The sequence below is a fragment of the Elephas maximus genome, chromosome 7 (genome assembly GCF_024166365.1).
Source record: "Elephas maximus indicus isolate mEleMax1 chromosome 7, mEleMax1 primary haplotype, whole genome shotgun sequence".
Classification (NCBI taxonomy): domain Eukaryota; kingdom Metazoa; phylum Chordata; class Mammalia; order Proboscidea; family Elephantidae; genus Elephas; species Elephas maximus.
In genome coordinates this window covers 119,321,993-119,382,940 of record NC_064825.1, presented here as the reverse complement: position 1 = coordinate 119,382,940, position 60,948 = coordinate 119,321,993, and the positions used below count along the sequence as shown (strand labels likewise).

The 60,948-nt window shown below is 43.2% G+C and overlaps 2 protein-coding genes across 2 annotated transcripts; both read left to right on the top strand.

Annotated features, from left to right (window-relative positions):
- The first annotated feature begins 5,815 nt into the window (after nucleotides 1-5,815).
- Nucleotides 5,816-23,856, top strand: LOC126080580 (olfactory receptor 1009-like). Its single transcript, XM_049891773.1, has 4 exons — nucleotides 5,816-6,724; nucleotides 21,877-22,034; nucleotides 22,265-22,329; nucleotides 23,747-23,856. Exons 1-4 carry the CDS (start codon nucleotides 5,816-5,818, stop codon nucleotides 23,854-23,856), a joined length of 1,242 nt encoding a protein of 413 aa, XP_049747730.1.
- A 10,145-nt stretch (nucleotides 23,857-34,001) lies between these two features.
- LOC126080579 (olfactory receptor 1009-like) lies at nucleotides 34,002-34,976 on the top strand. Its single transcript, XM_049891772.1, has one exon. It carries the CDS (start codon nucleotides 34,002-34,004, stop codon nucleotides 34,974-34,976), a length of 975 nt encoding a protein of 324 aa, XP_049747729.1.
- The last annotated feature ends 25,972 nt before the right edge of the window (nucleotides 34,977-60,948 follow it).

Sequence of the window (60,948 nt, the reverse complement as noted above, 5' to 3'; positions counted from 1 at the left end):
GACCCAATATCCAGGCATCACTCCCTGTGTATCCTGGACCACCAATCATTGGATTCCTGCTTTGCTCCTGGGACAATCCAAAAGGAGCCAGTTCTCACAGGCCTACACTTAAAAGCCATATATGAGCTCAGTCAGAAGTCTAGCCAGGAAGGAGCCATCCAAAGGTCAGCCAGCCCTGTCTGAGGGTACCTGCCCCTGGAACTGGTTCCAGGCAGCCAACACGACAGGGAGGGACCGTCACTCCCAGGGGTCTCCAGGAGCTGGAATCAAAGGGAAATGGTCTTTGTTTTTCCACAGGTCAGTGCGCTCACAGAAGATCCCCATCTCCACAGGCTTTCCTCCTTTAGATCACTTTCTTCCCCATACCCTCAAGCCCACATTTAAAAATCAGAACGATTCAAAAAGTATTAGGTACCGTGTGTATTCTCAACAACAACAAAAATAAGGTAATTTTTTTTTTATTATCGTATTTTAGATGAAGGTTACAGAACAAATTAGATTTTCATTAAACAATTAGTACACATATTGTTTTATGACATTGGTTACCACCCCATGACATGTCTACACTCTCCCTTCTCGGCCTTGGGTTCTCTATTAACCAGTTTTCCTGTCCCCTCCTGCCTTCTAGTTCTTGCTCTTGAGCCTGTGTTTTGTTTTACGGGCCTGTCTAATCTTTGGCTGAAGGCTGAGCCTGAGGTATGACTTCATTACTGAGCTAAAAGTGTGTCCAGGAACCATACTCTTGGGGTTTCTCCAGTCTCTGTCAGGCCAGTAAGTCTGGTCTTTTTTCTTTTCTTTTCTTTTCTTTTCTTTTCTTTTCTTTTCTTTTCTTTTCTTTTCTTTTCTTTTCTTTTCTTTTCTTTTCTTTTCTTTTCTTTTCTTTTCTTTTCTTTTGTGTTAGAAATTTGTTCCACATTTTTCTCCAGCTCTGTCTGGGACCCTCTATTGTGGACCCTGTCAGATAAGGTAAATTATTTTAAAAAGGGTTAAGGACTTGTGTCCCAGGTGCTGTCAACTCCAACTGATGATGACCCCACCGTGTCAGGGTAGAACTGTGCTCCATAGGGTTTCAGTGGCTGACTTTTTGGAAGTACATCGCCAGGCTTTTCTCCCAAACCATCTCTGGGTTGACTTGAACCTCCAACCCCTCAGCAGCCAAGAGTGCATTGATCATTTGTACCACTCAGGGAAGGCCCTGTGTCAAACCTGCTGACAAGTGCTTTAAATATACTGCCTCATTTAACTCTCACCAAAACCCTAAGGGTAGGTGCTATTCCCACCTTGCCGGAGAGAAACCTGAGTGAGGTAAGATAACTTCTTCAGGGTCACAATACTAGTAAGGGGGGAAGCTGGGATTCAAATCCAGACCTGCCCATACTTGGCAACTGCTAGGCAATAAAATGCTTCTCAGAAACTAGCCAACAATCCAGGTGGCATCAGTGGATGGAAGCAACCCTTCTAAAAAAGGCAATGAAAAGTTTACCTATTTGGCAATGCATTTGCAATGGTTGGAGAGTCCATGAAGAAAGATGTAGAACCCTCTACTCCCCCCGCTGTTTGAGGCTGTCAGATGTTCACCATAAGTCCTTGGAGCTGGGTTCTCAGGGGCCAACCACTCAAGGTCTGCCTGTCCTCCTGCATGCTGGGCCTCTGGACCAATAAGCTGCCACCTAAGCCCCCTTGTTGTCATTGTTCATTGCTCTTGAGTTGATTTCACCTCATGGCAACCATATGAGTGTAAAGTAGAACTGCACTCCATAGGATTTTCAAGGCTGTAAACTTTTGGAAGCAGATTCCCAGGCCTTTCTTCTGAGGTGCCTCTGGGTGGGTCTGAACCACTAACCTTTTGGTCAGTAGTCAAGCACCTAACCATTTGGCAACCCATGTACTCCCAGACTGGCCCTCAGCATGGTTATTAAGTTCAATAATTAGATCAAGTGCTAATTTCTGTTCTTTGGGCACAAATATAAACTGGAAAATCCCGTAAGGAAGACAGTGAGTTTCCTCCTATGCTAGGGAGGCCCAGAGCAGTCTGAAGAGAAGAGGAGGAGACCTTCCCAGTGCCATGGTTCTTTCCTGTTCCTTGTTGCCAGGCTGAAAGGAGAACTGCCCCCATAGGTTTACCTAGGCTAAAATCTTTATGGGAGCAGATCGCTAGGTCTTTTCTCCTGCAGAGCCTCTGGGGTAGGTTCAAACAGTTGACCTTTGGATTAACAGTGAAGCACAGAAACATTGTACCACCAGTGCTTCTCACTCCCTCTCCATCCCCCCCCCATAAAGATTACACCCTAGGAAACCCCGTGGAAGAGTTCTACTCTGTTGTATAGGGTCGCTATGAGTCAGAATCAACTTGATGGCACACAACAACAACAGCTTTAAAGAGTCCCTGGGTGGTAGAGTTAAGCAATCAACTACTAGCTGAAAGGTTGGCTGTTGGAACACACCCAGAGGTGCCTAGGAAGACAGGCCAGGCAATCTGCTTCCAAAAGACCACAGCCCTGAAAACCTTATGGAGCAGTTCTACTGTGTACACATGGGATCATCGTGAGTTGGAATCAACTGGATGACAACCAACAACAGCTCTAGATTCCAAACTGCTTCAACCCAAAGTTGCTTTAAGATTGATGCTGTGTAGTTGTTAATTGCAAAAGCATGGGAATAACCTACATGTTGTTCCTCATTAGGGAAATGCTTACATGGGCCATTCATAAAATAGAACATTATGTAGCCTTGAAAAAAGTGGACAGCACTTAATCTACTCACATGGAGGGATCTCCAAGACACGTTGTTTGCAAAAAAAAAAAAAAAAGCAAGGTGGAGAACAATGTGTATAGTTGGCTACCATTGGTATCTTTTAAAAGCGTTGTTGTTAGGCACTACTGAGGGGATTCCAGCAAAGAGTAGGGCTGCCCCATAGGGTTTCCTTGGCTGTAATCTTTATAGGAGCAGATCCCCAGGTCTTTCTCCCTAGGAGACACTAGGTTGGGTTCTAACCAGCAACCTTTCAGTTAACAGCCAAGCGCTTAACTGTTTGCCCCACCAGCGCTCCTTTTTTAAAAGGGATCCGTTGACCGGTTGCCATCAAGTCAATTCCAACTCACAGCAACCCCACAGGACAGAGTAGAACTGCCCCCATAGAGTTTCCAAGGAGAGCCTGGTGGATTCGAACAGTCATACCTCTTTCTGGTCAGCAGCCGTACCTCCTAACCACTATGCCACTAGGGTTTCCTTAAAAAGGGGTAGGGCACTATATATACAAACGTCACTTGTATAAGTAAAGACTAACCATGCAAAGATACACAAAAAACTGGTAGCTTTTGAGGAAGAGAGCTGAGTGGCTCGGGAATCAGCACAGGAGAGAGACATAATTTTCACTGTATTCCCTTCTCAATTTTGTACCATAGAAATATATTTTTCATTAAAAAAACAAGCAACTAAGTAACTAACATTGAAAGATAATTCCCTTGTTCTTTCTGATCCTTCAAGCACTTCAGAATTAAATGAAACTGATTCATTGACAAACTGTTTTGAGTGCCTTCTCACTGAGTCCCCAGTAGGGTTAGTTATTCGAACAGGAGGGGCAGGGGTGTAACACTGCTCTTGTGTCATTACTGGGCAAACCCCAAAGGGAGGTGTGTGTTTAGAGTCTGGAGGCTCTGGAGGTCCTGAATTCCCTTGAGGAATTCAAAAGCCCTACCACTGAGGGGGGGAGAGAGTTATTGGTGGTGCAGTGATAGAATTCTCACTTGTGTTATTTATTTTCTTTACTGAGGCTACTCTCCCTCCCCAGTGAAGAGGAGATTAAGCCAATAACTCTCCACATGGATATCAAGATTCAGATCTCAATTCATGCATTTGTGACTATTGGCAGGTTGACCTGTCACCGTGGAGTCGATTCCAGGTCATGGTGACCCTATGTGCGTCAGAGTAGAACTGTGCTCCATAGGGTTATGACAAGGAAGCAAGGGGGCAGGGAAACTAGAGTAATGAAAATGAAACAACCAGAACAGAAATAATGAGAAAGTTGACACACTGTGAAAAACGTAACCAATGTCATTGAACAAATTGTGTGAAAGGTAAATTGTGTAGAACTTGTTAAATAGGAATCTAATTTGTGTGTAAACTTTCACTGAAAACACAATAAAATATTTTAATTAAAAAAAATCAGCCATTGAAAATCCTATGGAGTATAGTTCTACACTGACATACATGGGGTTGCCATGAATCAGAGTGGACACATTGGCAACTGGGGGTTTCTATGTGCCAGTCACTGGAGATAGACCAATGAACAACATAGACAAAAATGCCTGCCTTCGTGGTCCTTGCATTGTAATGTAAGGACGGAGATCATAAACAAAACTAATTTAAAAAAAAGCGTATATAGCATGTTACAAGGTAATAAGTCCTATGAGAAAGAAATCAAGCAGAGAAGGGAGATAAGGCATGCTGGGGGTCCAGGGGATGGTTTAGTCTTAAATAGGATGCTTAGACATTTGAGCCAAAACTTGAAAGAGATGAAGGAAGGACCCATGTGGCTAACTGGAACAAGAGTGTTCCAAGGAAAGGGGATGGTTGGTGCAAAGGTGCTAAGTCATGACTGGCATGTCCTAGGAAGAACAAGGAGGCAAGTGTAGTTACAGAGCAAGCAACGGTGAGAAGGATACAAAAACAAGACTGAGGTAAAAGAGAGTAACAGGGTAGTGGTGAACTGAGTAGAGGCTCTGGGGAGCCATTGTAAGGATTTTGACTTTTTCCTGTGTGTTACCAGAATGACGCCAGCTGCTCTGCTGATAAGAAGGAAGCAGAACAACAGCTAAGAGCAATTGCAATCGTCCAAGCAAGATATGATGATGTCTTGGATCAGGTGGGAAGTCAGTATATATTTTAAAGGTAGAGGCAATACGATTTGCTGATACAGTGGATGAGGAGTGACAGGCAAAAAAGGGTCAACATTGGCTGGAAGGTTTTTAGAGGAAACAACTGAAAGATTGAGTTGCCATTACCTGAGATAATTGGTAATTAATTGATATTAATTTATTGACACCAGGCACTGAGATAGATACTAGGGCACAAATTCTTGACATGTTAAGTAACTCACCTTCTCTCCGAGTTAAGAAAATCCAATAAAAAAGATGAATGGAAATTTTTTTCATGTTAAAAGGTAGTATCATTCATTCGGAAACCCTTGTGGAGTGGTGGGTAAGTGCTACGGCTGCTAACCAAAGGGTCGGCAGTTCGAATCTGCCAGGTGCTCCTTGGAAACTCTATGGGGCAGTTCTACTCTGTCCTATAGGGTCACTATGAGTCGGAATCAACTCGACGGCACTGGGTTTGTTTTTTTTTGTTGTTGTTGTTATCATTCATTCAACTAAAGGATTATCTTTGAAATTCAAGGCTGCCCAAAGAGAAGGATAGAGGAGGAGAACAGATCTCTAGGCTGGGCTCAATGAAACCAAAGGCCATTGTAAGAAAATATAGAATATGGAAAGGCAGAGACATTTGCGATAACATGGTACATTCATAGAATTGCTAGAGGGTAAACTGAGAACGAGATAGCATGGATGTGTGTCATATAGGACATCTGGTAGAATAAATAATTTAGACATTATTCTAACAGGAATAGAAAACTCTTAAAGTGTTGTAAACATGAGCTTGTTATGATGAGACTGATGTGGGATTTGGGGACCAGTGTGTCACTTAGAGAAAGATGTGGTTCCTCAGTTGTAAAATATGTTAAAGACCACCGCTTTGACCTCAATATTAACAATCTTACTTCTCCTCTTGTTCATTGTCCTATGGAAAACACACCAGTGGAATGGCATTGGGGCAGAATCACACTACAGTGACGAGATTCATCCTGCTGGGCCTCACAGACCAGGCAGATCTAAAACAACTCCTCTTTGCCATCTTCCTGCTGATCTACTCCATGACTCTGGTGGGCAACCTAGGCATGATAGACCTGATCCGCACTAGCTCTCCCCTCCACACTCCCATGTACTTCCTCCTGAGTGTGCTTTCCTTCCTTGACGTCTGCAACTCCTCCGTGTTCACCCCCAGACTGCTGACCAGCTTCCTTATCACTGACCAGTCCATTTCCTTTTCAGGCTGTGTGGTCCAGATGGCCCTAATGAACATTCATGGAACAGGGGAGTGTTTGCTCCTGGCCATCATGGCCTATGACCGATTTGTGGCCATCTGCCACCCTCTTCTCTACCACGCTATCATGTCCAAGCACTTTTGTGTCCAGCTGGTGGTGATCACCTATGCTGTGGGTGTGTTCATTTCAGCTGTACAGACACGGAATGCCTTCAGCCTGCCTTTCTGTGGCCCCAACATCATCAATCATTACTTCTGTGACATTCGCCCAGTGCTCCAACTGGTCTGCTCAGATACCACCACAGCCAATATCATCGTGCTCTTCTTCTCTGCCTTGGTCACTGTCCCTACAGTCTCAGTCATCTTGATATCTTATGCCTACATTCTGGTCACAATCTGTAGGATGAGGTCCCTGGAGGCCCAACACAAGGCCTTCTCCACTTGTGCCTCCCACCTCACTGCGCTCTCCCTCTTCTATGGATCTGCGTTCCTTGTATATCTCCAACCCAATCCTGAGAGTGCTTCAGCCTATAACAAGATCCTCTCTGTGTTCTACACCATTGTGATCCCCATGCTGAACCCCCTGGTCTACAGCCTAAGGAATAAAGATGTCAAGGCCGCTGCGCAAGTTAGAATTCATTACCTAGGCAGAAGAGAAATTTGTCAGAAAGACATCTGGAAGCTTATAAAATAGAAGAGATGCCTAAACAACCCAGATGGGATAGCAACTGAGAGGCAAGGCTCAGCTAAGATCTGCCACAAGAATGATCTGTGTAGGCTGCCACCACTGGGATCATCACTTTGGAATTTTCTTGCTACAGTTGGCAACACTGCCTCTGATCATTCACTAATGCTCTGTTGCTAGGCAAGCCACCCATACACTAGCCACTACACCACACTCTCTCTCGCAACCAACTACATATCATCTCTCATCATCTCCTCAAGATCAAGTCCTAGACAAGACCACTGACCTGTTTGGCCATAGATACCCTGTATCCCCTGATATCCTACCTTCAGCATGGGTATCTTACATCTACCAATATCCTACATCCACACTTCTAGCTTACAAAGATGTGGGAGGTAGAAATAAGCCCTCTTGTCACTTCAGGGTTGGGAGCAGCATTCTATCTTCCTCCTATCTTGATATTTCTCAAAAATAGAAAGAACTGCTGAATGTCAAACAGCAAAAATGATATATTTCAACTAGAGTAGTCTCCCCTACAAGATTCTGGAGGGAATATTGCCCCTTTGAGTATGCGACATTAAAGAAATGGTTCCTGTACTTTTTGATTATAGTGAGGAGATAGTAAGCACTTGACTTCATGGGAGAAAATGGAGTCCCTGATACAGAAATCTCCACTATAATTAGCTAGGGACCGGCATGTGGTCTACAGTGATGGTGAGCTACCATATTTTCATAAATGTCCAATTTATGTAAAATAAAAAGCTAAAAGACCACATTATTTTTTAATCAAAATCAAATACCTTTATGGCCTTAAACAAAGTCTTTTTTTTATTGTATCATAATGCAATCTTATTCATTTAAGGAGGGAAAAAAGAGGGGAGATTTATTGTGAAACCCAGATGTCAAATAAGGCTCCAAATCTTTTTGACATTCAAATAAAATTTGTTTGAACATTGTGATGTGTAATTTTATGTGTTAACCTGACTAGGCTATGGTGCCCAGCTGTTTGGTCAAACACTAGCCTAGATGTTGTTACGTAGTATTTACATGTGATTAACATTTAAATCACAAGGAAGAAACAGTTAATATGATTATAATTAAATTTATGCACCAAACACTAAGGCCAAAGATGAATAAACTGAAGACTTTCACCAACTTCTGCAGTCTGAAATTGACTGAACATGCAATCAGCACGCATTGAGAATTACTGGTGACTGGAATACAAAAGTTGGAGACAAAGAACAAGGATTGGCCTTGGTGATAGAAATGGTGTCAGAGATCGAATGACAGAATTTTGTAGGACCAAAGACTTCTTCCTTGCAAATACCTTTTTTCACAACATAAACAACACCTGTACTCATGGACCTCACCACATGGAATACACAAATATCAAATCAACTACATCAGTGGAAAAAGACGATGGAAAAACTCAGTATCATCAGTCAGAACAAGGCCAGGGGCCAATTGCGAAACAGACCATCAACTGCTAATGTGCAAGTTCAGGTTGAAACTGAAGAAAATTAGAACAAGTCCATCAGAGCCAAAGTACGACCTTGAGTATATCCCACCTGAATTTAGGTACCATCTCAAAAACAGATTTGACGTATTGAACACTAATGACCGAAAACCAAACGAGTTGTGGAATGACATCAAGGACATCATACATGAAAAAAGCAAGAGGTCATTAAAAAGACAGGAAAGAAAGAAAAGACCAAAATGGAATTCAGAAGAGACTCTGAAACTTGGTCTTGAATGTCGACTAGCTAAAGCAAAAGGAAGAAATGATGAAGTAAAATTGCTGAGCAGATTTCAAAGGGTGGCTCAAGAAGACAAAGTAAAGTACTGTAATGACATGGGCAAAGACCTGGAGATAGAAAACCAAAAGGGAAGAACATGCTCAGCATTTCTCAAGCTGGAAGAACTGAAGAAAAAATTCATAGTGAAGAATTCTATGGGGAAAGTATTAAGCAACCCAGGAAGCATTAAAAGAAGATGGAAGAATATGCACAGTCACTATACCAAAAAGAATTCAACATTTAACGATTTCAGGAGGTAGCACGTGATCAGGAACTGATGGCACTGAAGGAAGAAGTCCAAGCTGCACTGAAGGCATTGGCAAAAAAAAACAAGGCTCCAAGAATCGATGGAATACCAGTTGAGATGTTTCAACAAATGGCTGCAGCACTGGAAGTGCTCACTCATCTATGCCAAGAAATTTGGAAGACATCTATATGCCCAATAGTCTGGAAGAGATCCATGTTAGTGCCTATTCCCAAGAAAGTTGATTCCACTGAATGCAGAAATTATCCAACAATATCATTGATATCACAAGCAAGTAAAATTTTGCTGAAGATGATTCAAAAGGAGCTGTGGCAGTATATCGACAGGGAACTGCCAGAAATTCAAGCTGCATTCAGAAGAGGACTTGAAACCAGGGATATCATTGCTGATGTCAGATGGATCCTGGCCGAAAGCAGAGACTACCAGAAGGACGTTTACCTGTGTTTTATTGACTATGCAAAGACATTCGACTGTGTGGGTCATAACAAATCACGGATAACATTTTGAAGAATGGGAATTCCAGAACACTTAATTGTGCTCATGGGGAACCTGTACATAATCAAGAAGCAGTTGTTCCAACAGAACAAGGGTATACTGCATGGTTTAAAATCAGGAAATGTGTGTGTCAGGGTTGTATCCTTTCACCATACTTATTCAATCTGTATGCTGAAAAAATAATCTGATAAGCTGGACTATATGAAGAAGAATGGGGCATCAGGATTGGAGGAAGATTTGTTAATAACCTGTGACGTACAGATGACTCAACTTTGCTTGCTAAAATTGAAGAGGACTTGAAGCACTTACTGATGAAGATCAAAGATCACAGCCTTCGGTATGGGTTACACCTCAACATAAAGAAAACAAAAATTCTCACAACTGGACCAATAAGCAACAACATGTTAGATGGAGAAAAGACTGAAGTTGTCAAGGATTTCATTTTACTTGGATCCACAATCAACACCCATGGAAGAACCAGTCAAGAAATCAAAAGACACATTGCATTGAGCAAATCAGCTGCAAAAACCAAGTGTTGAAAAGCAAAGATGTCATCACCTTGAAGACTAAGTTGTGCCTGACCCAAGCCATGGTGTTTTCAGTTGGCTCCTATGCATGTGAAAGCTGGACGATGAATAAGGAAGACAGAAGAAGAATTGACGCCTTTGAATTGTGGCTTTGGCGAATAATATGGAATATACCATGAACTGCCAGAAGAACGAACAAATCTGCCTTGGAAGAAGTATGACCAGAATGCTCCTTAGAAGCAAGGATGGCAAGACTATGTCTCACATAATTCTGACTTGTCATTAGGAGAGATCAGTCCCTGGAGAAGGACATCATGCTTGGTAAAGTAGACGGTCAGCAAAAAAGAGGAAGACCCTCAACAAGACGGATTAACACAGTGGCTGCAACAATGGGCTCAAGCATATGTGAGGATGGCACAGGACCCGGGCAGTATTTCAATTTGTTGTGCATAGGGTCACTATGAGTCTGAACCAACTCGACAGCACTTAACAACATTTAGATCAGTTAACTTTAGGTAAAGCAGATTACCCTCCATAACGTGGATTGGCCTCATCCAATAAGTTGACACCATTAAGAGCAAAACCAGAGGTTTCCAAAGGAAAGATTCAGCTTCCAGACTATACATAGACACTCAGCCAGAATTCCTCTCCCTCTCCCATTCCCATTACCTTAACTACCGATTTTAGGAAACTAGGCTGCCTGAATTTCCAGCCTGTTGCCTGACCTGGGAATTCTAGACCTGCCAACCCCAAAATCACTTGAACTGATTCTTATAAATGAAGGAATATATATATCTTACTGTTTTTGTGAGATGCCCTAAGATAAACTTCATTCCCTGCTACCCAACTCCCCACATCCTTCCCAATTTCTCTGGGGAGTTAGGTAGCAGGGATTAGGGATGTAAATTACTTCTGCTTTACCTAGGTACCTGCAGCTCTGAGCTCCTAAAGCCAAGGGATCACTTCGGTTTATGAATCACCCAAAGAAGGGAAAAAGCATGAATAGGAATGTGGATAGCATAAATGGAGAAAAGGGGGAAAAACTCTGACAGTAGTAGGTCCAGATGGGAAAAGAAAAAAAGGGAGGTCTCTGAAGGGTAGGTTCAGCCAGCCCAACTGGGCTTGAGCCCCATTAAGAAGACAAGCAAGCAATTACCTCTCTGCCAGACAAAACCTCCCAGTTCATGGGCAACTTCACAGAGTCTGAGCCATTCATTAGTCATAGATAGCAAAGTGAGACATTTTCTTAGAAAATTAAATCATCCTTGGTACCTGTTAATCAATGCTTTAGGATGACATTGAAATCATATGTTATCACCTCTTGGTCTTACTTACAGGTCATTGGCATATTGGTTTGAAGTTAAGCCAAAATGTTACCTCTCTCGAGAGCATTTGAATTGAATTTTTATTTACACTGTGTCTTAAGAACACCGAGAGCTAGCCCAGTTCCTTCAAATCTGGAACTTTCAATTGGGGAGAAGTGAGATTAAAGGAAAGAAGGGGGAGCAGATCCAGCTGCAGATGCTGAAAGGAAAACCAATTGGTGATCAGGCTGGGAAGCCAGAGGACTGAGCTACGACTGACCATGCTCCTAGCAAAAAGTGGATGTTGAATGAATGATTATTGTTGCCAACAGCTTGCCCTATCACCTAAAGAAAATGAGTTACCTTGTTAAATATTAGGTTCGCTCTATGTAGAATAAAGTTCCCTAAAATCTCATGTTCATAAGTGGAAAGGGGAGTAAATCTCTTTGAACACCATGAGTGTTGATTTTGATCTAAAGGGTCTCAAACTTCCTAGAAGCCTTTGGGAGGGGGACATTGTAACAAAGCAGAGAGTAATCCCTTGGTTTGGGATCTTTATGAAAAATTCAAGATCTCCAGCAGCTGAGAGCTATCACTCACGAAGTGGGATGCCTCTCCAGGCAAATTGCTAAGGACAACTTGGGGCCACTATTTATTAACTTCCGGCTCCGTTCTTGGAGTAGCCAGGGATCAGTCAATCCCTGTTGGCTAGTGTGTAAACTAAGAGATACAAAATACCAGCAAACATATGCTGTGAGCAAGGCTAGAGGCTCTCGAATCATCCCCTAAGAAGACCACACCAGAAAGGGAGACCAAAGAAGGACTCTGCAATCTTTGGCGTGGGCTGGGATCCTTCAAAATTTCTTAGGGGGTTCCCATTCTGATATCTCTGCCTTCCTTCATGGCTCTCCCTCTTCTGACTTTCCAAGTCATGTTCAGACATTCAGCCCAAATGTACATCCCTGTCCTTGCAGCCCCAGGACCAAAGTCCCCATGGTGAAGCTCCTTGAAGGAGCCATCTGTCTTAGTTATCAAAAACTACTGAAACAAAAATACTACAGGTGAGTGGCTTTAAAGAACAGAAACCTATTTTCTTACAGCTTAGGAGGTTAAAAGTCTGAATTTAAAGCAGGGGTGTGTAAGGAGGATAATGAGTGCCCAGAGGCAATCTCAAAGTTGTATCCCCCACCCCCTGCCCATTTCAAGATGAATAGACCTTGATAGTGGCAATGTGTCTGGAGAAATTTCTTCCTCCTTCTTGTCCTTTCATATTTGTGGCACCTCAGAATGTCATTCCCGTCCTCGTCTGGTACTCCCTTGGACTTGCATCCAGGGGAAAGTGTCCCCTCTACACCCCCACCCAGCCATGCCTCTGTGTCTACCATGCTTAAGGAAGGATTTCAGGCCATACCGGGTTAATAGGAACTGCTTCGTGGCACCCCCCCCCTTCAAGTGGGACCCAGGGAATGTGCCATATCTGCCACACATTAGGTATGCCTCTGATTCAGAACACTAGCTCTAAGGCAAGTCTCTCTCTCCCTGTTGGGTCTAGCGGAAGATCTTTGGCTCCTTCAGGTTCAGTAGCCCTGGCGTTTCTCCATTCCTTGGTAATCTTCATGTGGTGTCTATCTTCCCTCCATTTGTGCTTGCTTGTCTCTGTGTCTATGCTGTTCCTTATAATTCAGAAGTGATTAGGTTTAGGACACACTCTAAACTGATATGGCCTCATTAATATAACAAAGAAAAACCTATTCCCAAACAGGATTACATCCATAGTTATCCCTCCCACCCATCCCAAAAAAAAAAAAAAAAAAACCACTGCCATCCAGTCAATTCTGACTGATAAGGACTCTACAGGATAGAGTAGAACTGCCCCGTAGCGTTTCCAAGGAACAGCTAGTGAATTCAAAATGCTGAACTTTTACCAGCCAAGTTCTTAACCACTGCACCACCAGGACTCCTTCCTAGGTGTAGGGATTAGGATTCCAACACATCTTTTGGAGAAACACAATTCAACCTATAACACTGAGGATCTAAGAAATTAGTAAGTTAACCTGTGTAAGGTCTATTCCTATAATTAGAAGAGTCAGGTCCATCTGATTCTGAAGCCTATTCTCTATTTAGTGCCTAAGACCTCTTAGATCTTTGCAGGAAAATATGTGACAAGTTTACGTTTCTACTAGCTCTCAAAAATCCAGAGCCTTCTCCACATTTTCCTCCAGGCCCCAGCTTTCTATTAATCCTGTAAAACCTGGAATCTTCCAGGTTCTGTAGAGCACTTGAAGGTCAACTTGTAACAGGGAAAAAAAGAGGAAGAATTAGGAAATGAAACAGCCCCGAATGCCATTGCCTTAAACCCATCCTCTTGCTACGAAAGAAAGCCTCTGTTTTCTAACCCGGTTATCTCTTCCCTGGCCTCTCTCTCTAGGCCTCCTGTCAATACTACCAAGGAGTTTTCTTTGTGAGTCACAACAAGTATAAGGCTACTTATTCTGCCAAGGCACATCCAAGGCTGGTTTTAAGACTGGACAAGCAGTGATTCATTGATTGAATCAAAAATTCAAGGCTTGAGGAAGAAGTGAAGTTGCTTAAAGTAGCCAGCATTTCTCCCCCAAACCACACAAGGACCTGACCCTCAAGCTTTTCTTGTGGAAAAGGAGGCAGCTGGGATAGAGGACCTATGTAAGATGACTTCCTGTCCTGATAGTCACATGAAATTTGAGCCCTCTAGGCAGTACCAGTGAACGTGTATAATGATGAGGCAAACTCCACTCACAGAGACAATTGTAATTCTGCTTTTCTTCGCAATGTTCATCATTGGAGGAAGGAAGATGGCCCACACATGAAACAGAATGTCCTTTAAAAAGAAAAGAAAAAAATACCCTTGAGTAACCCTGGGGAAAAGAATAAATTGTCAACTGATAACTCTTGAAAAGATCATCAGAAAACCTGTTGATCCAGCAAAGCTAAATTTCTCAAACCTACTGCAGTAAGAATACTAGCAAGTGTGAAGATGACATTGGATGGAGCAATATTTCATTTTCTTGTGTGTAAGGTCGTCGTGACTCAGAGGCAACTCAGTGGCAACTAACAACTGTAGTTGTTAAATGTGGTTCAGTGGCAGAATGCTCAACTTCCATGTGGCAGACCCAACTTTGATTCCCGGCCAATACACCTCATGGGCGGCCACCTGTCTGTCAGTGGAGACTTGCATGTTTCCATGATGCTGAACAGGTTTCAGCAGATCTTCCAGACTAAGACAGACTAGGAAGAAAAATTTAGTGATCCAATTCCAAAAACCCTATGAATCACAATGGCCCAATTCGAAACAGATCATAGGGATGGTGGAGGACCAGGTAGTGTTTCATTATCCATTATGCATGGAGTTGCCATGAATCAGGGGCCAACGCTATGGTAGCTAACAACAACACTGTAATAAGACGGAATACCACCATGACCGAGCATTACTAGTGTCTCAAAAGAAAGAAGTCAGGGGAGGATATTTATAGGGCTTGAGAGTCCAGGCTCAAATTGTATACAGTATATTTTTCAAAGCAGGAAAAAGATCAGAATTAGACAGTGTTTGTAAATTATAGTTTAGGACTGACTGACACAAGGAGGGGAGGTCCAGGAAGAAAATCTTGATAAGTAAATTGTTGTTTGATGAGGAAATTTTTGTCCAGGTGAATAATCTATTGTCCTGGTAGAAGAGGTATTTGCCCAGAAGAACAAATTTTTTCTTCAGATAAATGGTTTGCAGGAATTTCATGAAGCAAACATTGAAGTTATTTATTGGTTTTCAGCCATATCTTCCTAGACCTGTATTTCCTAGAAAAATTAGTTAAGCCAAGCTCTTACAGAAAGCCTCCATTTTCAACTCCAACTGTTAAACTTTGCGACCATGTTGTTGTTGCTAGTTGCCCTAAAGTCAGCTCTGATTCATGTCTACCTTATGTATAACAGAACGAAATGTTGCCCACCCATTCCATCTTCATGATCTTTGTGCGTGAGTCCATTCTTGAAGCTGTTGTGTCAATTGGTATTATTGAGGGTTTCTCTCTTTTTCGATGACCCTCTACTTTATCAAACATGATGTCCTTTTCTAGCAATTGGTTTTTCCGTATGATGTGTTGAAAATAAGCAAGTCAAACTCTAGTCATCCTTACTTCTAAGAAGCATTCTGGCTCTACTTCTTCCAAGACAGATATGGATAAAGATGAGAACGTTAAATATGTGTTAAGAAACAAGGGTGGTCCAAATAAGCTAAATTTAATAGCCTATTACGCAAAGCAAAAAAGAGGATTAGTGATAGGAACAAATATCATTTTTTAATCTAGGTCAAAACACAAACAGCAGAGGAAAAAGAGTAAAAATAGATCAAAGAGCATGTGAAATATACAGAACACTGTGAAAAGGTATAACATACTGTTTTTAGAGCCTCAAATGGAGAGAAGAGAGAGAATGGGATAGAAGAAATATTTGAAAAGATGTTGGCTGATAAATTCCCAAAACTGAAAAAAACATCAGCTCACAGATTCAAGGAGGTGAGCAAATTCTAAACAGGAAAAAATACTAAGGAAACCATTCCAAGGCTCATCATACTACGAATGCTGAAAACAAAAGCTAAAAACAAAACAAAAAAAATCTTAAACTCAGACAAAGAAAAAGGACACAGCGAAAAGCAGCAATAATATCTGAAATTTCAACAGAAATGATGGAAACCAGAAGACAATGGGATGACGTCTTTAGGTAGTCTAAGCACCAATTAAGGAAAAGATTGTCATAATGGATTTTTTAGAAAGCCAAATTTATGCTGCTTTCAAAAGACACACTTAAATATAAGAGCACAAAAAGGTTCAAAGAAAAAAAATGGGAAAATATAGGCAATGCAAACACTAACCGAAAGAAAGTTGGTGAAGCTGTACAGCTGTACAGACAGTAGATCTGTAGGCAAAAATAACTATAGACAAATAGGAAAATTCATAATGATAAAAAGCAACAGAAACATGTAGCAATTTTATAGTTTATGCAAGAAGCCCAGGTGACACAGTAGTTTAAGTCCTCAGCTGCTAAACAAAGGGTTGGAAGTTCGAACCCACCAGACGCTTTGTGGGAGAAAGAAGTGGCAGTCTGCTTCTGTAAAGATTTACATCCTTGGAAACCCTATGGGACAGTTCTAGTCTGTCCTATAGTGTCACTATGAGTCAGAATCAACTAGACAGCATGGATACATTTTATACATGCGCACTGTAGCCCATTCTTTTTGTCTATTCCAGTTCTCACACCCTGCCTGAGGGACACCAAATACACAGACAGAAGCAGGCTTCTCAAATACGGAGTTGAGAATGCAGTAGAGTATGAGAAGAAAATGAGATTTGGAGTACAGGGGCACCCTGACATTTGGCCACCTCATGGCAAAACTGTCATACAAACAAGCTTGGTGTAGAGAGACCAGGATTCACTGCTGAGCCTTCCCTCATCTCCGTGCAGTCTACTTCATATGCTTCATGCCAGGATGCCTCATCTCGTGTCCTCCCAGTAGAGCCACTGAAGGGACAGAACCTGCTATTGCTCATGTGACGGAGCCAAGACACACCTGCCATGTGCAATAATAGCCTCCCAGTGCCCTACTACATCCTTGTCCTCAAAATCATGAAACAGAAATGCTCATGGGCCATATTAAGATGCTCATATCTCATGTTTATAGAGCCAATTGAAAATTAAGAATTAAGGGGAAAGAGACAAATCTAGGAAAGGGTGCAAGTAAGGTGGAGTACAGCACTATTTGAATCCTGTTATCTTTGGGTTCTCTAGAAAAATAGAACCAGTGAGACATACATGTATACATACAAAATGAGGGAGAGAGAAAGGGATTTACTTCAAGGAATTAGCACAACTAATTGTGGGGCCTGACAAGTCCAAAATCTGAAGGTCAGGCAGTAAACTGAAGGCTTATGTCCCAAGAGCAGTAGGTCAGGTAAAAGAAACAGTGCAGAGTGAAAGAAGAGTTCTGTCAAAATATTTATGTTCTGGAGGCAGAACACACCCTAAGAAAACTCTCTTTTTAACAGATTGATTGCATCACATTAGGTTGCGTAGTGGGAAGAGATTACATTCCATTGGATTACATTATGGAAGAGAAACTACACTAGAGTTTGGCCAAACTGCGGGGAACCATAACTAACCAAGCTGACACATGAAATTAACCATCACACCTGTGTTACACAATGTTCATACGTATGTGCGTATCTTGCTCACTCTCTCTCTCTCTGCCCATGAGAGAGACAGAGTGGAGGATAAACAAAGCGGTTCAGTGAACAGAAGGTGCCTGGAGCCAACCTATGTTCCAGCAAAGAGATGCAGAAAACAACAGAGACCAAGAATGGGCATCAACCAAGGGTGCCAATTTGAGACCTCATGAATATTGAGTGATCTGTGAATGTTTAGTACCCCGATGCCTCATGAATGTGTGATGCTCCTTGGTCATTTCGTGCTTTCCTATAAATGTTCATCACACAATTTCTGTACTTCCCTTCTCAAAGCTCCTTATTCTATACCTAGATTTTCATACTTTCTATAGCAGAATTCTTCTTAAATGATACAGCAAACACACATTGCAGGCCCTCTGTCAGAGGGGTTTTAAACCTGATCCTCTTGATAAAGAGTTGTCACATCCTAGGCCACGCAGGCATGATGCAGACACCTGGGAGATACATGGAGAAGGAGGTAAGACATCTCAGGGGCCAGAAGAGAGATTCAGGAGAAGAAACTGAGACCGAAAAAGCTGGCCACACAGAAAAGCATCCAAAGCCTGTGATAGCACCAGGTCTAAGTTGACACAAGCAGTCAGCATTAGTGGCTGCTCCAGGAAGTGACATTCACAAAGTATGCAGCCTGAACAAGGCCCCCTGGGCTTGTGAAATATGGTACTGGGCCAGAGGAGGATGGAAAAAATGCAAAGGGATCCGGGCAGAGAGCACAGGGACAAAAACGACATTCGGGAGCCAGGTCACAGCCCCATTTGGGATTCAACTGCTGGGTCCAGGTCCTATGACTAACAAGACACTAGTCCTGCAGAACTCCTTGCCGTCAAGTCCATTTCAACTCATAGAGACCCAATATGATAGAGGAGTGGCTGGTGGATTTCAACCACTGACCTTTTGGTTAGCAGCCAAGCTCTTAACGACTGAGATACCACAGCTCCCCAGTGCTCCAGACAGCCCACCAAAAGAGGGACAGAAGCCTAGAGGGAAAAAGACAGCACTCCCGTTATCGGAATCTGCTGCAAATGGCAGGGCAGGGATGTCATAAATGATGATGGTGAATCTGCTTATCGCACACCTGAAAAGGAGACCTAGTAACGTAACAGTTAAGTGGTAACCTAAACGTCAGCAGTTCAACCCTACCAGCAGCTCTGTGGAGGAAACGACGTGGCAATCTGTTCCCATAAAGATTGTTGTTGTTTTTAGGTGCCATCCAGTTGATTCTGACTCATAGCAACCCTATGTACAACAGAAAGATATACTGCCAGGACCTACACCATCCTCACAATCCTTGCTATGTTTTTGAATGCATTGTTGCAGCCACTGTGTCAATCTATCTCTTCGAAGGTCTTCCTCTCTTCACTGACCCTTTACCTTTTACCTTATCAAGCACGACGTCTCTCCTGGTAACATGTCCTAAGAACTGGGGACAAAGTATCACCATCCTAACTTCCAAGGAGCACTCTGGCTGTACTTGTCCAAAACAGTCTTATTCGTCCTAGTGGCAGTCCGTTGTATATTCAATACTCTTCGCCAACACCATAATTCAAAGGCACCAATTCTTTCGTCTTCCTTATTGATTACCCAGCGTTCACATGCATATGAGACTATTGAAAATACCATGGCTTGAGTCATACTCCTCAAAGTTATGTCTTTGTTTTTTAACACTTTAAAGAGCTCTTTTGCATCAGATTTGCCCACTGCAATATGCCATTTAATTCCCATAAAGATTACAGCCTAGGAAATCCTGTGGGGCTATCATGCTCTGCATATAGGGTCACTATGAGTCAGAATTGATTCCACAACAAACAACAACAACACCAGAAAAAATTTGTATTTATCCTCTAGACAAGACCAGTTACATCGAGTGACTCCAAGATGACTGAGCCCCCAGAGGCAAAGACTGAAGGCCAGAAGAAACTAACTTTGACCTTGTCTGTGCTACTTACTGGAGTCCCTGAGAAGTTCAAACCATTGATGCGCTCAGCTATTAACCAAAAGATTGGCGGTTTGAGTCCACCCAGGTGAGCCTCTGGATAAAGGCCTCTTGATCTATTTCCAAAAAGTAAACCACTGAAATCCCTACAGAGCACAGTTCTAGACTGACCCACATGGGGTTGCCATGAGTCAGAGCCAATTTGAGGGCAACCGATGGTGGTGGTAGAGGTGGCGGTGGTGGTAGTGGTGGTGGTGGTGGTCTTAGAGGTGGTGGTGGTGTTGGAGGTGGTGTTGGAGGTGGTAGCAGTGGTAGAGGTGGTGCTGGTGGTGGTGCCACTCACCAGGTATGACCTTGAACTAATCTCATCACTTTCCTGGGCCCCTCTTTCCCGTTGCATAACATGGAGACAATGTGTTTGCTGAGCAGACCTCTATGGCTTTGTATGAAGATAAAATGAGGTCATATACATGCGAGCTATGGCTAAACTGTACAAATGCTAGTTGTGTATTATTATTACCAGTGATTTGCTGTGTGACCAGGAGAAATGAGTGATCTTTATTGGGCCTTGGGTTTTTCCTAAGAGAGAAAAAAGGAGCACTAACAACCCCTCCACTGTTAAACAGAAAAAAAATAAATCGCCTGGAGCCCAGGATGATGACACTGTGTGAGCTCTCTGTGATGGGTCTCTCTCTCTCTGGAGTCTCACACTCTTAGACTCATTTAGAAGCACCAGGGAAGGGATTCAGTTAATGAAGGGGGCAGCCCTGTCCCGAGAGTCCCAGAGGCTCCCAACCGCACGCACCCACAGAACACTGATCTCCAGGCATCGCTCCCTGTGTATCCTGGACCGTCAATCATTGGTTTCCTGCTCTGCCCCGGGACAATCCAAAAGGAGCCAGTTCTCACAGGCCTACGCTGAAAAGCCATGTAAGAGCTCAGACGGAAGCCTTCACAGGGAGGAGAGGTCCAAAGATCAACCAGCACTGTCTGAGGGCGCCCCCCCCGGAACTGGTCCAAGGCAGCCGACACTGCACAGAGGGACAGTCACTCGCCGGGGTCTCCAGGAGCTGGAATCAGAGGGATATGGTCCCCGTGTCTTCACAGGTCAGTGCGCTCACAGAACATCCCCATCTCCACAGGGTCTCCTCCTTTGGCTTCACTTCCTTCCCCATAGCCTCAAGCCCTCGTTTAAAATAACGACAATTAAAAAGTACAGAGTACTTTGTGTATTCTCAACAAGAACAACTAAAATGAGATAAAATATTAAATATATATATATGTATATTGAGGACTTGTATTCCAGATGCTTCCAACTCAGATTCATGGTAACCTTATTAGTGTCAGAGTAGAACTGTGCTCCATTGGGTTTTCAGAGGCTCCCTTTTTGGACGTAGGTCACCAGGTCTTTCTTCCGAGGCACCACTGGGTCGACTCAAACCTCCACCTTTTAGTTAGCAGCCGAGAGAGTGTCAACCATCTGCTTCTCCTAGGGACGCCTCTGTGCCAAACATGCTAACAAGAGCTTTAAATGTACTGCCTCATTTAACTCTCACAGAAACACTAAGAGTAGGTAGTATTCCCACTTTGTAGGAGAGAAACCTAAGGGAGGTTAGATAATTGTTCAGGGTTATAATACTAGTAAGGAGGGAAGCTGGGATTCAGATCCAGACCTGGCCACACTCTCAACTGCTAGGCAATAAAATGCTTCTCAGAACTAGCCAACAGTCCAGGTGGCAGCAATGGATAAAAGCAACCCTTCTAAAAAGGCAATGAAAGTTTCCCCTATTTGGTGGTGTGTTTGCAATGGTTGGGGGGTGCAGGAAGAAAGGTATAGAGCCTTCTGTTCTCCCAGCAGTCCGCGGACATAAGATGTTCACCATTAGTCCTCGGAGTTGGGTCCTCAGGGCCGACCATTCAGGGTCTGCCTCCAGTCCTAGACGCTGGACCTCTGGACCAATAAGCTGCCGCCTGAGCTCTCATCAAATTGACTTCCGCTCATTGTCATTTTCAGTTACTCTGGAGTTGAATTCAACTCATAGCGACCCTAAGTGTGTACAGTGGAACTCCACTCCATGGGGTTTCCAGGGCTGTAAGCTTTTGGAAGCGGATTCCCAGGTCTTTCTTCTGAGGTGCCCCTGGGTGAGTTTCAACCACCAACCTTGTGGTTACTAGTCAAACACTTAACCATTTGCCCCACCCAGGGACTCCTAGACTGGCCCTAAGCATGGTTACTAAGTTCAGTAGATAAATCAACTGCTAATTGTGATTTTTGGTGCACAAATATAAGCTAGAAAATCCCATAAGGAAGACAGTGAGTTTCCTCCTGTGCAAGGGGGGCCCAGAGCAGTCTGAAGAGAAGAGGAGACTCACCCAGCACCATGGTTCTTTCTGATGTCCTTGTGGCAAGGCTAGAAGGAGAACTTTACCCTAAGGCAGCCTCACTACCTCCTGAATCCCCTCACCACCCTCCTATTGAGACCTAATGTGCTGTCACTTTCGGGGTCAGCCTCCAACAGAGGCCTCTGCTGTGGGCTCCAGCATGTCCTTTTATAATCAGGAGTTTTATGCAGGAGCCTCCTACCCTCTGGCCCCCTCCACAGACATCCAGCTGGCCCGGGAGCTGAACCCGTTCAAGCTGCTAGGCAGCCTGTCTCAGACTCTAAGGTGAATAGGAATCAGCTTCGGATCTTGTCATACTGCAGGGCTCACACAGTAGTTTCAGCATTTCTAACCAGCACGGAGCCATGCTGGTGCTGCTGGTACACAGATGACACTTTGATAGGTGACCACAGCTTGTGAACACCTGTAACATCTGGCTGGGAAGGAAAAGGAAAAGAAACTAGAAAGCCAAGGAGGTCTCCTCTGCCAGCCCCCTCTTTTTCTTCTCCCAACAGGGAAAACACTGAAAAGTCAGTGAGCCTGGGAAGTTCTTTACAAGGCAAGAAAGACAAGGCAGAGAGTGCATACTAATATTTTTATTGGGGGTCCCCACAGCTCTAAAGAAAGAGCCCTGGTGGCCCAACTGTTAAGCACTCAGCTACTAATCTAAAGGTCAGTGGTTCGAACCCACCAGGTGCTCCATGGAAGACAAGACCTGGTGATATGCTCCTGTAAAGACTGTTGTTGTTGTTATGTGCCATCGAGTCAATTCCAACTCATAATGACCCTATATGACAGAGTAGAACTGCCCCCACAGGGTTGCCTAGACTGAAATCTTTACGGGAACAGATCTCCAGGTCTTTTCTCCCAGGGAGCCACTGTGTGGGTTTGAACAGCAGACCTTTCAATTAGTAGCGAAGCACTAAAGCGTTGTGCCACCAGAGCTCCTCGTGCCCCCACCCCATAAAGATTACAGCCTAGAAAACCCTTTGGGACAATTCTACTGTGTTCTATAGGGTCACTATGAGTCAGAATGGACTCGATGGCACACAACAACACCAATGGCTCTAAAGAGTTCCTGGGTGGTACAAACCGTTAAGCGCTCAACGACTACCTGAAAGGATGGCTGTTGGAACCCAGCCAGAGGCACTTCGGAAGCCAGGCCTGCAATCTGCTTCCAAAAGCTCACAGCCTTGAAAACCCTGTGGAGCAGTTCGACCCTGCACACATGGAGTCGCCATGAGCTGTAATCACCTCGATGCCAACCAACCACAGCAGCTCTAGATTCCAAACTGCTCCAGCCCAAAGTTGCTTTAAGATTGGCGCTGCGTGGTTAGTAATTCAAAAGAATGTTAACAACCTCCTTGTCCCTAGGGAACTGCTTAAATGGGACATTCATAAAACCGAACACTCTGCAGCCTTAAAAAAACGGGCAGCACTTAACCTACTGACATGGAAGGATCTCCAAGACACATTGTGGGGGGAAAAAAGGAAGATGCAGAACAATGTGCGTAGTCTGCTACCATCTGTATCCTTTAACGCCATTGCTGTCAGATGCAGCCTAGTCAGTCATGACTCATACTGACCCCATGTGACAGAGTAGAGGCGCCCCACAGGCTTTCCTTTTCTATAATCTCTACAGGAGCAAAAGGCCAGGTCTTTCTCCCTAGGAGCCACTGCGGTGGGTTCAAACTGCCAACCTCTCAGTTAGCAGCCAAGTGCTTCACCGTTTGTGCCACGAGAGCTCCTTTTTTAGAAGGGCCAGGACACTATGTATACAAATGTCACTTATATAAGTAAAGAGTCCCTATGGGAAGACACGCAGGAAACCGGTAGCTTCTGAGGAGGAGAGCTGGGAGGCTGGGGAATCAGCACAGGAGAGAGACTGACTGCTCACTGGATTCCCTTCTGAATTGCGTACCATAGAAATGCATTTTCCATTTAAAAAAACAATCTAACGTTGAAAGATAATTCCCTTGTTCTTTCTGATCCTCCAGCCACCTCGAAATTAATTGAAATTGATTCATTAACAAACTGTTCTGAGTGCCCTCTCACGGAGTCCCCAGCGGTCAGTTATTGGAACAGGGACGACGACGTGGGGGTGTAACACTGCACTTGTATCATTACTGGGAAACCCCAAAAGGGGGCTGGTGTATTTAGAGTCTGGAGGCTCTAGGGGTCCTGATTTCCCTTGAGGTGTTCAAGAGACCTGCCCCTGAGGGGTGGGCACTTATTGGTGCTCCAGTGGTAGAATTCTTACCTTGCAGGAGGGAGACCCTACTTTGATTCCCGGCCAGTACACCTCAGGCACAGCCACCACCCATCTGTCAGTGGAGGCTCACATTTTGCTATGCAAGACAGACTAGGAAGAGAGGCCTGGTGATCCATTTCCAAAAATCAGCCTATGAAAACCCTATGGATCGCCATAGTCTGATCTGCAACTGATCATGGGGATGGCACAGGCAGTGTTTCATTCCGTTGTGTATGGGGTCACCATAAGTCAAGGGCTGATTCCACGGCAGCTAACACACCATTAGGGGAAAAAACTGCCAGGTGAGGTGGTGGCCCTGGCAGGATGGGTGAAGGATGAGTGCCTAGGACCCTTCTACAGTCGGGTCACTGAACCAGAACCTGTGGCTGGGGGCTTAGGGTAGGAAAAGGGCTGCTTTCCTAAGAAGCTTTCTTGTGAGGGTCTGGTACTCCCATTAAGCCTGTTCCATTCTTCTGCGTTATTTTGGGTTTAGATATCTGACTTGGTCAGCTGAATTATTCTGCTTTACTTAGTTCCCTGGTTACTCTATTTTACCACTTGGTTCCCGAAGGAAATTTCTCCAGCTTGTGTTATTTATTTTCTTTACTGAGACTATTATCCCTACCCAGTGAAGAGGAGACTATGCCAATAACTCTCCACATGGTTATCCAGATCCAAATCTCAATTCATCCATTTGTGACTATTCACAGTTTAACCAGTCACCCTGGAGTCGATTCCAACTGCTGGTGACCCCATGTGTGTCAGAGTAGAACTGTGCTCCATACAGTTTTCAATCGCTGATCGTTCAGAAGTAGATTGCCAGGCCTTTCCTCTGAGCCTCCTCTCGGTAGACTCGAACTGCCAACTTTTTGGTTAGCGGCCAAGCGTGTTAACTATTTGCACCACCCTGGGACTCCATAACCAGGTTAAACCAAAAACCCATTGCTGTAGAGCAATTCCAGCTCACAGCAACCCTATAGAACAGAGTAGAACTGCCCTATATATGGTTTACAAGGCTGTAAATTTTTAAGGAAGTAGACTGCTACATCTTTCTCCTGCAGAGCCGCTGCTGAGTTCAAACTGTCTGCCTTTCACTTAACGGTAGAGTGCTTTAACCACTGTGCCACCAGGGATCCTTATAAGCAGGTTACTCCTAAAATGAAGTAGTGATGGAGAAAGCACCTGCCTAGCAGAGGCTCAGCAAATATTTGTTTCCGTCATCACAGTTTTTCTTCACCACTCCGCCACCATCCAGGATTACTATAAACTTCATTCTTTTCAAAGCACCGCTGTTTTCACCATCTCAGGCCTCTCCTAAATCTCAAAAAACCCCACCAAGAGTCATTCTCTTCACTTTACAAGTGAGTATACAGGACTCAGGCAGGTCACTAGACAGTGCAGTTTGCTCTCAACTACTAACCTAAAGGTTAGAGGGTCAAACCCACCCAGCAGCATAAAGGAAGAAAGACCCAGTGATCTGCTTCTGTAAAGATTACAGCCAAGAAAACCCTATGGGGCAGTTCTACTCTGTCACACATGGGGTCACCATGAGTTGGAATCAATTTGACTGTAAAGGGCTTGGATTTTTTGGATTTATATAGGACTCTGCTTTCTCAGTTAACTTATCAATGTCATATCACAAAGCTGCTGCACTGGGACAGTACCCAGACCTTCCCTCACCCCAGGAGGGTTCCCAAAATCACACTTTGTCCCCAGCACCACCCCTCAGAGAATTAAGGTTGTTAATCCCTGTGGATCCTTCAGGTTTTTCTCTCAATATATTCAAATTCAAATCTGCGAATTTTTTTGTTTGATTGTCTTTAATATACAGGCTTTTGTGGATGAAAAGGGAGATCTGAAGCTGCTTTTGCTTTAATCGATTATAATATTTTCATTTGTAAACTTAAAACTTAGTTAAGTGTAACTTCTAAATATAACAAATTTAATTATATATCTAGTAATTTGTGTGATAAAAATTTAAAGCATTCACACTTGGTCTTTGATTAATATTCACTTAGCCCAAAAATTAAACAGATTAATTTCCCCCAAATAACTTAAGCACTGGTAACAACCGAATTCTCTTAAACATTTCACAGTAAAGTTAAAAAATAAAAAAAAAACTTCAATAATTTAAGGAAGCAAATTCTCCTGAACATTTAAATGCTATTTAGGAACTTGTAGATTAAATTCTCTTAAATTTTTTAGGGAGTCCTTGAATGGTGCGAATGGTTACATGTTTTAATCTGCATTCAAACATTTAATGTACCTGATTTCCTCAGCCCTTCAAGCACCTCCATAAGCACTTAACTCTTGAAAATCTACTAAATCAATATGTATACATTTAGTAAATCAGATGTTCTTCTGCATTTTAGCAGACACAAAATCAAATGGAAATTTAGCTAATTCAATCTAGCTAATTACCCTCAATATTTCAAATCAAATTAAGGAGAGACTCATAAACATTTCAAACACCTTAGTTTACATGTTCAATATATATGTATTCAAATACACATTAAATAGTATAATTATTCCAAAAACATGTTTTACCTGAATAAATACAACTTACACAAAAGCATCAATATATTGGGATGGTTCTTTTCATATTCCCAACTCAAAAACATCATCCTAGGGCCTCCATAGCAACTGACGTAACTAATTTGCTGTTGTCATAGTCTCAAGACCGGGCTCGTGGACTCAGGGATTTGGGCCAAACATTGAAGACTGGAAGGAGGGAACACGGGTGCTCCTCCCCAGAGGATTCAGTTCACGTTGTATGTGAAGAAGGAGTCTCTGGGTGGTGCTAATGGTTAAGTGCGGGGCTACTAAGCAAAAGGTTGGCACTTCAAACCCACCCAGAGGCACCTCAGAAGAAAGGCCTAGCATTTTGCTTCCAAAAGGTCACAGCCATGAAAACCATATGGAGCACAATTCTACTCTGACACACATGAAGTCACCATGAGCCAGAACCCACTTGCTGGCAACTGGTGTGGTTTGCTTTTGCATGTGAACAAGCTGAATCCCATCCTATATTCAGGTTCTGCTGCTATGATAACAAGGCACCACAAGCTCCAGCTTTCAGCTGGTATTGAGTTTCTCAACTCAGTGCATCCCTTTTCAAGCCCTACTCTTACCCAATTTTTATCATAATCACTCTCAAATTGTTATCATCTAATTTGAGTAAATCATACATTTCACTGTCCCATCTGAGTACTATCTATCCTCTTTGCATCTTGATTTGCTTTTCAAAAGACTCTATTATCTTCTTTATAGCTTTCGTTCATCCATTCAACTATGTATCGTGGGCCTACTATGTGCTGGACTGAGAATAAAGGCCTGGAGATCTACTTCTGAAAGGTCACAGCCACTGAAAACCCTATGGAGCACAGTTCTACTCTGAAATAACATGGGGTTGCCATGAGTCAGACCCTGCTCGATGGCAATGGGTTTTGGGGGGACTTACTATAGGGTTGCTATGAGTTGGAATTGACTCAACAGCATTTTTTTTTAACTATGTGCTAGAGTCCCTGGGTGGTGCAAACAGTTAGTAAGCTCAGCTGCTAACCAAAAAGTTGGAGGTTTGAGTCCCCTTCAATATTTTTTCCGTTTATCTTGACGTTGCCTCAGAAGAAAAACCTGGCGATCTACTTCTAAATAATCAGCCACTGCTAACTCAGAAGTCCACCTTTCAGCCAAAGGTTAGACAGGCCAATAAAATAAACAAAAACACACATGAGGCACACCCTTCTCAGTTCAGTCAAGTATATAAGACCAAATCGGCAACACCTGACCAAATGCAAAGATGAGAAGGCAGGAAGGGACAGAAAAACTGGACAAATGGCCACAGACAAACCTGGGTGGGAGGGTTGGAGAATGCTGACACATTGCAGGGATTGCAACCAATGTCACAAAACAATTTGTGTATAAATTTTGAATGAGAAACTAATTTGCAATGTAAATTTTCATCTAAAGCACAATAACATTAAAAAAAAAAAAAAAAAAAAACCCTGGCACCTGGGGACCCCAGAGCTGAAGGATCAGTGGGAGCAGAGAAGGTCCTGACAGAGCCAGAGAAAGAAAAGTCGAGGAGATAGAAGGAGGAACAAGAAAGAACACAGTGAAAATAGCAAAGGATCCCAAGAGTATGGCTCCCAAACCCCCTTTTAAACTCAGTACTGAAATCACTCCTGAGGTGCACCCATTAGATAGGCCCGTAAAACAATAATACACATAGCTCAGCCACATATACCAGACTTATTGGGCACACCAGCACAGGGGCAAGGACAAGAAGGCAGGAGGGTAGAGGAAAGTTGGACGAACGGAAGTGGGGAACCCAAAGTAGAGGAGGGGAGAGTATTGGCACATCACGGGGTTGGCAACCAATGTCACAAAAACAATATGTGTATTAATTGTTTAATGACAAATTAATTTGCTCTGTAAACCTTCATCTAATGCACAATTAAAAAAAAAAAAAATGCAAAGGGCCTGGGAAGTTGCAAGGATGAGAGGGTGGCCAGAGGCCTCATATGCAGCTGAGTAATTTAGTCAAGAAAGGATTGATACGATGGAATATTACTCAGACATGTTGTTATTGTTAGTTGCCGTCCAGTCATTTCAGACTCATGGTGACCCCATGTGTGCAGAGTAGAACTGCTCCATAGGGTTTTCAAGACTGTGAACTTTTGGAAGCAGATTGCCAGGCCAGTCTTCCAAGGCACTTCTGGATAGGTTTGAACCACCAACCTTTTGGCTACGAGTCCAGCACTTAACCGTTTGTGCCACCCAGGAACTCCTACTCAGCCGTGAAGAGAAATAAAGTCCTGATACATCATGCTATCCACATGGCTGAACCTTGAGAACATTATACTGAAATAGTCACGAAACAACAAATGTTGTATGATTCCACTGATATGAAACAGGCAGATGTACAGAGGGAAGGGGAAAAAGGGAGTCATTGTTTAGGTGACACTGAGTTTCTGTTAATGGTTGTGAAATCATTTGAAAAAGCATAGTGGTAATGGTTGTACGACATGATGAACATAATCAGTGTCACACGAAATTATGCATGTTGTTGAACTGACAAATGTTTTATATATATATATATATTCCCCCCCCAACCACAATTACAAAAAGAAAGAAAGGATTGAGAGGTGTGGGCTGGATTGGGTAATATGAAATTCAGTGGTGAAAGCAGCTAATTTGGGGGCAGGGGATAGAGTGCAAAACAGACTGTGGGGGTAATGAGAGTGAACAGAAGGCAAAGACATGAACACAATCACGGGAGGGGCAGGCACAATGGCTTTCGGTTTGGACCCTGTATCCAGGCTCTGCTTCACAAATCCAGCTTCCATATTGCCACAGTTACAGTCCTAAAAATCGAAATTAATCATGCCACTTCCTCTTGTGATTAACATTGGCTGGCTTCCATTGGCTGGACAATCAAAACAAAGTCAGGAGGTAATCTGTTAAGTATAATTTATTTCTCAGGCTTGGTTTCTTCATAATCTCCAAGAGAGAGTAGCACAGGTCCAGAGTCCCTGATCCCAAATCCTTGGGGCCACTGTGTCTTGGAATTCACAGTATATTGGATTCTAGAACGGTGATCTGGTATACATGCTATATATTACATAATACAACTAGCAGAATACCGGGCTCCACCCTATAATTAAACACACTAAGTGGGACAAATATAGACTATGAACAACTTTAGTGGAAGTCAAGTTAAATTTTCCACCAAAGAAATTAACAAAACTTTTTTGGAGCTTTCAGATATTTGGAAGTGTCCAGGGATCACAGACCACCCCCACAGGGTTCTTCTGTGGCTTAAATGAGATATGGTGTGAAAATAAAGCAGAAAGGGTAACCACCAAAGGTGAAGAGGTCTTGTTCTTCTTGACTGGGAATGTTATTTTCCTTTCTCTGACATTGTGTGTAGGAACAGTTTATAAAGGACACTCTCTGATAGGTTTTCAGAAGCCATTTTTCCACAGATGGGAATGAATAACCTAGTTCAAAAGATGCACCTGAATCATTCCTGAGTTCTCTGTTCCTTTAAAAAAATCACCCCTATGAGACCAAACAGTCAACATTTACTCAAAAGCAAAGACAAGCAGGCAAGGACAGGGAAAATAGATTACTGGAAATGAAGCAACCAGAATGGAAATGAGAAAAATGTACCCAATGTCACTGAACAAATTGTGTAGAAATTATTAAGTGGGAACTTAATTTGTGTGTAAACTGTCACAAAAGACACAATGAAATATTTTAATTTAAAAAAAATCAGCTGTTGAAAATCCTATGTAGTACAGTTCTACTCTGACACCCATGGGGCAGCCATGTATCAGAGTTGACACATTGGCAACTGGTCATTTCAAAATAGACAAAAATGCCTGCCTTCGTGGTCCTTGTATTCTAATGTCAGGACAGATATCATAAGCAAAAATTAATAAGTCATGGATACATCACATGTTAAAAGGTAATAAGTGCTGTAAGAAAAAAAACTAACCCGAAAAGGCAGATAAGGCATGCTGGGAGAAACAGGGTTTAGCCTTAAATAGGATAGTTAGACACAACTCAAAATGAGAGGTGACAGCTACAACATCCATTAATAATCAGAACATGGAATGTACAAAGTATGAATCTAGGAAAATTACAAGTCATCAAAAAAAAAAAAAAAAAGGAACACTGACAAAAAACAAGCCTTCAGGAATTGACAGAATACCAATTGAGATATTTCAACAAAGGGATGCAGCACTGGAGGTGCTCACTCGTCTATACCAAGAAATTTGGAAGACAGCTACTTGACCGAACAACTGGAAGAGATCCGTGTTTGTGTACATTCCACAGAAAGGTGATAAAACAGAATGCAGAAATTGTCAAACAATATCATTAATATCACATACAAGCAAAATTTTGCTAAAGATCCTTCAAAAGTGGTTGCTGCAGTACATCAAAAGGGAACAGCCAGAAATTCAAGTCAGATTCAGAAGAGGACATGGAGCCAAGGATATCGTTGCTAATGTCAGATGGATCCTGGCTGAAAACAGAGAATACCAGAAATATGTTTACCTGTGTACTATTGACTGTGCAAAGGCATTCAACTGTCATAACAAATTATGGATAACATTGCAAGGAATGAGAATTCCAGAACACTTAATTGTGCTCATGAGGAACCTGTACATAGATGCAGAGGCAGATGTTCAAACAGAGCAAGGGGATACTGCCTGGTTTAAAATCAAGAAAGATGTTCATCAGGGTTGTAGCCTTTCACCATTATCATGGATTGAATCGTGTCCCACAGAAATATCTATCAACTTGGCTGGGCCATGATTTCCAGTATTGCGTGATTGTCTACCAATTCGTCATCTGGTGTGATATTCCTAGGTGTTATAAACCTTATCTCTATGATGAGGAGGAGACGGGTTTACTGGGCAGTTATGTTAATGGGGCAGGACTCAATCTACAAGATTGCTTTGAGTCTTGAGCCAACCTCTTTTGAGATATAAAAGAAAGAAGTGAGCAGAGAGACCCAGGGACATCATACCACCAAGAAAACAGTGCCGGGAGCAGAGCTCATTCTTTGGGCCTGAGGTTCCTGTGAAGAGAAGCTCCTAGACCAAGGGAAGATTGATGACAAGGACCTTCCTCCAGAACTGACAGAGAGAGAGACAAAGCCTTCCCTTAGAGCTGGCACTTTGAATTTGGACTTCTAGCCTCCCAGACTGTGAGAGGATAAATTTCTCTTTGTTAAAGTCATCCACCTGTGGTATTTCTGTTATAGGAGCACTAGATGACTAAAACAACCATACTTATTCAATCCGTATGCTGAGAAAATAATCTAAGAAGCTAGACTATATGAAGAAAATGTGGCATCACCATTGGAGGAAGATTCATTTGCAACCTTCAATATGCAGATGACACGACCTTGCTTGCTGAAAGTGAAGAGAATTTGAAGTACTTAGTGATGAAGATAAAAGACCACAGCCTTCAATATGAACTGAGAAAACAAAAATCCTCACAACTGGACCAGTAAGCAACATAAGAGTAAATGGAGAAAAGATTGAACTTGTCAAGGATTTCATTCTACTTGGTCCACAATCATGGAAACAGTCGGGAAATTGAACTACATATTGCACTGGGCAAATCTGCTGCAAAAAGACCTCTTAAAAGTGTTAAAAAGCAAGGATGTCACTTTGAGGACTGAGGCGTGCCTTACTCAAGCCATGGTATTTTTGATTTCTCATATGCATGTGAGAGCTGGGTAATGAATAAGGAAGACAAGAGAAGAATTTTCACCTCTGAACTATGGAGTTGATGAAGAATATTGAATGTACCATGGACTGCCAAAAGAAAAAAAAAAACTGTCTTGGAAGAAGTACAGCAACAATGTTCCTTAAGAACAAGGATGGGGAGAGTTTGTCTCGAGTACTTTGGACATGTTATCAGGAGGGACCAGTCCCAGGAGAAGGACATTGTGCTTGGTAGAGTAGAAAACCAAAAACAAACCAAACCCAGTGTCGTCAAGTCAATTCCGACTCATAGTGACCCTATGGACAGAGTAGAACTGCCCCACACAGTTTCCAAAGAGCACCTGGGGGATTCGAACTGCCGACCTTTTGGTTAGCAGCTGTAGCACTTAACCACTACGCCACCAGAGTAGAGTAGAAGGTTAGCAAAAGAACGGAAGACCTTCAAAGAGATGGATTAATATAGTGTCTCCAACAATTGGCTTCAAACACAACGATTGTGAGGGTGGCTGAAGGCCAGGCAGTCTTTCGTTCTGTTGTACATAGGGTTGCTATGAATTCAAAGTGACTTGACGGCACCTAAAAACAGCAACAAACATTTGAGCCAAAACTTGAAAGAGATGTTGGAATACGTCAAATGATTAACTAGGGCAAAAGTGTTCCAAGGAAAGGGGATAAAAATAGTTGATGCAAATATCCTGAATCATGCCTGGCATATCCTATGAAAAACAAGGAGGCAAACATAGCTAGAACAGAGTAAGCAAGGGTGAGAAGAGTAGAAAAAGAAGGGCAAGATAAAAGAGAGTAACAGGATAGTGGTGAACAGAGTAGAAGCTCTTGGATGGCCATTATGAGGCTTTGGACTTTTTCCTGTGTGTTACCAGAATCACTCCAACTGCTCTGCTGACAAGAGGGATGCAGAACACCAGCTAAAGCAACTACAATCATCCACGCAAGAGATAATGATGTCTTGGAATGAGTGGAAAGTCAGTATGTATTTTAAAGGTAGAGGCAATAGGATTTGCTGATAGACTGGAGTGAGAGGTAAAAAATGATCAAAATTGGTCAGGAGATTTTTAGCAGGAACAATTAAATAATTGAGTTGTCATTACCTGAGATGAGGAAGGCTTTCTTACCTAACTGATAATTAACTGATGTTAATTTATTGACACCAGGCAGTGGGGGTAGATACTAGGGTACAAATTACTGACATATTAAGTAACTCTCCTGCTATTAGTGATAAGAAAATGCAATAAAAAAAGTGAATGGGAGTTTATTTGTTATTAAGATGTGGTATCATTCATTCAACTAAATGACGGTCTTTGAAATTCAAGGGGGCCCAAAGAAAGGGAGAGAGGAAGACAACAGAGTTCTAAGCTGGGCTCAGTGGAACCAAAGGCCATTGTAAGAAAATATAGAATATAGAAAGGCACAGATATTTGCAATAACATAGTACCTTCATAGAATCGCTTGAAGGTAAACGGAGAGTGGGGTAGCACGAAAGTATGTCATGCAAGACGTCTGAAAGAATAAAGAATTTAGACATTATTCTAAAAGGAACTTCAAACCCTTAAAGTGTTGTAAGCGTGAGCTTGATACAATGGCATTTATGTACGATTTGGGGAACAGTCTGCCACTTGGAGAAAGATGTGGCTCTTCAGTTACAGAATATGTTAAAGGCTACCTCTTTGACTTGAATATTAACAATCTTGCTTCTCCTTCTCTTGTTCATTGTCCTATGGAAAACACACCAGTGGAATGGCATTGGGGCAGAATCACACTACAGTGACGAGATTCATCCTGCTGGGCCTAACAGACCAGGCAGACCTAAAACAACTCCTCTTTGCTGTCTTCCTGCTGATCTACTCCATGACTCTGGTGGGCAACCTAGGCATGATAGACCTGATCCGCACCAGCTCTCCCCTCCACACTCCCATGTACTTCCTCCTGAGTGTGCTCTCCTTCCTTGACATCTGCAACTCCTCCGTGTTCACCCCCCGGCTGCTGACCAGCTTCCTCACCACTGACCAGTCTATCTCCTTTCTAGGCTGTGTAGTCCAGATGGCCCTAATGGGCATCCATGGAACAGGGGAGTGTCTGCTTCTGGCCATCATGGCCTATGACCGATTTGTGGCCATCTGCCACCCTCTTCTCTACCACACTATCATGTCCAAGCACTTTTGTGTCCAGCTGGTGGTGATCACCTATGCTGTGGGTGTGTTCATTTCAGCTGTACAGACAGGGAATGCCTTCAGCCTACCTTTCTGTGGCCCCAACATCATCGATCATTACTTCTGTGACATCCCCCCAGTGCTCCAACTGGCCTGCTCAGATACCACCACAGCCAGTATCATCCTTCTCTTCTTCTCTGCCTTGGTCACTGTCCCCACAGTCTCAGTCATCTTGGTCTCTTATGCCTACATCCTGGTCACAATCTGTAGGATGAGGTCCCTGGAGGCCCAACACAAGGCCTTCTCCACCTGTGCTTCCCACATCACTGCCCTCTCTCTCTTTTATGGGTCTGTGTTCCTTGTATATATCCAACCCAATCCTGAGAGTGCTTCAGCCTATAACAAAATCCTCTCTGTGTTCTACACCATTGTGATCCCCATGCTGAACCCCCTGGTCTACAGCCTAAGGAATAAAGATGTCAAGGCCGCTGCGCAAGTTAGAATTCATTACCTAAGCAGAAAAGGAATTTGTCAGAAAGGCATCTGGAAGCTTATAAAATAGAAGAGAAGCCTAGACAACCCAGACTGGATAGGAACTGAGAGGCAAGGCACAGCTAAGATTCTGCCACAAGAACAATCTGTGTAGGCTGACACCACTTAGGTCATCACTTTGGAATTTCTCCCTTGCTACAGCTAGCAACGTTGTCTCTGATTATTCACTATTGTTCTGCTGCTAGGCAAAGCCACCTCTAAGCTAGCCTCCACACCACACTCTCTCTTGCAACCAACTACGTATCATCTCTCATCATCTTCTCAATATCAAGTCCTAGACAAGAGCATCCACCTGTATAGCCACAGATATCCTATGTCCCCTGATATCCTACATCCAGCATGGATATCTTACATTTACCAATATCCTGCATCCACACTTCTAGCTTACAGAGATCTGGGAGACAGAAATAGGCCCTCTTGTCACTTCAGAATTGGGAGCTGGATTCTATCTTCCTTCTCTCTTGAGATTTCTCAAAAATAGAAAGAATTGTTGAAGGTTAAACGCAGAGTAGTCTTCCCTACACAGCTCTATAGGGAATATTGCCTTTCTGTGTATGAGATATTAAAGAAACGGTCCATGTAGTTTCGTAGCATAGGAAAGGGATAGTAACCATTTACTTCTTGGGAGAAAATGGAGTCGCGATACAAAAATCTCCACCATAATTAGCTAAGGACCAGAATGTGGTCTACAATGATGGCAAGCTACCATTTTTCCATAAATGTCCAATAAAATAAAAAGCTAAAAGACCACATTATTTTTTAATCAAAGTCAAATTACCTTTACAGGTTTAAACAAAAACCTTTTTTTATTGTATCATACTGCAATCTTACTCATTTGAGGAGGGAAAAAAGAGCGAAGATTTATTGAGAAACACAGAAGTCAATGAAGGCTCCATATCTTTGTGACATTCAAATAAAATTGGCTTGCACCTTGTGATGTGTAATTTTATGTGTTAACCTGGCTAGGCTATGGTGCCCAGTTGTTTGGTCAAACACTACCCTAGATGTCATTATGTACTATTTACATGTGATTAGCATTTAAATCACAAGGAAGACCAGTTAATACAACTGTTATTGAAATTTATGCACCAACCACTAAGGCCAAAGATGAAGAAACTGAAGATTTTTACCATCTTCTGAAGTCTGAAATTGATTGAACATGCAATCAGGATACATTGATAAGTACTGGTGAATGGAATGCAAAAGATGGAGACAAAAAAGAAGGATTGCTAGTTGGATGATACGGCCTTGGTGATAGAAATGATGCCAGATATCGAATGATAAAATTTTGCAAGACCAATGACTTCTTCATTGCAAATACCTTTTTTCACCAAGATTAATGGTGACTATAAAAAATAATTTTTTATTTTTTTTTTATACACATGGACCTCACCAGATGGAATACACTGGAATCAAATCAACTACGTCTGTGGAAAGAGACAACGGAAAAGCTAAATACCATCAGTCACAACAAATCCAGGGGCTGACCGTGGGGCAGACAATCAATTGCTCACATGCAAGTTCAAGTCAAAACAAAAGAAAATTAGAACAAGTCCAAGAGAGCCAAAGTATAATCTTGAGCATATCCCACCTGAATTTAGAGACCATCTCAAGAATACATTTGACGTGTTGAACACTAATGACCAGAGAGCTGTAGAATGACATCGAGGACATCAAACATGAAGAAAGCAAGAGGTCATTAAAAAGACAGGAAAGAAAGAAAAAAACAAAATGGAAGCCAGAAGAGACTCTGAAACTTGCTCTTGAACATCGATCAGGTAGCTGAAGTGAAAGTAAGAAATGATGAAGTAAAAAAGCTGAACCAAAGATTTCAAAGGGCGATTCGAGAAGACAAAGTAAATTACTATAATGACATGTGCAAAGACCCAGAGGTAGAAAACCAAAAGGGAAGAACACAGAATTTCTCAAGCTGAAAGAAGTGAAGAAAAAATTCAAGCCTCGAGTTGCAATACTGAAGGATTCTGTGACGAAAATATTAAACACCACAGGAAGCATTAAAAGAAAATGGAAGGAATACACAGAGTCACTATACCAAAAAGAATTTGTCAACATTCAACCATTTCAGGAGGTAGTATATGATCAGGAACGTATGGTACTGAAGGAAGAAGTCCAAGCTGCGCTGAAGGCACTGGCAAAAAACAAGTCTCCAGGAATTGACAGAATACCAACTTAGATGTTTCAAAACACGGATGTAGCACTAGAAGTACTCACTCCTCTGTGCCAAGGAATTTGGAAGACGGCAACCTGGCCAATCGACTGGAAGAGATTCATATTTATGCCTATTCATAGGAAAGATGATCCAACCAAATGCTGAAATTATCAAAAAATATCATTAATATCACACATATATAAAATTTTGCTGAAGACCATTCAAAATCAGCTGCAACACTAGATTGACAGGGAACTGCCAGAAATTCAAGCCGGATTCAGCAAAGAGGACATGAACCAGGGATATCATTGCTGATGTCAAATGGATCCTGGCTGAATGCAGAAAATACCAAAAAGATGTTTACCTGTGTTTTATTGACTATGCAAAGACATTCGACTGTGTGGGTCATAACAAATTATAGATAACATTTCAAAGAATGGGAGTTCCAGAACACTTAATTGTGCTCATGAGGAACCTGTACATAGATCAAGAGGCAGTTGCTTGAACAGAACAAGGAGACACTGTGTGGTTTAAAGTCAGGAAAGATTTGTGTCAACGTTGTATCCCTTCACCATACTTATTCAATCAGTATGCTGAAAAAATAATCTGACAAGCTAGACTATATGAAGAATAATGGGGCATCAGGGTTGGAGGAAGGGTCATTAATAACCTGCGATATGCTGATAACACAACCTTGCTTGTTGAAAGTGAAAAGGACTTAAAGCACTTACTGATGAAGATCAAAGACCACAGCCTTCAGTATATATGACAACTCAACATAAGGAAAAATTCCCACAACTCAACCAATAAGCAACATCATGATAAAATATATATATATATATTTTTTTTTTCAGAAAAAAATTGAAGTTATCAAAGATTTCATTTTACTTGGATCCATAATCAACACCCATGGAAGAAGCGGTCAAGAAATCAAAAGACACATTGCATAGAGCAAATCAGCTGCAAAAGACCTCTTTAAAGTGTTGAAAAGAAAAGATGTCACCTTGAAAACTAAGGTGTGCCTGACCCAAGCCATGGTGTTTTCAGTTGCCTCATATGCATGTGAAAGCTGGATGATGAATAAGGAAGACGGAAGAAGAATTGACCCCTCTGAGCTTGATTTTGGAGAATAATATTGAATATACCACGGACTGCCAGAAGAAGGAACAAATCTATCTTGGAAGAAGTACAACCAGAGTGCTCCTTAGAAGCAAGGATGGTAAGACTACGTCTCACATACTTTGGACTTGTTATCAGGAGGGATCAGTTCTTAAAGAAGGACATTATTCTTGGTAATGTACAGGGCTGGCAAAAAAAGAGGAAGATCCTAAACAAGATGGATTAATACAGTGGCTGCAACAATAAGCTCAAGCGTAACAGTGATTGTGAGAATGGCACAGGACGGGGCAGTGTTGTACATAGAGTTGCTATGAGTCAGAACTGACTTGACGGCTCCTAACAACATTTAAATCAGTTGACTTTAGGTAAAGAAGAATAACCTCCATAATGTGGACTGGTCTCATCCGATCAGTTGACAGCATTAAGAGCAAAACCAAAGGTTTCCCGAGGAAAGATTCTGCCTCCAGACTATGCATAGACACTCAACCAGAATTCCTCTCCTTTCTCCCATTACTTGACCTACCCATTTGAGGCAACAAGACTGCCTGAATTTCTAGCCTATTGCCCGACCTGCAGATTTTCAATCTGCCAACCCCACAATCATTTGAGCTGATTCTCTAGAGAACCCTAAGACAAATATCACATCCTTCCCAATCTCTCTGGGGAATTAGGTAGCAGGGATTAGGGATGTAAATTACTTCTGTTTTTCCTTGCTACCTCCAGCTCTATGATTCTAAATTCATAGAATCACTTCAGTTTATGAATTACCCAGGGAAGGGAAAAAGCATAAGAGAAGGAATGTGGATGGTGTAAACAGAGAAGAGGTGGAAAAAAGCCTGATAGTAGTAGGTCCAGATGGAAAGGGAAAAAAAGGGAGATTTCAGTATGGTGGGTTCAGCCAGCCCAAGTGGGCTTGAGCCCCATGAAGAAGACAAGTAAGCAATTGCATCTCTGCCAGATAAAACCTCCCATATCGTATGCAACTTCACAGAGTCTGAGCCCTTCATTAGTCATAGATAGCAAAGTGAGACATTTTCTTAGAAAATTAAATTATCCTTGGTGCTTGTTAATCGATGCTTCAGGATGACATTGAAATTATATGTCATCATCTCCTGGTCTTATTTACAGTTTATTGGCATGTTGGTTTGAAATTAAGTCAAAATGTTACCCTCTCTCTGGTACTGGTACAACAACATATATAGACCAATGGAACAGAATTGAGAATCCAGACATAAATCCATCCACATATGAGCAGGCCCAAAGTCCTTTAAATGGGGAAAAGACAGTCTCTTTAATAAATGGTGCTGGCATAACTGGATACCCATCTGCAAAAAAAAAAAGAAACAAGATCCATACTTCACACCACACACAAAAACTAACTCAAAATGGATCAAAGACCTAAATACAAAATCTAAAATGATAAAGATCATAGAAGAAATAATAGGGACAATGCTAGGAGCCCTAACACATGGCACAAACATTCCTAACAACGCACAAACACCAGAAGAAAAACTAGATAACTGGAACTCCTAAAAATCAAACACCTATGCTCAGCCAAAGACTTCAGCAAAAGAGTAAAAAGATTACCTACACACTGGGGAGAAGTTTTTAGCTATGACATTTTTGATCAGCATGTCATCTCTAAACTCTACATGATAGTGTAAAAACTCAACAACAAAAAGACAAATAACCCAATTAAAAAGTGGGTAAAGGATATTAACAGGCACTTCATCAAACAAGACATTCAAGCAGCTAACAGATATAGGAGGAAATGCTCACGATCATTTGCCATTACAGAAAACCAAATCAAAACTATAATGAGATACCATCTCACTCCAACAAGGCTGGCATTACTCAAAAAAACACAAAATAATAAATGTTGGAGAGGTTGTGGAGAGACTGGAACACTTCTACACTGCTGGTGGGAATGTAAAGTAGTAAAACGACTTTGGAAATAGATTTGGCACTTCCTTAAAAAGCTAGAATTAGAACTACCATACAATCCAACAATCCCACTCCTTGGAATATATCCTAGAGAAATAAGAGCCTTTACACAAACAGATATATGCACACCCATGTTCATTGCGACACTGTTTACAATAGCAAAAACATGGAAGCAACCGAGGTGCCCATCATCGAATGAGTGGATAAATAAATTATGGTATCTTCACACAATGGAATACTACACATCAGTAAAGAACAGTGATGAATCCAGGAAACGTTTCATAACATGGAGGAATCTGGAAAGCATTATGCTGAGTGAAATTAGTCAGTTGCAAAAGGACAAATGCTGTATGAAGCCACTATTATAAGAACTCAAGAAATAATTTAAATGCGAAAGAAAATATTCTTTGATGTTACGAGGATGGGGAGGGAGGAAGGAAAAGGAATATTCACTAATTAGACAGTAGACAAGAACTATTTTAGGTGACGGGAAAAACAACACACAATACAGGAGAGGTCAGCACAACTGGTCTAAACCAAAAGCAAGAAGTTTCCTGAATAAACTGAAAGCTTTGAAGGCCAGAGTAGCAAGGGCAGGGGTCTGGGGACCATGGCTTCAGGGGACATCTAGGTCAATTGGCATAATAAAATCTATTAAGAAAACATTCTATATCCCACTTTGGTGAGTGGCGTCTGGGGACTTAAACGCTAGCAAGTGGCCATCTAAGATGCATCAATGGGTCTCAACCCACCTGGAGCAAGGAGAATGAAGAACACCGAAGATACAAGATAATTATGAGCCCAAGAGACAGAAAAGGCCACATAAATCAGAGACTACATCAGCCTGATGCCAGAAGAACTAGATGGTGCCCGGCTACAACCAATGACTGCCCTGACAGGGAACACATCAGAGAATCCCTGATGGAGCAGGAGAACAGCGGGATGCAGACCTCAAATTCTTCTAAAAAGACCAGACTTAATGGTCTGACTGAAACTACAAGGACCCCGGAGGTCATGGTCCCCAGACCTTCTATTAGCCCAAGACTGGAACCATTCCCAAAGCCAACGCTTCAGAAAGGGATTGGACTGGACTATAAAATAGACAATGATACTGATGAGGGGTGAGCTTCTTGTCTCAAGTAGACACATGAGACTATGTGGGAAGCTCCTGTCTGGAGGGGAGATGAGAAGGCAGAGGGGGACAGAAGCTGGCTGAACGAACACAGGGAATACAGGGTGGAGAGAAGGAGTGTGCTGTCTCATTAGGTGGAGAGCAACTAGGAGTACATAGCAAGGTGCATATAAATTTTTGTAGGAGAAACTTCCTTGATTTGTAACTTTCACTTAAAGCACCATAAAAACTTTTTTAAAAAGTTCTACATTCTACTTTGGCAAATAGTGTCTGGAGTCTTAAAAGCTTGTGAACAGCCATCTAAGGTACAAGTATTGGTCTCATCCTGTCTGGAGCAAAGGAAAAAGAAGAAAACCGAAGACACAAGGAAAATATTAGTCCACAGGATTAATGGGCCGCATGAACCACGGCTTCCACCAGCCTGAGCCCCAAAGAACTAGAAGATACCAGGCTACCATTATTGACCACTGCGACTGGGATCACAATAAAGGGTCCTGGACAGAGCAGGAAAAAAGGCAGAACAAAACTGAGATTCACAAAAAAAGACCAGACTTCCTGTTCTGTCAGAAACTGGAGGAAACTAGACTAAGGCCCCCAGACACCCTCTAACTCAGAACCAAAGCCACTCTCGAAGTTTACCCTTCAGCCGAACATTAGACAGGCCCACAAAACAAACAATAACACACGTGAGGAATGTGCTTCTCCGACCAAATGAGCAACACATGCCCAAAAGCAAAGACAATGAGGCAGGAAGGGACAGGAAAACTGGACGAATGGACACGGAGAACCCAGGGTGGAAAGGGAAAGGGGGAGAGTGCTGACACATTGCGGGGATTGCAGCCCATGTCTAGAAATAATTTGTACATAAATTTTTGAATGAGAAACTAATATTTGTTCTGCAAACTTTCACCTACAGCACAATAAAACAAAAAAGAAAAAAAAAGCTCTGTGGCTACGTTGCTGTTGCTAGTTGCAGTCGAGACAGCTCCGACTCAGGCCTGCCTTATGTGTAACAGAACTAAATGTTGCCCAGCCCTGTTCCATCTTAATGTTGTGTGTGAGTCCATTCTTGCAGCTATTGCGTCAGTCCATCTTACTGAGGCTTTCCTTCTTTCTCGATGACCCTCCAGTTTACCAAACTTAAAGTCCTTTCTAGCAACTGGTCTTTCCTTATGATGTGTTCCAGGTAAGCAAGTCAAAGTCTAGTCATCCTTGCTTCTAAGGAACATTCTGCCTGTACTTCTTCTAAGACAGATATGGATAAAGATGAAAACATTAAGTATGTGTTAAGAAATAGGGATGGTCCAAATAAGCTAAACTTAACAGCAGATTACACAAAGCAAAAAAGAAGATTAATGAAAGGAAACAAAATCAGTTTTTTAATCCAGATCAAAACACAAACAGCAGAGGAAAAAGGATAAAAATATATAAAAGAGCATGTGAAATATACAGAGCACTGTGAAAATGTATAACATACTGTTTTTAGAGCCTCAGATGGAAAGAAGAGAGAATAGGATAGAAGAAATATTTCAAGAGATATTGCCTGGTAAGTTCCCAAAACTGAAAAATGTATCAACTCACAGATTCAGAAAGGTGAACAAACACTAAACAGGATACATACTAAGGAAACCCTACCAAGGCTCATCATATTACGAAAGCTGAAAACACAAGGTAAAGAGAAAAAAAATCTTAGACCAAGAAAAAGGACACAGCAAAAAGCAGCAATAATATCTGACAGTTTAACAGAGATGATAGAACCAGAAGACAATGGGATGACATCTTTAAGTAGTCTAAACACCAGTTAAAGAAAAGATTGTCATAACGAATTTTTTAAAAGCCAACTTTACACTGCTTTCAAAAGACACACCTAAACATAACAGCACATAAAGGTTCAAAGAAAAAAGATAGGAAAAGATAGGTAACGTGAACCCTAACCAAAAGAAAGTTGGTGAAGCTATACGGCTATACAGACAGTAGATCTGTTGTTGTTGTTGTTGTTGTTGCTAGGTGCCATCAAGTAGGTTCCGACTCATAGTGACCCTATGCACAACAGAACAAAACACTGCCTGGTCCTTCACCATCCTTACAATCCTTGTTATGCTTGAGCTCACTGTTGCAGCCACTGTGTCAGTCTGCCTCTTTGAGGGTCTTCCTCTTTTCCGCAGATCCTGTACTTTACCAAGCATGATGTCCTTCTCCAGGGACTGGCCCCTCCTGACAACATGTCCAAAGTATGTAAGACCCAGTCTCACCATCCTTGCCTCTAAGGAGCATTCTGGTTATACTTTTTCCAACACAGATATGTTTGTTCTTTCGGCAATCCATAGTATATTCAACATTCTTTGCCAACACCACAATTTAAAGGCATCAATTCTTCTTCAGCCTTCCTTATTCATTGTCCAGCTTTCACATGCATATGATGCAATTAAAAGTACCATGGCTTGGATCAGGCACACTTTAGTCTTCAAGGTGATGTCTTTGCTTTTCAACACTTTAAAGAGGTCCTTTGCAGCAAGACTGCAGGCAAAAATAATGATAAATAGGAAAATTCAGAATGATAAAAAGCAACAGAAACATACAGCAATTTTATATTTTATGCAAGAAGCCCAGGTGGCACAGTATTAAGTACTCAGCTGCTAAACAAAAGGTTGGAAGCTAGAACCCACCAGCAGCTCTGTGGGAGAAAGAAGTGGCAGTCTGCTTCTGTAAAAATCTACATCCTTGGAAACCCTATGGGGCATTTCTACTCTGTCCTATAGTGTCACTATGAGTCAGAATCAACTTGATAGCAATAGGTACATTTTATGCAGCCTCAATGTAATCCATTCTTGTTATCTATTCCAGTTCTCACACCCCTCCTCAGGAAGCCAAAATACAGAGAAAGAAGCAGGCTTCTCAGACACAGAGTTGACAATGCAGTAGAGCACGAGAAGTATGAGAAGAAGCTGAGATTTGGAGTACAGGAGCACCCTGACATCTGGCCAGCCCATGGAAAAACTGTCATACAAACAAACTCTGTGCAGAGAGACCAGGATTCACTGCTGAGCCCTCCCTCACCTCCCTGCAGTCTACTTCATGTGCTTCATGCCGGGATGCCACATCTCATGCCCTCCCATTAGAACCACTAAAGGGACAGAACCTGCTACTGCTCATGTGACGGAGTCAGGATACACCTGCCATGTGCAATGGTAGCCTAGTGCACCACTCCCCGTCCTAGAAATCATGAAACACGGATGCTCATGGACCACGTTAAGATGCTCAAATCACACGGTTTATGAAGTCAATTGAAAAATACAGGCAGAATTAAGGGGAAAGAGACAAACATAGGAAATGGTGCAAGTAAGGTAGAGTATAGCATTATTTGAATTCTGTTGTCTTTGGGTTCTCTAGAAGAACAGAAGCAATGAGACATATATGTATCCACAGAGAACAAGGGAGAGAGAGAGATTTACTTCAAGGAAATGGCTCAACCAACTGTGGGGCCTGGCAAGTCCAAAATCTGAAGGTCAGGCAGTAGGTTGAAGACTTATGTTCCAAGATCAGTAGGTCAGGTGACAGAAACAGTGCAGAGTGGAGAAGGAGTTCTGTCAAAATAACTATTTATAAGTGGGATAACAGTGAGATGCAGACCTCAGATTCTAGTAAAAAGACCAGACTTAATGATCTGACTGAGACTGGAGGGACCCCAGAGGTCATGGCCCTCAGGCCCCCTGTTAGCCCAAGACTGGAAAAATTCTCGAAGCCAACTCTTCAAACAGGGACTGGACTGGACTATAAGACAGAAACTGATGCCAGTGAGGAGTGAGCTTCTTGACTCAAGTAGGCACAGGAGACTATGTAGACAGCTCCTGTCTGGAGGTGAGATGAGAAGGTAGAGGGGGGCAAGAGCTGGTTGAATGGACACTGGGAATACAGGGTGGAGAGGAGGAGTGTGCTGTCTCTTTAGGGGGAGAGCAGCTAGGGTTACATAGCAAGGCGTGTATAAGTTTTTGTATGACAGACTGACTTGATTTGTAAACTGTCACTTAAAGCACAATTAAATAAATAACTATTTATATCTGGAGACAGAACATACCTTAACGAGACTCTCTTTTTAACAGACTGGTTGACTGCATCCCATTAGATTGCATTGTGGAAAGAGATTACATTACATTGCATTACATTATGGAAGAGCAACTAGACTAGTGTTTGGCCAAACTGCTAGGAACCATTACCTAACCAAGTTGACACATAAAATTAACCATCACACCTGTGTTACATAATGTTCATATGTGTGTGTGTATCTTGCTCACTCTTTCTCTCTCTGCCTCGTGACAGAGCCAGAGTGGAGGACAAACAAAGGGGTTCAGTGGACAGAAGGTGCCTGGAGCCAACAGGTGTTCCAGTGAAGAGATGCAGAACAACCGGGATCAAGAATGGTGCCTCTGATGCCTCATGAATGTGTGATGCTCCTTGGTCCTTTCATGCTTTCCTACAAATGTTCATCACACATACCCTCTGCTTCCCTTCTAACAAGCTCCTTATTCTATACCTAGTTTTTCATGCTTTCTACAGCAGAATTCTTCTCAAATGATACAGCAAATACACATTGCAGGTCCTCTGTTTGAAGAGTTTTCAACCTGATCCTCATGATAAAGAACAGTCACATCCTAGATTTTGCAGGCATGATGCAGACACCTGGGAGATACATGGAGAAGGAGGTAAGACATCTCAGGGGTCAGAAGACAGATTCAGGAGTAGCAGCTGAGAGCAAAAAGGCTGGCCACACAGAAAAGCATTCAAAGCCTATGATAGCACCAGCAGTCAGCATCAGTGGCTGCTCCAGGAGGTGACATTCACAAACAATGTAGCCTGAATGAGGCCCACTGGGCTTGTGAGATATGGTACTGGGCCAGCGATGCATGGAAAAAATGCAGAGGGATCTAGGCAGAGAGCACAGGGACAAACATGACATTTGGGAGCCAGGTCACAGCCACCCATTTGGGATTCATCTGCTGGCTCCAGGTCTTATGACTAACAAGACACCAGTCCTACAGAACTCGATCCTGTCAAATTAATTTCAACTCATAACAACCCTATATGACAGAGTAGACCTGCCCCCATAGGGTTTCCAGGGAGTGGCTGGTAGATTTGAACTGCAGACTTTTGGTTAGCGGCAGAGCTCTTAACCACTAAGACACCAGGGCTCCCCAGTGCTTCAGGCAGCCCACCAAAAGCCTAGACACAAGCCTAGAGGGAAAAAGATAAGACTCCTGTAATCAGAATCTGCTGCTAAATGACAGGGAAGGGATATCATCAATGATGGTGATGAATCTGCTTATTGCGCTCCTGAAAAGGAGACCTAGTAACCCAACAGTCAGAAGTTCAAATGAACCAGCAGCTCCATGGAGGAAAAGACTTGGCAATCTGCTCCCATAAAGATTGTCGTTGTTGTTAGGTGCCTTCGAGTTGGTTCTGGCTCATAGCAACCCTATGTACAGCAAAAAGAAATAGTGCTGGTCCTGAGCCATCCTCACAATCCTTGCTATGTTTGCGCGCGTTCTTGCAGACATCTCTTTGAGGGTCTTCCTCTCTTCACTGACTCTCTACCTTATCAAGCATAATGTCATTCTCCAGGTACTGACCTCTCCTGATAACATCTCCAAAGTACTTGAGACAAAGTCTCACCATCCTCACTTCCAAGGAGTGCTCTGGCTATACTTCTTCCAAAACAGTCTTATTCGTACTTCTGGCAGTCCATGGTGAACTCAATACTCTTTACCAACACCATAATTCAAAGGCATCAATTCTTCTTCTGTCTTCCTTATAGATTATCCAGCTTTTGCATGCATATGAGAAGATCAAAGATACTGTGGCTTGCATCAGGCGCATCTTAGTCCTCAAAGTGATATTTTTGCTTTTTAACACTTTAAAGAGGTCTTTTACAGCAGATTTTCCCTCTGCAATATGCTACTTAATTCCCATAAAGATTCCAGCCTAGGAAACCCTATTGGGCATTTGTACTTTGTCATGTAGAGTATCTATGAGTCAGAATTGACTCGACAGCATACACCAACAACAACACTGGAAAACTTTTGGAGTTATCCTCTAGACTAGACCAGTTACATTAAGTGACTGCAAGATGACTGCACCCCCAGAGGCAAAGACTGAAGGCCAGAAGAACCTAGCTTTGGCCCTACCTATGCCCCTTACTGGAGCTCTTGGGAGGTGCAAACAGTTAAGATGCTCTGTGGGGGCTTGTGTGTTGCTGTGATGCTGGAAGCTATGCCACTGGTATTCAGATACGAGCAGGGTCACCCATGGAGGACAGGTTTCAGCTGAGCTTCTAGACTAAGACAGACTAGGAAGAAGGACCTGGCAGTCTACTTCTGAAAAACATTAGCTGGTGAAAACCTTATGAATAGCAGCGGAACATTGTCTGATATAGTGCTGGAAGATGAGCCCCCCAGGTTGGAAGTCACTCAAAAGATGACTGGGGAAGAGCTGCCTCCTCAAAGTAGAGTCGACCTTAATGACCTAGATGGAGTAAAGCTTCCGGGACCTTCATTTGCTGATGTGGCACGACTCAAAATAAGAAGAAACAGCTGCAAATATCCATTAATAATCAGAACCTGGAATGTACGAAGTACGAATCTAGGAAAATTGGAAATCACCAAAAATGAAATGAAACGCATAAACATCGATATCCTAGGCATTAGTGAACTGAAATAGACTGGTATTGGCCATTTGGAATCAGACAATCATATAGTCTACTATGTTGGGAATGACAACTTGAAGAGGAATGGTGTTGCATTCATCGTCAAAAAGAACATTTCAAAATCTGTCCTAAAGTGCAACATTGTCAGTGATAGGATAATATCCACATGCCTACAAGGAAGACCAGTTAATACGACTATTATTCGAATTTATGCACCAACCATTAGGGCCAAAGATGAAGAAATAGAAGATTTTTATCAGCTGCTACAGTCTGAAATTGATCGAACATGCAATCAAGATGCACTGATAATTACTGGTCATTGGAATGCAAAAGCTGGAAACAAAGAAAGATCAGTAGTTGCAAAATACAGCCTTGGTGATAGAAACAATGCTGGAGATAGAATGATAGAATTTTGCAAGACCAACGACTTCTTCATTGCAAATACCTTCTTTCACCAACATAAACGGCGACTATACACATGGACCTCGCCAGACGGAACACACAGAAGTCAAATTGACTACATCTGTGGAAAGAGACGATGGAAAAGCTCAATATCATCAGTCAGAACAAGGCCAGGGGCCGACTGTGGAACAGACCATCAATTGCTCATATGCAAGTTCAAGCTGAAACTGAAGAAAATCAGAGCAAGTCCACGAGAGACAAAATATGACCTTGATTATATCCCACCTGAATTTAGAGACCACCTCAAGAATAGATTTGACTCACTGAACACTAGTGACCTAAGACCAGATGAGCTCTGGAATGACATCAAGGACATCATCCATGAAGAAAGCAAGAGGTCACTGAAAAGACAGGAAAGAAAGAAAAGACCAAGATGGATGTCAGAGGAGACTCTGAAACTTGCTCTTGAGCGTCGAGCAGCTAAAGCAAAAGGAAGAATTGATGAAGTAAAAGAACTGAACAGAAGATTTCAAAGGGCCTCTCAAGAAGATAAAGTAAAGTATTATAATGACATGTACAAAGAGCTGGAGATAGAAAAAGAAAAAGGAAGAACACGCTTGGCGTTTCTCAAGCTGAAAGAACTGAAGAAAAAATTCAAGTCTCGAGTTGCAAGAGTGAAGGATTCCATGGGGAAAATGTTAAATGATGCAGGAAGCATCAAAAGAAGATGGAAGGAATACACAGAGTCATTACACCAAAAAGAATTACTTGATATTCAACCATTTCAAGAGGTGGCATATGATCAGGAACCGATGGTACTGAAGGAAGAAGTCCAAGATGCTCTGAAGGCATTGGTGAAAAACAAGGCTCCAGGAATTGATTGAATATCAATTGAGATATTTCAACAAACAGATCCAGTGCTGGAGGTGCTCACTTGTCTATGCCAAGAAATATGGAAGACAGCTTCCTGGCCAACTGACTGAAAGAGATCCATATTTATGCCTATTCCCAAGAAAGGTGATCCAACCGAATGTGGAAATTATAGAACAATATCATTAATATCACACGCAAGCAAAATTTTGCTGAAGATCCTTCAAAAACGGCTGCAGCAGTATATCGACAGGAAACTGCCAGAAATTCAAGCCGGTTTCAGAAGAGGACGTGGAACCAGGGATATCATTGCTGATGTCAGATGGATCCTGGGTGAAAGCAGAGAATACCAGAGGGATGTTTACCTGTGTTTTATTGACTATGCAAAGGCATTCGACTGTGTGGATCATAACAAACTATGGATAACACTGCAAAGAATGGGAATTCCAGAGCACTTAATTTTGCTCATGAGGAAACTTTACATGGATCAAGAGGCAGTTGTCCTCACAGAACAAGGGGATACTGATTGGTTTAAAGTCAGGAAAGGTGTGCATCAGGGTTGTATTCTTTCACCATACCTATTTAATATGTATGCTGAACAAATAATATGAGAAGCTGGACTATATGAAGAAGAACGGGGCATCAGGATTGGAGGAAGACTCATTAACAACCTGCATTTGCAGATGACACAACCTTGCTTGCTGCAAGTGAGGAGGACTTGAAGCGCTTACTAATGAAGATCAAAGACCACAGCCTTCAGTATGGATTGCATCTCAACATAAAGAAAACAAAAATCCTCACAACTGGACCAATGAGCAACATCATGATAAAGGGAGAAAAGACTGAAGTTGTCAAGGATTTCATTTTACTTGGATCCACAATCAACAGCCATGGAAGCAGCAGTCAAGAAATCAAAAGACGCATTGCATTGGGCAAGTATGCTGCAAAGGACCTCTTCAAAGTGTTGAAGAGCAAAGATGTCACCCTGAAGACTAAGGTGCACCTGACCCAAGCCATGATATTTTCAATCGCATCATATGCATGTGAAAGCTGGGCAATGAATAAGGAAGACTGAAGAATTGACGCCTTTGAATTGTGGTGTTGGCAAAGAATATTGAATATACCATGGACTGCCAAAAGAAGGAAGAAATCCGTCTTGGAGGAAGTGCAGCCAGAATGCTCCTAAGAAGCAAGGATGGCAAGACTGGGTCTTACATACTTTGGACATGTTGTCAGGAGGTTCAGTCCCTGGAGAAGGACATGATGCTTGGGAGAGTACAGGGTCAGCAGAAAAGAAGAAGACCCTCAACGCGGTGGATTGACACGGTGGCTGTAACAATGAGCTCAACCATAACAACGATTGTGAGGATGGCACAGAACCGGGCAGTGTTTTGTTCTGTTGTGCATAGAGTCGCTATGAGTTGGAACCTACTCGACGGCACCTAACAACAAAAACAAGCTATTAACAAAAAGATTGGAGCTTTGAGTCCACCCAAGTGAGCCTCTGGGAAAGGGCTTCATGATCTACTTCCAAAAACTCAGCAACTGAAATCCCTACAGAGCATAGTTCTACTCTGACCAACACACGGTTGCCATGAGTCAGAGCCAACTCAAAGTCAAGCAGTGGTGGTGGTGGAGATGGTGGTGGTGGAGGTGTTCGTGGAGGTGTTGGTGGAGGTGGTGAGTTGGTGGTGGTGGAGGTGGTGATGGTAGTGGTGGTAGAGGTGTTGGTGGTGGTGGTGGAGGTGGTGGTGGTGGTGGTGGAGGTGGTGGTGGAGGTGGTGGTGGTGGAGGTGGTGGTGGTGGTGGAGGTGGTGGTGGTGGAGGTGGTGGTGGTGGAGGTGGTGCTGGTGGAGGTGGTGGTGGTGGAGGTGGTAGAGGGGGTGGTGGTGGAGGTGGTGGTGGTGGAGGGGGTGGTGGTGGAGGTGGTGGTGGTGGAGGTGGTGGTGGTGGAGGTTCTGGTGGTGGTGGAGGTGGTGGTGGTGGTGGAGGTGGTGGTGGAGGTTCTGGTGGTGGTGGAGGTGGTGGTGGAGGTTCTGGTGGTGGTGGAGGTGGTGGTGGTGGAGGTGGTGGTGGTGGTGGAGGTGGTGGTGGTGGAGGTGGTAGTGCAGGTGGTGATTGGTGGTGGTGCCACTTACCAGGTATGACCTTGAACTAATCTCATCACTTTCCTGGGCCCCTCTTTCCCGTTGCATAACATGGAGACAATGTGTTTGCTGAGCAGACCTCTATGGCTTTGTATGAAGATAAAATGAGGTCATATACCTGCGAGCTATGGCTAAACTGTACAAATGCTAGTTGCGTATTATTATTACCAGTGATTTGCTGTGTGACCAGGAGAAATGAGTTATCTTTACTGGGCCTTGGGTTTTTCCTAAGAGAGAAAAAAGAAGCACTAACAACCCCTCCACTGTTAAACAGAAAAAAAATTAATCACCTGGAGCCCAGGATGATGACACTGTGTGAGCTCTCTGTGATGGGTCTCTCTCTCTCTGGAGTCTCACACTCTTAGACTCATTTAGAAGCACCAGGCGAGGGATTCAGTTAATGAAGGGGGCAGCCCTGTCCCGAGAGTCCCAGAGGCTCCGAACTGCACGCACCCACAGAACACTGATCTCCAGGCATCGCGCCCTGTGTATCCTGGACTGCCAATCATTGGTTTCCTGCTCTGCCCCTGGGACAATCCAAAAGGAGCCAGTTCTCACAGGCCTACGCTGAAAAGCCATGTAAGAGCTCAGACGGAAGCCTTCACAGGGAGGAGAGGTCCAAAGATCAACCAGCACTGTCTGAGGGCGCCCACCCCTGGAACTGGTCCAAGGCAGCCGACACTGCACAGAGGGACAGTCACTCCCCGGGGTCTCCAGGAGCTGGAATCAGAGGGATATGGTCCCTGTGTCTTCACAGGTCAGTGCGCTCACAGAACATCCCCATCTCCACAGGGTCTCCTCCTTTGGCTTCACTTCCTTCCCCATAGCCTCAAGCCCTCATTTAAAATAACGACAATTAAAAAGTACAGAGTACTTTGTGTATTCTCAACAAGAACAACAAAAATAAGATAAAATATTAAATATATATATATGTATATTGAGGACTTGTATTCCAGATGCTTCCAACTCAGATTCATGGCAACCTCATTAGTGTCAGAGTAGAACTGTGCTCCATAGGGTTTTCAGAGGCTCCCTTTTTGGACGTAGGTCACCAGGTCTTTCTTCCGAGGCACCACTGGGTCGACTCAAACCTTCACCTTTTAGTTAGCAGCCGAGAGAGTGTCAACCATCTGCTTCTCCTAGGGATGCCTCTGTGCCAAACATGCTAACAAGAGCTTTAAATGTACTGCCTCATTTAACTCTCACAGAAACACTAAGAGTAGGTAGTATTCCCACTTTGTAGGAGAGAAACCTAAGGGAGGTTAGATAATTGTTCAGGGTTATAATACTAGTAAGGAGGGAAGCTGGGATTCAGATCCAGACCTGGCCACACTCTCAACTGCTAGGCAATAAAATGCTTCTCAGAACTAGCCAACAGCCCAGGTGGCAGCAATGGATAAAAGCAACCCTTCTAAAAAGGCAATGAAAGTTTCCCCTATTTGGTGGTGTGTTTGCAATGGTTGGGGGGTGCAGGAAGAAAGGTATAGAGCCTTCTGTTCTCCCAGCAGTCCGCGGACATAAGATGTTCACCATTAGTCCTCGGAGCTGGGTCCTCAGGGCCGACCATTCAGGGTCTGCCTCCAGTCCTAGACGCTGGACCTCTGGACCAATAAGCTGCCGCCTGAGCTCTCATCAAATTGACTTCCGCTCATTGTCATTTTCAGTTACTCTGGAGTTGAATTCAACTCATAGCGACCCTAACTGTGTACAGTAGAACTCCACTCCATGGGGTTTCCAGGCCTGTAAGCTTTTGGAAGCGGATTCCCAGGTCTTTCTTCTGAGGTGCCCCTGGGTGAGTTTGAACCACCAACCTTGTGGTTACTAGTCAAACACTTAACCATTTGCCCCACCCAGGGACTCCTAGACTGGCCCTAAGCATGGTTACTAAGTTCAGTAGATAAATCAACTGCTAATTGTGATTTTTGGTGCACAAATATAAGCTAGAAAATCCCATAAGGAAGACAGTGAGTTTCCTCCTGTGCAAGGGGGGCCCAGAGCAGTCTGAAGAGAAGAGGAGACTCACCCAGCACCATGGTTCTTTCTGATGTCCTTGTGGCAAGGCTAGAAGGAGAACTTTACCCTAAGGCAGCCTCACTACCTCCTGAATCCCCTCACCACCCTCCTATTGAGACCTAATGTGCTGTCACTTTCGGGGTCAGCCTCCAACAGAGGCCTCTGCTGTGGGCTCCAGCATGTCCTTTTATAATCAGGAGTTTTATGCAGGAGCCTCCTACCCTCTGGCCCCCTCCACAGACATCCAGCTGGCCCGGGAGCTGAACCCGTTCAAGCTGCTAGGCAGCCTGTCTCAGACTCTAAGGTGAATAGGAATCAGCTTCGGATCTTGTCATACTGCAGGGCTCACACAGTAGTTTCAGCATTTCTAACCAGCACAGAGCCATGCTGGTGCTGCTGGTACACAGATGACACTTTGATAGGTGACCACAGCTTGTGAACACCGTAACATCTGGCTGGGAAGGAAAAGGAAAAGAAACTAGAAAGCCAAGGAGGTCTCCTCTGCCAGCCCCCTCTTTTTCTTCTCCCAACAGGGAAAACACTGAAAAGTCAGTGAGCCTGGGAAGTTCTTTACAAGGCAAGAAAGACAAGGCAGAGAGTGCATACTAATATTTTTATTGGGGGTCCCCATAGCTCTAAAGAAAGAGCCCTGGTGGCCCAACTGTTAAGCACTCAGCTACTAATCTAAAGGTCAGTGGTTCGAACCCACCAGGTGCTCCATGGAAGACAAGACCTGGTGATATGCTCCTGTAAAGACTGTTGTTGTTGTTATGTGCCATCGAGTCAATTCCAACTCATAATGACCCTATATGACAGAGTAGAACTGCCCCCACAGGGTTGCCTAGACTGAAATCTTTACGGGAACAGATCTCCAGGTCTTTTCTCCCAGGGAGCCACTGTGTGGGTTTGAACAGCAGACCTTTCAATTAGTAGCGAAGCACTAAAGCGTTGTGCCACCAGAGCTCCTCGTGCCCCCACCCCATAAAGATTACAGCCTAGAAAACCCTTTGGGACAATTCTACTGTGTTCTATAGGGTCACTATGAGTCAGAATGGACTCGATGGCACACAACAACACCAATGGCTCTAAAGAGTTCCTGGGTGGTACAAACCGTTAAGCGCTCAACGACTACCTGAAAGGATGGCTGTTGGAACCCAGCCAGAGGCACTTCGGAAGCCAGGCCTGCAATCTGCTTCCAAAAGCTCACAGCCTTGAAAACCCTGTGGAGCAGTTCGACCCTGCACACATGGAGTCGCCATGAGCTGGAATCACCTGGATGCCAACCAACCACAGCAGCTCTAGATTCCAAACTGCTCCAGCCCAAAGTTGCTTTAAGATTGACGCTGCGTGATTGGTAATTCGAAAGAATGTTAACAACCTCCTTGTCCCTAGGGAACTGCTTACATGGGACGTTCATAAAACAGAACACTATGCAGCCTTAAAAAAACGGGCAGCGTTTAACCTACTGACATGGAAGGATCTCCAAGACACATTGTGGGGGGAAAAAAGGAAGATGCAGAACAATGTGCGTAGTCTGCTACCATCTGTATCCTTTAACGCCATTGCTGTCAGATGCAGCCTAGTCAGTCATGACTCATACTGACCCCATGTGACAGAGTAGAGGCGCCCCACAGGCTTTCCTTTTCTATAATCTCTACAGGAGCAAAAGGCCAGGTCTTTCACCCTAGGAGCCACTGCGGTGGGTTCAAACTGCCAACCTCTCAGTTAGCAGCCAAGTGCTTCACCGTTTGTGCCACGAGAGCTCCTTTTTTAGAAGGGCTAGGACACTATGTATACAAATGTCACTTATATAAGTAAAGAGTCCCTATGGGAAGACACGCAGGAAACTGGTAGCTTCTGAGGAGGAGAGCTGGGCGGCTGGGGAATCAGCACAGGAGAGAGACTGACTGCTCACTGGATTCCCTTCTGAATTTCGTACCATAGAAATGCATTTTCCATTTAAAAAAACAATCTAACGTTGAAAGATAATTCCCTTGTTCTTTCTGATCCTCCAGCCACCTCGAAATTAATTGAAATTGATTCATTAACAAACTGTTCTGAGTGCCCTCTCACGGAGTCCCCAGCGGTCAGTTATTGGAACAGGGACGACGACGTGGGGGTGTAACACTGCACTTGTATCATTACTGGGAAACCCCAAAAGGGGGCTGGTGTATTTAGAGTCTGGAGGCTCTAGGGGTCCTGATTTCCCTTGAGGTGTTCAAAAGACCTGCCCCTGAGGGGTGGGCACTTATTGGTGCTCCAGTGGTAGAATTCTTACCTTGCAGGAGGGAGACCCTACTTTGATTCCCGGCCAGTACACCTCAGGCACAGCCACCACCCATCTGTCAGTGGAGGCTCACATTTTGCTATGCAAGACAGACTAGGAAGAGAGGCCTGGTGATCCATTTCCAAAAATCAGCCAATGAATACCCTATGGATCGCCATAGTCTGATCTGCAACTGATCATGGGGATGGCACAGGCAGTGTTTCATTCCGTTATGTATGGGGTCACCATGAGTCAAGGGCTGATTCCACAGCAGGTAACACACCATTAGGGGAAAAAACTGCCAGGTGAGGTGGTGGCCCTGGCAGGATGGGTGAAGGATGAGTGCCTAGGACCCTTCTACAGCCGGGTCACTGAACCAGAACCTGTGGCTGGGGGCTTAGGGTGGGAGAAGGTCTACTTTCCTAAGAAGCGTTCTTGTAAGGATCTTGTACTCCCACTAATGCCAGTTCCATTCTTCTGCGTTATTTTGGGTTTAGACATCTGACTTCGGTCAGCTGGATTATTCTGTTTCACTGTAGTCCCCAAGAGAATTTCTCTAGGTTGTGTTATTTTTTTTCTTTCCTGAGGCTATTATCCCTACCCAATGAAGAGGAGATTATGCCAGTAACTCTCCATATGGTTATCCAGGTCCAAATCTCAATTCATTTGTTTGTGATATTAGCAGGTTAACCAGCCACCGTGGAGTCCCTTCCAGCTCATGGTGACCCCATGTGTGTCAGAGTAGAACCGTGCTCCACAGGCTTTTCAATTACTGATTGTTCAGAAGTAGATTGCCAGGCCTTTCCTCTGAGCCCCCTCTGGGTAGACTCAAACGGCCAACCTTTTGGTTAGCAGCCAAGCGTGTTAACTGCACCACCCAGGGACTCCACAGACCCTGGTGGCATAGTGGTTAACAGCCTCGGCTGCTAACCCAAAGGTCGGCAGTTTGGGTCCACCAGGTGCTCCTTGGAAACTCTATGGGGCAGTTCTACCCTGTCCTATAGGGTCGCTATGAGTCGGAATCGACTCGACAGCAGTGGGTTTGGTTTGGTTTTTTTCCGTAGGAACTCCATAAGCAGGTTAAACCAAAAACCCATTGCTGTCGAGTCAATCCCAACTCATAACCACCCTACAGAACAGAGTAGAACTGCCCCATACAGTTTACAAGGCTGTAAATCTTTAAAGAAGCAGGCTGCCACATCTTTCTCCTGCAGAGCCACTGGTAAGTTCACACTTCTAGCCTTGCAGTTAACAGTTGAGTGCTTTAACCACTGTGCCACCAGGGATCCTTGTAAGTAGGTTACTCACTTCTTAAACAAAGTAGTGATGGAGAAAGCACCTGCCTAGCAGAGGCTCAACAAATATTTGTTTCCGTCATCACAGTTTTTCTTCACCACTCTGCCACCATCCAGGATTACTATAAACTTCATTCTTTTCAAAGCACCGCTGTTTTCACCATCTCAGGCCTCTCCTAAATCTCAAAAAACCCAACCCAACAGTCATTCTCTTCACTTTAAAGAAGTGAGTATATAGGACTCAGGCAGGTCACTAGGTGGTGCAGTTTGCTCTCAACTACTAAAGGTTGGAGGATAGAACCCATCCAGCAGCACGGAGGAAGGAAGACCCAGTGATCTGCTTCTGTAAAGATTACAGCCAAGAAAACCCTATGGGGCTGTTCTACTCTGTCACACATGGGGTCACCATGAGTTGGAATCAATTTGACTGTAATGGGCTTGGATTTTTGAGATTTATATAGGACTCTGCTTTCTCAGTTGACTTATCAATGTCCTATCACAAAGCTGCTAAACTGGGACAGTACCCAGACCTTCCCTTACCCCAGGAGGGTTCCCAACATCACACTGTGTCCCCAGCACCACCCCTCAGAGAATTAAGGTTCTTAATCCCCACGGATTAAGAAGCAGCTTAATTGTGGGGTGGAGAATACAGTGCAAGACAGGTCGTGAGGAGAATGGGAGTGAACTGAAGACAAAGACATGAATATAGTCATGGGAGGGGCAGGCACAAAAGCTTTTGGACTAGGTCCTGCATCCAGGCTCTGCTCCACCAATCCAGCTTCCAAAATTGCCACTAGTTACATTCCTAAAAATCAAAATTAATCATGCTACTTCCTGTTGTGATTAACATTGACTGCCTTTCATTTGCTGGACAATCAAGAGCAAAGTCTGGTGGTAAATCTGTTTCTTATAATTCATTTCTCAGGCTTGGTTTCTTCATCGCCTGCAAGAGAGAGTAGCACAGGCCCAGAATCCCTGATCAGAAATCCTTGGGGCCACATGTGTTTTGGAATTCACAGTATGTTGGATTCTAGACATGCTATATATTACATAATACAACCAGCAGACTCCTGGGCCCCACCCTATAATTAAGCACACAAATAAAGACTATGAACAACCTTAGTGGAGGTCAAGTCAAGTTTTCCACCAAAGGAATTACGAAATTCTTTTTCAGAGCTTTTCAGATATTTGGAATTGTGACCAGGGATCATGGACCACCTCACAGGGTTGTTCTGTGGCTCAGATGAGACGTGGTGTGAAAATGAAGCAGAAAGGATAACCTCCAAAGGTGAAGAGGTCTTGCTCTTCTTGATTGGTAGTGGAATTTTTCTTTCTCTGAAAAAAACTGCGTGAGCAGTTTATAAAGGATGATCTCTGATAGGATTTCAGAAGCCATTTTCCCGCAGATGGAATGGAATAACCTAGTTTAAAGGATGCATCTGAATCATTCCTAAGTACTGCACTCATTTAAAAAATCATCTATATGAGACCAGCCAACATTTACTCAAAAGCAAAGAGGAGCAGACAAGGGGGAAAGGGAGACTAGATTACTAGATGGATCTTGGCTGAAAGCAGAGAATACCAGAAAGATGTTTACCTGTGTATTATTGACTATGCAAAGGCATTCGACTGTGTGGGTCATAACAAATTACAGATAACATTTTGAGGAATGGGAATTCCATAACACTTAATTGTGCTCATGAGAAACCTGTACATAGACCAAGAGGCAGTTGTTCCAACAGAGTGAGGAGATACTAAATGGTTTAAAATCAAAAAAGGTGTGCATCAGGGTTGTAGCCTTCCACCATTATCTTGGATTGAACTGTGTCCCCAAAAAATATCTGCCAACTTGGCTGGGCCATGATTACCAGTATTGTGTGGTTGGCCACCAATTTGTCATCTGGTGTGATTTTCCTATGTATTGTAAATCCTATCTCTATAATGTTGGTGAGATGGGATTAGCAGCAGTTATGTTAATGAGGCAGGACTCACTCTACAAGTTTGGTTTGTGTCTTAAGCCAATCTCTTTTGAGGTATAAAACAGAGAAGTGAGCAGAGAGACATGGGACCTCATACCATCAAGAAAACAGTGCCAGGAGCAGAGCTTATCCTTTGGACCTGAGGTCCCTGTGCAGAGAAGCTCCTAGACCAAGAGAAGATTGATGACAAGGACCTTCCTCCAGAACTGACAGAGAAAGAAAGGCTTCCCTTAGAGCTAGCACTCTGAATTTGGACTTCCAGCCTCCCAGACTCTGAGTGAATAAATTTCTCTTTGTTAAAGCCATCCACTTGTGGTTTTTCTGTTACAGCAGCATTAGGTCACTAAAACAACCATACTTACTCAATCTGCACGTTGAGCAAATAATCTGAGAGGCTGGACTAAATAACAAGAATGCGGCATCAGGACTGGAGGAAGACTCATTAACAACCTGCAATATGCAGACAACACAACCTGGCTTGCTGAAAGTGAAGAGGACCTGAAGCACTTCCTGATGAAGACCAGAGACGACAGCCTTCAGTATGGATTACACCTCAACATAAAGAGAACAAAAATACTCACAACTAGGCCAATAAACAACGTCATGATAAACAGAGAAAAGACTGAATTTATCAAGGATTTCATTTACTTGGATCCATGATTAACGCCCAAGGAAACAACAGTCAGGAAATCAAAAGAAGTATTGCATTGGGCAAATCTGCTGCAAAAACGCAACTTAAAAGTGTCAAAAAGCAAAGATGTCGCTTTGAGGACTAAGATGAGCCTGACCCAAGCCATGGTATTTTCAATAACCTCATATGCATGTAAGAGCTGGGCAATGAATAAGGAAGAAAGAAGAAGAATTTTCGCCTTCGAATTATGGAGTTTGTAAAGAATATCGAATGTACCATGGACAGCCAAAAGAACAAACAAATCTGTCTCAGAAGAAGTACAGCGAGAATTTTCCTTAGAAGCAAGAATGGTGAGAATTCATACAAGTCATTTGGACATGTTATTAGGAGGGGCCAGTTCCTGGAGAAGGACATCATGCTTGGGGGAGAACGGGGTCAGCAAAAGAAAGGAAGACCCTCAAGGAGATGGACTGATACACTGGCTGCAACAATGGGCTCAAACATGACGATCTTGCGGGTGGCTCAGGACGAGGCAGTGTTTCATTCTGCTGTACATAGGATTGCTATAAGTCAGAAGTGAGTCAATGGCACCTAAAAACAACAACAGACATTTGAGCCAAATTTTGAAAGAGATGAGGGCATGAGCCACAAGGCTAACTGGAGCAAGAATGTTGCAAGGAAAGGGAATAGTTGGTGCAAAAGTGCTGAGTCATGCTGGCATGTCCGAAGAAGAACAAGGAGGCAAATGTAGCTAGAATAGAGTAAGCAAGGGTGAGAAAAGTAGGAAAAGAAGACCAAGATAAAAGAGAGTAACAGAATGGTGGTGAACTGAGTAGGGGTTCTTGGAGGGCCATTGTGAGGTCTTTGACTTTTTCCTTTGTGTTACCAGGATCACTCTAGTTGCTCTCCTGATAAGAGGGAAGCAGGACAGCAGCTAAGAGCAATTACAGTTGTCCAAGCAAAATATAGTGATATCTTGGATCAGGTGGGAGTCAGTATATGTTTTAAAGATAGAGGCAATATGACTTTGTGATACAGTGTGTCATGGACTGAATTATCTCACCCAAAAAATGTGTGTATCAACTTGGTTAGGCCATGATTCCCTTGCATGACTGTATGGTTGTCTACCATTTTATCTTCTGGTGTGATTTCCCTATATGTTGTAAATCCTATCACTGTGCTATAATAAGATGGATTAGCAGCAATTATACTGATGAGGTCTACAAGATTAGGTAGTGTCTTAAGCCAACCTATTTTGAGATATAAGAGAAGCAGGCAGAGAGACATGCAGACCCCATACCACCAAGAAAGCAGCAC

Bases quoted from the DNA above. Each gene is read 5' to 3' on its own strand.
- LOC126080580 (XM_049891773.1), top strand. From the start codon at position 5,816: ATGGCATTGGGGCAGAATCACACTACAGTGACGAGATTCATCCTGCTG. The intron at 6,725-21,876 runs GTTAGAATTCAT...TTTCGGGGTCAG, and splicing joins ATGTCAAGGCCGCTGCGCAA to CCTCCAACAGAGGCCTCTGC. The intron at 22,330-23,746 runs GTGCATACTAAT...CTGATCCTCCAG, and splicing joins CAAGAAAGACAAGGCAGAGA to CCACCTCGAAATTAATTGAA.
- LOC126080579 (XM_049891772.1), top strand. From the start codon at position 34,002: ATGGCATTGGGGCAGAATCACACTACAGTGACGAGATTCATCCTGCTG.